We start from the raw sequence: 71,084 nt of genomic DNA, 5'->3' as shown, positions 1-71,084 counted from the left end.
GAAATGATCAACGGGGTACACAGTAAATTTTACTGTCAACTTTTAGCTGTTGAGTGCTGAGGTTTGAATCCAAGGGTGTCTGCATACCAGGCAAATTTTTGCCACTGAGCTACATCCTCACCCCATTATTAACCACTTAAAATGGCCCAGTGGTTCCCAACACACCCTCATTGTTATGCCATTCATCTCCGGACTCTTTGTCTTGCACAACGAAACTCTGAAGCAACTGCTCATTCACCCTTTCTTAAGCTCCTGGCAGCCTTATCCACACTTCCCATATCTGAGAATTGTCTACCCTGGGTACCACCTGCAAACAGAATCATACCATATTCAACCTCCTGTGAATGGCATATTCACCCAGTATGCTCTCACCCTACAGCCTTGGTCCATGGTTACTTCTCTGAAATTCTACAAACACCAAGTAAGTCTCTAGTGAGTGACTGCATCATTCATTGAGCTAAATTTATTGGTGTCATCATTGTATAGCTAACAGTTCTTTCAAGGAGTCAGACTTCTGGGGTCTGGGTTAGTTACGGTTAAACCACTTAAAAGTCATCTAACTTTGGGCTGGAGAGATGGCTCAGCGGTTAAGAGCATTAACTGCTCTTCTAGAGGTCCTGAGTTCAACTCTCAGCAACCACATGGTGGCTCACAACCATCTGTCATGAGATCTGATGCCCTCTTCTGGTGTGTCTGAAGAGGGCAATAGTGTACTTAAATATAATAAATAAATCTTAAAAATAAGTAAAAAATAAAGTGTTCAAAAAGAAGTCATCGAACATCTTAAGATTTTATTATTTGGCAGCCGACAGTTCTCATAGCCTTTTGATTCTTAGATAGATCTTCCATTCTCCCAAGAAGTAAGGCATCTTAGGACTAGAGATGGGGCTAAATGGGAAAAGAGTGAATTAAGGTTATAAGTAAGCTCTTGTTACCTTATTCCACAGGTGTTTGTAGGTCATGTCTGTCACGAGTAAAGCTAATTAAGGTTGCTATAGTAATATCCATCCATGATACCCAGATAGTGTTTGATGGAGGTGGGGGTGGGGTGGGTGTAAGTGCCTGACCAAGGGTCTTGACAGCATTACATTCTGTGTGTAGCAACCAAGACAGATGCTCAGAGGATGCTGTGTTTTTCACTCCCATGCAGCTATGACTGCGAATTCAGAAACAGCCAAAGGTGGGGACTTAGCCCCACTCTCTTTTGCATGACACCCGTCTCTGCCCATCTCCTACAGCCAGTACCTTGCTTCTGAGGTTATGCTGTCCATTAGCTACGGAGGAGAACCAGGGAAGATGCTTCTCTTCCTTCTCTGATGTACCTGAGGCCCCCTGAGCTGTCACAGTGCAAATGTGTCTTCCATGTATAAGGAAGGGTAGTGCAACATGCAGAATGATGTAGAGTGGAGTGGACTTGCTTCCTTCCATTTAGGTCAGACACTTGGGTACGTTACCATGGTTGCCACCGTACATAAAATGGGATTGCCTCTGAGTCAAGGCCCCCAGTCACACATGCTCTCCCACATGTGACAGCAGACTGATGCAATCTCTTTGGCCATTTTCCTGAAAACAGTGACTTTTTTGTGTGCCTCCCTGTAATAATACTTTGATTTATACCCCAAAAAGCATAAATGGGCTGTAATCTCCATAAGCACACACTGAGCTGATTTTTTTCTTGTTTTCTTCTCGAGTTCTCCTCAATAACATTTTCATCATAGTGGTAGCCTTCAAGAAGTTTCAAACCATGGACGCCAACACAAAGATTAAAAACATACAAACCATTTTCTCAAGTAGTGAAGCCAACCAGAATGAAATCTGAGAAAGTGTCGTTTTTCCTTTCATTCATGTTTGCACCACGGAAGAGAAATTTCCCTGTAAATAAGTTCTCTTCTTTCTTCCAGAACAGAGTCAATTACAAAGAAGCTTTTTGAGCGCCTCTGGGGAATGGAAATCCCACTTCTTTGACTCATCCGAGTACTTCAGTATGAGTCGATGCCACAAACTTTGGTGGTGATGATCTCACTGTTTTTACGTTATCGTGTCTACGACGTTAGTTTACACAGTAAGGCTGTCTTCTATGATGAAACTCCTCCCGTCTGAGACCAAATTGTTGTTGCATTTTAATAAATCCACCCTATTAGCCGTGACTCACTCTGCACTTTGGTGTGTGGTACCCATGAGTTAAGTCAACCAGGCGAAGATGGTCTGGCTCCTGGTCATTACTGGTATTTGTCGTTTGGCATCTGTGAGTAGAGCAGGTGGGAGTTACTCAGGTGAAGCCCTCAGATAGCAGCATGGTATTTTAGAGGAGACAGCAGCCAGGGCCAGGGCCTGGATTCTGCCGCTTTCCTGTCTCCCAGATAAGGCCACTTACTTAGATGCAGTGCTCCAAGGGGTGAACAAGGGCAATTTCTCCTACAGTGTCAACCTTACTGCAGCCAAGCTAATATTCAAGTCAGCGCCCAGTTCAAGTACTCAAGCCAGGGTTCTTAGCTTATGTTCCAAACATCTGTGGTTGGCGTAGAGATAAGGAAGATATCTGATGTTTCAGGCAGTTTTGTGGATTTGTGGCTGTGGCTAGGAAGAGGATGCATAGCTCACACCAGAGACTCAAGAATGCCAGTCTTGCCTTCTGTGACAGGTAATCTTCACTGTCAACTTGACAGGATTTAGAGACACCATGGAAGCACATGGCTGGGTGTGTCTGTGAGGGAACGTGTCAGGTTGCATTCAGCACGGAAAACTCACCCTGAAAACAAACAGCACCACCCCATGGTCTGTGGTCCTGGGTTGACTAGAAAGGAGGTGACCAGATTGCCTGCTCTCATCTTTATATACTTCTTGACATTGGCACACAGTGGCCAGCCACCACCGGCTCCTGTTGTCATGCCACCCTGACTCCCCTTCATGATGGATGGATCCTATCCTTGAACTATAATAAGTCATAACGAGCCCTTTCCTCCTGAAGTGGCTTGGGTCTGGCGTTTTGCCTCAGCAATGCATGATGTGGACCAGCGCTTCTTCATAGTGATTTAGGATGACTTCTCTGGGATATCTGTAATTTCTAATTATTTACTCAATTTGTTAAGAGATAAAGGATAAGAACTGGACGAAGCTAACCCCTCTAATCCCAGCACTAGGAGCCTGAAGCAGGAGGATCGCCACAAGTTTGAGGCAAGCATGGGCTACTTGGTGAGTTTCAGGACAGACTGGATTACAGAATGAGATCTCCCCACCACTCCCGCCCAATACCAAGAAAGAAAAACAAAATAATTTGAGTAGGGAGTGAGTGAAGTCCTGCATGAGGGCATATTGTTTGACATGAACACATGTTCAGAAAGGGTTCTTTGAGGCAGGCCATCCTCTAGCTTGCTGGTCATTGCTTGGGTAGGCTTGCAACTCACCAGTAGCATACAAGGGCTTCAAAAATCATAGAAATTCTCCTGTCTTTTCTTCCTCATAGCAGGGCTTACAGGGATGAGTTACCCACACCTAGCCAGAAGGCACCACTCTAATGGTCTGATATGATGCTGGGGCATCACCACTATAATAAGAATGTGATGGGTGTTCATTGAACGCTTGATTGTCTTAGCATTTGCTGAGATATAGAAAGGGCAGGGGAAGGGCCTCAAACAAGGCAGGAGGGACAAGGGGCCTTGTCTGTTCTGGAGCTGGGTAGCTGTCTTCTTAGTCAGGGTTTCTAGTCCTTCACAAGCATCATGACCAAGAAGCAAGTTGGGGAGGAAAAAGCTTATTCAGCTTACACCTCCACATTGCTGAGGTCAGGACAGGTACTCATACAGGGCAGGAACTTGGAGGCAGGAGCTGATACAGAGGCCATGGAGGGGTGTTGCTTGCTTCCCCTGGGCTGAGCTTGCTTTCTTATAGAATCCAGGACCACCAGCCCACGAATGGCACCACCCATAATGGGCTGGGTCCTCCCATTCTTGATCACTAATTGAGAAAATGCCTTACAGCTGGATCTCATGGAGGCCTTTCCTCAAGAGAGGCTCCTTTCTCTGTGATAACTTCAGCTTGTGTCCAGCTGACATACAAAACCAGCCAGTACTACTGTCCCCTTGTCAATTTGACACACAAACGCATCACTATTAAGCCTCAACCCTGACTTTCTTATTCCTCCCCAAGATCTAACTTTAAAAGTCTCTCAGTCTTTAAAAATTCTTACATATTAAAATTTCAATCCCTTAAAAATATCACAACTCTTTTGAAATTCAAAGTCTTTTTTTTTTTTTACAATTCAAAGTTTCTTAACTGTGTGCTCCATTACAATACTTTCTTCCTTCAAGAGGGAAAAATATCAGGGCACAGTCACAATCAAAAGCAAAATCAAACTCTAACCGCCCAATGTCTGAGATCCACTCAGACCTGGTTTCAAAACCAGTTATACCTGGGTGACTCTTACACATTACCAAATCTGGCTGCCAGTACAAGGTACAACTGTGGCTGCCTCTGGAACATAGCTTCTCTGTGCTCTCAGGAAACACCTCCCAGAAGATTTCACCTTAGTCATGCTGGTCTCTTCTTAATCACTGCTAATTTCTTAGTTCCAGCTAACCAGCATCAATTGTCCCAGTAATGCAAAGGCTTTGCTTTAGTAGTTCTGGTATCTTGTTAATCACAGCTGATTGTTCAGCCCCAGCTAACCAAAACCACAGAATCTTCACAATCAAAACAGCAACAGCCCTGATTAGAGTCTTTAATCTTCTCTCTGAAATGTCACAATCCAGGCCCCCCTTGTTTGCACTGTTCTCAACATTATCTTCCAAGCTTCTACAGAACATCCCACAGAGCTCTTAACATCCAAATGACTCTTCTAGCTCAAAGTTCCAAAGTCCTTCCACAGTCCTCCTAAAACCATGGTCAGGCTGTCACAGGAATAGCCCACTCCCAGTACCTGTCTGTGTTATACTGGCTGGTTTTGTGTGTCAACTTAACACAAGTTGGAGTTATCACAGAGAAAGGAGCCTCCCTTGAGGAAATGGCTCCATGAGATCCAGCTGTAAGGCATTTTCTCAATTAGTGATCAAGGGTGGGAGGGCCCCTTGTGGGTGGTGCAGTCCCAGGGCTGGTGGTCCTGGGTTCTATAAGCAATCGAGCTGAGCAAGCCAGGGGAAGGAAGCCAGTAAGCAGCACCTCCCCAGGGCCTCTGTATCAGCTCCTGCCTCCAAGTTCCTGCCCCATGTGACTTTCAGTCCTGACTTCCTTTGGTGTTAAACAGCAATGTGGAAGTGTAAGGTGCTTTTTGGTCATGGTGTTTTGTGCAGAAATACAAACCCTGACTAAGACAGTAGCTATCTAACTCAGTTGGGTTCACAGAAGGGAAACAGTGGGTGATAAAACCAGAAAGGCATGTGTGTTTTGGCAGCTGGTCATAGTGGCAGAGGTACTTGGGACTGGGAAAGAGCATCCTGAACACTCCATGTTTGGACTTTATATATTGACTGTCATCTGTAAGTGGTCAACATGTGGAGTGACAGGATGAAAGCAGCAGTGCTAGAAGGATAATGTTCCAGGGTGAGCAGGATGAAAGGCAAACAGGTGCCTGATGTAAATTAGCCACCATGCGGAAGCTCTGTGGCAATGAAACAATGGGCCGTTGATTTCAATGTAAGGGTGTGGGGAGGAAAGCCACTGCCTATGACCTCGGGAATAAAATGGTACCAAATGGTAGTTCTCGGTTGTCTTTTAAGAATACTGGGCTATCAGGTCACTCTCTGCTTCTGGGAGGAGGGCAGATTTGGTCAGTGGTCATGTATGCAGAAGCTCTGTGGAAAACAGAGGAATAGCACTGCTGTGCCTGTGACTTCAAGGTGGCAGGATGTACTGATAAGACTGAAAAAATATATACTCCAATTGCCAATTCTGAGAGAAAGAGAGAGAGAGAGAAAGAGAGAGAGAGGGGGGGGGAGAGAGAGAGAGAGAGAGAGAGAGAGAGAGAGAGAGAGAGAGAGAGATCTTAGACTTTTTAATTTGATTTACGCAATTGAAGACACAGCGGCTAACCAACTTAGGTCTTGGCTGCCCAGTAGCCTTGCCTAGCCACATTGCATAACTACAGTGCACACCAGGAGGCCTGTGCAATGTGCTATGGGAAACTGACTCCAGTCCCAAACTTCATTAAGTCATCACATTATTTCCTCCTGTACAACATTCCCCCATTTTAACTCTTCCAATCCTAGCTTAGACCTGGAAAAACATGGTAATGCTAGGGTCTGGCTCATACTGTTCAAAGGGCCGTTATTGTTCTGGTCGTGCTGTCCTGGGACTCAGATTCAGCTCTCTGCACATGCCAGTCAACTGCTGCTTTGCTGAGAGACTTCAGCTCCCATGTGAGTTCACTTAATCCTCACAAAACAGAGCCAAAGAAGGCTCTGTGGCTAAAAGCTCTTGCCTTGCCAAACTGGGTAACCACAGTCAGTCCCCAGAACCCTCAGCTGAAAGAAAGACTTCATTCCTAATAGTTTTTTTCTGACTTCCACACCAGTGTCATGACACAGGCCTGCATTTACACACACACACACACACATACATATATACACATATATACAAACACATACACACATACACACATATACACACATACATACACAAACACACATATACCCCCACACACATATATACACAAACACAAAAATAAATTAAAAAATCTATACAACACCCTATAATTATTAGGTGAATATCATCATTTATTATTATTATTATTATTATTATTATTATTATTACTATTTTGCTTCAGTTTGGAAGCGCCACTGAAAACCCAGGTTGTCAGCCAGTAGTTCCTGGGGGAGATAAGGAGCCTGTAAGAACTGAAGCCTTGTGTTAGGGAGTTAAGTCATTAGGGGTGTACTTTGAAGAAGACGTTGGGACCCAGGACCCTTCTCTCTGTGAGTATTGGCTGTGAGGAAGTGGTCAACTTTCCTTTGTGCTTCCCCCCTTGAAGGTCTGCCTTACAGCAGTCCAGAAATTAATGTGACCAGGTGACCATGAACTGAAGCCATAGGGACCTCGAGGAGACGTCCATCTTACATCCTTCTAAAAGTTGATTTTCTCAGGCATTTTGTCAAAGCAATGGAAGAGTAACACCCTCCTGGTTGAGGACACTGAAAAACTGACTTTCAGAAAGATGCGAGGAATCATAGCGATCAGTGAAAGCTTCAATGAGCACTTACTCGGTGCCAGTTCCACGGCATGTGTCCAAGGTCGCAAAGCCATCAAGGCCAAAGCAAAGACTGGCCGAATTCTCCTGGCATTTTAAGGTGATGCACTTTGTGTCAAAAGCCAACTTCCTGGGTGTGTTTGCTCACCCCCTGGAGAAAAACTCTGAGTACTGGCAGCAGAACCCGAGCTCTAAGACTTCACAAGACTGAAAACCAGTTGGGGGTCAAACGTCCCCAAAGGCAATATTGTTTCCCTTTCTGCTTATGAAGTCAACAAGAGATAAAATCTGAAAGGATACTTCTGTGTTTTATTTTCTTAGGGGACGAAGTTTGTTTTTATTTATAATTGCCCTGGAGGACGTTAAGCCCTGAGGGGGATAAATTAACACTGTTTTTTTTTTTTTTTATATCAAACATCATCAAACTGCCCCATGCAGATATCATGTTATTAAAATGAGCCCTGTGTGTGAGATCATTTTATCTTGTTACACTGCACACTAGGGCAAGCCGCTCAGAATCAATGGGAATGAATAATTAATTAAAAAGAAAAGAATATTCCTTTTAAGTTCCAAGATACATTAGTCTTGTGTGTCCCCCCCAGTGCGCCCCCCCCCCCTCTACTTCCTCTTTCCACTCTTCTGTCACGGTGAACCATTCACCCCTTTGGTTTATTCCTTCCTTTCTGGCTTAGGGTAGCCACAATGTCGCTCGAAATGCAGGCAAGGAGCCAGTGCTCTCGGAAGGCAAGGCCACAGGAAACCGGCCCGATGGTGTTCTTTCCTCAGGAAAAGGGCATCATAGGCTCCTAGAAATAGCCCCCTTCCCACAGATGGATCCATCGCCAACCAGGCTGGCCAACAGGAAGAAAACCCTGGGGTTCCTGGCCAAATCGAGGCAGGCTTCAAACAGATTCTTCTCACGGAAAGGGGCATTTCCTCTGATTCTTTGCTTCAGCGACAGACACAGCCTAGTTAAGCTGAGGGAACTCAAGAATCCAGCACCATTCACACTATCTGGGAACCTTAGACCTGAAGACTCGAGCCTACAGGATCCAAATAGATACCTCAGCAGGTCTGCTGCCCTGGTTGTCTGCATGCTAAAGTCTGAGAAGAGCTGGTCTACAGATGTCTTCTTGCAAACAAATAACTTTTTTTTTCGTGAAAGAAAAAAAAATGACACATACTTGAAGGAAAACAGAGTTAAATATACTAAAATATGAATCACTAAAAACTATAACTTTACATGTAAATAAAATTTACCGACCCTAACTAGAAAACAAATTCAACTTAGATTAAAAAAAAAAAAAAGTTGAGCTATTTCTTTTGTTTTGTTTTTAACAGTCAGAATTGATTAATGACTTTCTTTGCCGAAACCGTTGATATCTCTTGCAAGTTCTCTTCAAGATAGGAAAATGATATTCAGGAAAATAATTAGAAACAATTTCTCTAACATGAATCCAAATATGGTCTCTTGGCAGTCTCTAGAATACAGCCCCTTAGGCAGAGAGAAATGTCAAAAATCTAAAAAGAAAAAGACAACTGAAGATTGTCCAGCAAAACAAATCCTTCTAATGTTTATTCAGGCTCAAAACAAAACAAAACAAAACAAAACAAAACAGAACAAACTCAACTCATTGAGAAGGTGCAATGATTAATTTGAATGTTGTACTTGACTATTTTCCATTTGTGATTTTGTAGTTAGAAAAGAAGAACCTAATACTTTGTATTTTTCCACTGTTTCTTGGAGACAGTGTGTCCCTTAGCTCAGGCTATCCTGGACTTGCTATGCAGCAGAGGATGGTCTCCAACCTCAGATCCTCCTGTTTCTACCATTCAAGTTCTAGGATTGTATGTGTGTATCAAACCCAGGACACGGGACATGCTTGTAAGAGCAGGAGACCTTCGCAACATTTTCAGATTTTCTTGATTTCATTTTGTAGGTGTTTTTTCCAGGTTTGGGGATCAAATTTTGCATGTATTGGGAAAGCGCTCTATAGCTGAACTGAATTTTGGGGTTAAAGTCATTTACATGTCTTCATTAGGGTTTTACTGCTGTGAACAGATACCATAACCAAGGCAAGTCTTATAAAGGACAACGTTTAATTAAGGCTGGCTTACAGGTTCAGAGGTTCAGTCCATTATCATCAAGGCGGGAGCATGGCAGCATCTAGGCAGGCATGATGCAGGAGGAGCTTGAATTCTATATCTTCATCTGAAGGTCACCAGGAGAAGACTAGCTCCGACGTGGTTAGGAGGAGGGTCTCTAAGCCCACCCCCATAGTGACACACTTCCTTGAGCAAGGTCACACCTACACCAACAAGGACATGCCTCCTAATACTGCCAATTCCTGGGCCAAGCATATTCAAAGCAACCACCACAGTACCCAATATCACATGAGATTGGATATTAACTGCTGTTTATTTTGAGTCTCAAGTTTGTGAGCCTCAGTTTTTCTCCTTTACAGTCAATGACAATACTTCAACCTCCATATACTTTAACAGCACAGAATTTTCTGACTGATTATGAGTATATATCAGTGACCTAGAAAAGATTTAATAAGATGAAACCTGTTACTCTTTAAGTTTGTTATAATTATTTCACTAGGACTCATTATATTTAATTTATTTTATGGCGTTGCTCTTTTATATTTGCTTGCATAAATTTACCCATAGAAGTCAACATGAAACCTCACACTGGGCTGTAACATTAGACCCAGATCAGTCAACTGATGCTGTGATATCCAACTGGTAGACATAAATAAGTCCCTACACAGCAGGCACCAGTATAATATGTGCTGCTGCAGGATATTTGATCACACTGTGAAGCCTGAGATTGCATCATTTACTGAAAAAAAAAACCTGGTTCTAGCTGTGGTATGGCTCAGCCTTAGTACATACTTTTAATCCCTCTGACTGGAATATAGCCCTTAGCACACACCTTCAATTTCAAACAATGAAGGTAAATTTAGTTTGTAGAAGAAAGCATCCTTGTTTAAAAGTGATATCTAAGTGAGTGGCAGACAAAGTGATGAACCAGAGAAAGATTTATCAAAACAGGATATGCCCAACTCTCACAAGAACAGAGAGGAAAGTGAAGTGGCTTGAAAGAGGGGGAGAGAGAGGGAGAGAGAGGGAGAGAGAGGGGGAGAGAGAGAGAGGGAGGGAGACAGAGAGAGAGAGAGAGAGAGAGAGAGAGAGAGAGAGAGAGAGAAAAGCAGTTTTATTGGGACAGTTGTACAGAGTCGGTTACAGAGAAAGAACAAGCTAGACACAGGTGGAGACAGAATGAACCAGAGAATGAGAAGGAGCCAGAAGATTAGAGCAAATTGTCAAGTTAGTTTGAGGGCAAGCAGAGCAATTCAGTCAGAAGCTGAGAGAAGCCAGATTGAATCAGTCAGTTTGGAGAGGAATTTTGAGGAGGCAGAACAGCTGAGTTAAGCCAGCCAGCCAGAGTTCAGAAAGAGCTTATTCAGCAACATGTTTCAGAGGCTGAAACCATCCTAGGCCTAGATAAGATCATATGGCGGCTACAAGATTCTGGGACTAGGCTTAGCTTAGCAGACAGAGGCAGTAAGCCTCAAATACTACAATTACATCAAGTGAATAAGAGTTACTTTTACAAGATGCAGTCATAGGACCAGTAACTGTAGCTAACGTGAATGAAACAAAATCCCACATTGACAGTATTCCTCTAGGTAAGAGAAACCAAAGAACAGAAATATACTGGAGATGTTGAGAGAAAATAGAATAAGAAGCTGGGTGTGATGATGAATGCCAGTAATCCCAGCACTGGGGAGGTAGAAGTTGGAAGATCAGGAGCTCAAGGGAAGCCTTGAATATAAAGTGAGTTTCAGGTCATCCTGAATAACATAACACTTCTTCTCAAAGACCAAAACAACATCAACAACAATACAAAAACCAAAACTAAAACAAAACCGAACAGCAAAACCAAACCAAACAAGGGAGCTGGAGACATCTGTGTAGTTAAGAGTCCAGGCTGCTCTTCCAGAGGACGTGGGTTACATTCCCAGCACTCACATGTCTGCTCACAGCCATCTGTAAGTCCAGCTCCAATGGATCGAATTCCCTCTTTTAGCTACCACAGGCACCAGACATGTACCTGGTACACATGTTTGCATGCTGGCAATACACTCATACAACTTAAAAAAAAGTAAGAAAAAGCCCATGTGTGGAGATGTACACCTTTAATCCCTGCAACCGGGAGGCAGAGGCAGGTGGCTGCCTGTGAGTTCCAGGCCAGCCCTATTTCCTTGTGGAGTTCTAGACCAACAAAGGGTATTTGGTGAGACCCTGTCTAAAAGGAGGAAGGGAGGGAGAATAAGAAAGGTAGCATGATGTTAATGACTTCTGGAGGAGGGAGAGTCAGTTGTCTTTAAGGAGGTGGCCCCTGGTAGGTTACCCACACTCTAGAGAGTGGTCCCATTTCATAAGTATGTGGGCAACACACATTTAAACCAGTGGGCTATAAAAAAAAAGAGGAGGGCATGAAGATGGGAGGGAAGGGTTTGGGAGGAGTTAGGTGAAGGAGTTGGAGGGGACTATGATCAATGCAGTGTATGCATGTACGAAATTCTCAAAAACAATAAAAATATTATGTTCAGGAAAAGAATGACGTGGCAATGGCTGTCAGTCATCAAGGCTTGCCATGGATAGGGTGCTGTGCTAAGTCCTTTGACATACAGCTCCCTGAGCTCCATTTTACAGATGAGAACACCGAGTCAGGGAAACTTTGTCCATTAAAATTGATACTTAAACCTATATTTTTCTCTGTTGTTCTGCCTGTCTGATAGAGTAAAGCATTTTTTTTCGTACCATCTATACACTAGAATCGATAACCTCTTGATACAATGTTTTGTATTCCTCAGGGGTCTTGCACAGAGCTGAGTTACTGTCTCACGGTTTGCAGTGCCTTGGCATTCTGTTGCTCTCTAAGATGTTCTGTGCTCTTCAGTGCATTTGGTCGGATAGCACACCATGCATCGGTGGACCTCATAAACAATAGAAACTGATTCTTCCTCAATTTGGAGGCTGGAAGTTGAAGATCAAAGTACCACAAGGTTCAGTGTCAGGGAATGAAGGTTGATAACGCTTTCCACCGCTTTCCAGCTCACAGATGCTGCTTTAAGTGATGAAAGGGGCCAAGAGTCTTTGGGGCCTGTTTTTATAAGTGTGCTAATCTTATTCGTATTGATTTCCTTGACTTAATCCTCTGCCAAAGACCACAACCTTGATAATACCAACTTGGGGGGTCAGAACTTTAACAATGAATCTTAGTCCATTGCCCATGCTTTTGAGATTTTTCTCTTGACCTTTTGACTCGGTCCACCAACTCTACTTCTAAGAACCAATATGGTCTTTCCCACTTCTGTGAGGGAAACTGCCCTGACCTCCTCTCTGCTTTGTCTTCTACTCTTCCTGTTCTCTCAACTCTGTATAGCACACATTACACTTTGTAGAGGATGCTCCTGATCCCTACTTGACTGTGTGGGGAGAGTTCATTCTATTTGGTAAGGGAAACAAGGGTGTTACAGAATTTCCATCTATGTTTGTGAGATTTTTCCAGTGATCCCTAAGCTACAAGTGTTGTATTTAATGGAAGACATTGGCAGCTGATCTATATACCTTCTGGTGGGAATGTGATACAGGGTACTCAAATGCTCCATCAGAAATTTCCCAAGGTTTTGGGGCTAGGGATGTAGCTCAGCGGCAGAGAATTTGTTTGGTATATATAAAGACCTAGGTTTGATCTCTAGCACTGTTACACACACACACACACACACACACACACACACACACACACACACACACACATATATATGTATATATGTATGATTTTAATACCTGTGTCTTGAAAAGAAATGTTTTACTACAGTGGTCTGCCAAATTCCAGGTTGGGTGAAGTAAAACTATTGTTATGGTTATTCACTGTATCCCTGTATCAGTCACTGAATTCCTGGCTGGCCTAGAATTTGCTTACCAGGCCAGGGTGTCTTCAAACTTACAGGGATCTGCTGGCTTCTGATTCTTTGGATTAAAGGTGTACACCACCATGTCCAGGCTAACGTTAAAAACTATAATATGTGCTTAATTTTCCCCTGCAGTATTCCTGAGACTCTCAGTATGCTAGTGGACATTATGACGCTCTAAAAGCAAACCTAACGTGTAACATTTCCTAGTCATATCTAAAGACATAGTTTATAAACTAGTTATGTGTCTCAGGGTTTCATTTATGTGAACAGACACCATGACCAAGGCAACTCTTATAAAGGACAATATTTAATTGGGGGTTGACTTGCAGTTTCAGAGGTTCAGTCCATCATCATCAAGGCAGGAGGCATGGCAGTATCCAAGCAGACATGATGCTGGAGAAGGAGGAGTGGAGAGCTCTACATCTTGATCCAAAGGTAGCCAGAAAGAGACTGACTCTTCTTCACTGGGCAGAGCCTGAGACCTAGGAGCCCTTAAAGCCCACCTACACAGTGACTCACTTCCTCCAACAAGGCCACACCTCCTAATAGTAGCACTTTCCATGAGCCAAGCATATTCAAATCACCACAGCAGGTAAAAATGTTTGTCTGTTAAGTTTGATGACTTAGATCCATCCCAGAGCCCAGATAATAAAGCCAGATGAAATGGTCCACTAATGTCTGTATTTCTTGTGCTCCCCACTCTTTGGTGGGAGGGAAAGATAGGAACAGACCATCTAGAAGCTCCCATGGCACCGCCCCTACCCCCAACACCCACACTAGCAAAGGATGCTAGTGTCTCAAAGCTTCCTCTCCACCCATCCCGTAGCTTCTCCTTAAGTCTATATTAGATCAGATCTTTGTAGTCATACTTATGTCTCCTAGTATCTCCTTCCAAATCATAAATAAGACAAGAGGAAAAATTATGTTGAATAACTCATGGTGGTCAAAAGACAAAAATTACAACAAATTTAGTTTAAAAACCAAGTTGACTTTTTGCAATTCTGACAAGTTGGGCAGATACTTGTTTTATAGATCAAAAACCCTGGGGGTAGCTGAAGAATGTAACCCCACCACAAAAACAAATATGGTGTTGAAAATTTTTTTAGGTTTGTTTTTATTTAATATGTTTGCATTTTGCCTGTATATATTTGTATACCCTGTTGGTCCACAGAAGCCACAGAGGGCATTCATTTTCTGGAACCAGATTAACAACAGGTTGGGCGGGGCTGGGAATAGAACCCAGTTTCTCTGCAAGAGAAATGAGTGCTTTTAATTAATTAATCACTAAGTGATCTCTCTAGCACTCCAAAGGCCACTTTAAAGTTCTTGTGTCATAAAGGTTAAAGCTATTATTCTGCCGTGTAAAAATGGTTTGCTTAGGGATTTGGCCATAATCTCTCATCTGATTGCTTGGAAGAATAACTCCTCTTCTTGGCAACTTGGGATTTCAGCATAAGCGATTTCACTTTTGCTCTGGAACTCAGTCCAAACCAATGACCTCTTATGAGTTTTAATTGACATTTATGCTCCCACTCAAATTCAGAAGAAAACCTAATACCGAGACCATTTGTTTTTATTTTTCAAAAAATAGACAATTAATTTATTTATTTACTTTACATCCCAACATCAACACCTCCTCTCCTCCTAGTCCCACTCTCTTATATGTCCTCTGCCCTCCCCTTCTCCTCTGAGAAGGGGTAACCCAACCCTGGGAATCACCCCCCTTCCCATGTACCAGTCACTGTAGCCTGTACTTTCTAATTGGGCTGACAACACAAAAGAAACCCTTATCTTTTTTTTTTTTTTTTTTTTTTAAGACAGGGTCTCATATGGTTCTGGTGTCATTGTAAACTGGGTCCTATCACCACCACCACCCCCCCCACCCCACCCCCGCCCTCCCTGGCCCAGACAGGTTTTTTCCTGTATAGTCATGGCTGTCCTGGAACTCTGGCCACAAACTCACAGAGATCCTCTTGCCTCTGCCTCCTGAGTGCTGGGATTAAAGGCCTGCACCGCCGCCAACCCGGCCGCCCCATCACTACTCTTGATGCAAAGAATTTTGCTTCTGCCACTGTGTGTCATTTTAGACCGAGCTATGGGTTAATACGTACTGATACAGGGCACCACTATGTAGAAGGCCCTGATATCTCTTTGCTGTCTTCCACTCTTCCACAGCTCTGTGCTCAAGTGCCGCCCAGCTATGGAGTAACTCGTTCTTGGTATAGGATTAGGGGACACTACCATTCTTGACAGAAGCCAGCTATTTTTCTGGCAAAGGAAATGCACACATCTAGCGGGAGTGTTTGTTTACAAAATCTTCACAACAAAAACAAAGCTTAGAAGAAAACTTTCAAGCGTCATAAAATCCAACCCAGGAAGCAGCTTTTCCAGCTTCCTGGTCTGTCTTGTGCTGGTGTCAAACTTTGTAACCGTCTAGCAAATTACAGAGGGAATTTGCGTAGAGAGCCCTGGTTTCCATACAGTTTTTTTCAACAGCGCGTTCCGCAGAATGCACACAAATAAGCTTTTCAAAGCAGGTCTTGGAATTACTGCCAGTATAGAAACAGCAGCAATGGCGCCCGGGACGAGGTCCGCAGGGCAAGGAGCAGAAGCATCCTGTTTCTGAAATAAACGAAAGTGAAAGAACGGCCTGTGACTGAGCCTGCTCATTGCAGAGGCCAGGTTTGTGTTTCCGAGGTGGGGTTCGGTTCTACCGGCGCTGCCGGCTTCCGAGCGCTGCGCGGCAGAGAGGGTGAGTGCTTGTCCCACCGGATGGTCCTCTGCGTCCCTGCTGTCCCACCACCCTCGCTCAGGGATGCTCCACCCCGCGCGCTCAGAGGGCGGAGGACTGCGGCTTCCAGCCCAGCATTGTGGGCCTCAGGGTCCCCAGTGCTCTGTCTGGGGACTCACCTGCTCCGGGCTCTCAGCCTTGGGTTGCTTCCCTTCCTGGGAAAAGGAAAGTTATAGTCACTGGGACTGGCTCCAGCATGTTCTTAGTAAAATGGCTTTCCCGGGAAGACTATTATTCATTTTTCCTTGTTAGGTGCTGAATTCTGTAGTCACGCCTCACTTTTTCAGAATATGTAAGATTTTTTGTTTTGTTTTGGGAGGAGATGTTGAAGGGAAAATACTTAATAAATTTCTAGGAGGCCACTGGTTTGGACTAAGAGGACTCCTGTTCCAGAGGCATCCAAGCTAACTTGTGTGCCTCTGAAGGAAACTTTTCCTGTGTCCGGTCCAGCCAGGAGAGAGGGGAATCAGCAGGTTTCACTGGGCCAGAGAATGAAATCACCTCTCCTTTAATCGTCACATAAAGTTGCTGGACATTCACCAGTCCCTTATTGTGTTCCGGTCTCCCTGGCCCTGTCTCACAGAGAACTTAACTCTGAATCAATATGTTCACTTCCTGCTTTTTCAGCTTTCTTCCCTGCCTATAAACCAAACTTCTGCACAGCAACGAAAACAGTCGAGGCAACTGCTTTCTATTTACACTGTGCTGGCTTTGAACTCTTGATCCTCTTGTTACAGAGCTGTGCCACCACCCAGATAGACCAGTTACTTTATTGTACTCAATCAACTGTCCCCTGATTATAAAAGAAATACAATTAGGATCTTTTAATTGTTAAAATTGTATCCATCTTTTGACATGTTTCAGGTGTATACAGCATGGATACATTATATTTTCTTCCTTTCTTTATGCTGCCGGGAACTCGGTGTATTGCATCACCCCATCTTTGGACATGTTTCAGGTGTATACAGCATGGATACATTGTATTTTCTTCCTTTCTTTATGTTGCCAGGAACTCGGTGTATTGCATCACCATGATATAAGTATACTTAGGAAAATGAGATAATAGTTTATTTTTTTAAGTTTACTGCCATAATTAATTACATGGCCTTGGTGGCTTATACACACATGCGCCTGCATGGACACACTTTTTAATTTAAAACTATTTACTTTTAGTACCACTTTAAAACGAGATGTGTGCCTGTGTATGTCTGTGTGTCTGTCAGTTGTCAGGGTCTGTGCGTCTCCCTGGGAAAGTAAAGGGGCTAGCAGAGCTGTCTTCTGTCCTGGGAGCTCTTGGGACGAACTCCTTCCACTTTCTGGATCAGCCTTCTTTGCTTGGCTTGGCATTCCGTCTCCCATTTCCAAAGTCAGGATCAGCATTGCTTCTCTGATCGTGTTTTTGCCTCCTATCTCAGTCTAATGCTGATGTTATCCCCTCCTTTAATCTAGAGGAGTTTCTGGTTAGGTGAAGTTTTCACATACAATGCAGCATAATCTCTATATTGTGTGTGTGTGTGTGTGTGTGTGTGTGTGTGTGTGTGTGTGTGTGTGTACATACCTGAATGCACCTGTGGAGGCCAGAGATAGAACTCTGGATATTGTCTTCTCTTTTGCTCCACTTTAATTTCTGAGTCAGGGTCTCTCAGTGGACCTGTAGTCTTGGCTACACTGTCTGACAGCAAGTCTCAGAATGCACTGCACCTTGCCCAGGATGGGAAGTACCAGTGCTTACCCAGCAAGCTCTTTACCCTGGAGCCATCTCTTCAGCTCCTACCTCCGTATTTTACAATCAGCCTCCTGAATTCAGTTTGCAGCCTTAAATCTTCTCTGCAGTGTAACGTTTTTCCCAAGTTCTTGGGACTAGAACATGGATGTCTTTGAAGGGGTCATTTTTCTGCTTAGTATAAGATTGCTTGAAAGGGAAGAATTACCATACATTCCTCACAGTGTGAAAGGGAAAAATATTCAGATGAGAAATGCGATGAAGATATTCTGGGGGTGTTATGCAATAGACCACTTACATCAAGAGCTTTTAAAAATATTGGTGCTTTGGGCTGGAGAGATGGCCCAGCAGTTAAGAGCAGAGACTGCTCTCCTGAGTTCAGTTCCCAGTAACCACATGGTGACTCACAACCATCTGTAATAGGATCTGATGCCCTCTTCTGGTGTGTCTGAAGACAGCGACAGGGTACTCACATACATGAAATAAATAAATCTTAAAAAAAAAAATCTAAAAAAAATGTTTAAAAAAAGAGTGTTGGTGTTTTAATATTTAAAAACAATTGTAATTTCTCTCTTAAGAAATGTAATAAGAGGGGTTGGGGATTTAGCTCAGTGGTAGAGCACTTGCTTAGCAAGCGCAAGGCCCTGGGTTCTGTCCCCAGCTCCGAAAAAAAGGAAAAAAAAGAAATGTAATAAGAGGAGTTCATGTCTATATGGACATGAATATATATGAATATGAATATATATTTTACTGGGCAGAAAAATATCCAATATAAAATACACAGTATAGTATGCACAGTATAGTATAGTTCTTGGTTGCATAGGTTCCTGCCCTGAATGCAAGCAGGAGTGCCTGCCTGTAGTCCCAGTCTGTAGGTATTCGTTGCTTACTTAAAGTGACACATATAATTAAAGTGCCTTGTAAGCAATAAAGAAGAACTAATGTCTTCTGGGGAGGTCAGAAAAGGCTTCAGGAACCTTATGGAGGTTTGCTATGACCCTCGAAGAACCAAAGAATTTCATCTGGTGGAGGTTGAAACAGCGAAGGACCCTTGAAAAGATCTTTGTGAGTTTTAAGGATCTGATTAATTAAGGCTGAGGGATAAGTTGTGGTTAGACTGTTAGATCCTGGATGCATGTGTAATTTTAAAGAATGTGTTTATAATTATCTTCAATTTATAGCAACGTTGTGTGTAATGTAAAATGATCTTTCTGGACTCTTCGAGAGAACAATTTCAAGCTAATGAGCTGTCACCCTGAAAAACTTGAGTGGATATTTCTTACTAAAAGGTGTTGGGTGGGTGTTCCTGTCTGACCAGAGGACAGTGTGAGAAATCGAGAAATTAATTTGTGATATTCGCTAACTTCCAATCATTTTACCATTTGTCCCAGTATGAGCATCATAGATTGCGTACAATTGTGTTTCTGTAGTTTCCTTTAATCTGGAAATTTCCCCATTTTTCTTGAAAAAAAATTCACTTAAATAAAAAGTCAAAACAGACAAACTGTAGCATAAACAGTGTCTGGCTCTGACTCTGTCCGCTGCCTCTTCCTGCGTTCCTTCAGACTGTGCGTATTTGGTCGTGGGGTCTTATCAGCCTGTTCCAGCCTATCGGGCCACAGGATTTTGATTTAGCCTATTATTTATTTTGATTATCTCATTTTGGTCGCTTGCGCTAGGTTTCTCCACTGTGAAATTACTCTTGTTTAAAATTTACTTTGCATTAATTTTCAGTTCCCTTACAAAGAAACGGTTTGCTCTATGACATTTTCACGTGTTGTGTTACTGCACTCTTTTCATATTTGCTCTTTCGCTGCTTTGGCTGGCCTCCCATGCCCCTCTTGCTGATTCCTCCTCTCTCCCTTCTACTTTCACAATATATACACATATATACATATATGCACATTTATATCTGTGTATTATATGTATGTGTGTGTTCGTGTGAGCGTGTGTATGTGTGTGTGCATGTGTGTGTGTGCGAGTGTGTGTGTGTGTGTGTGTAAATGAAACAGATGCGGTTCTCAGGAATGAGGAATGGAAATGGTCATGAGGCTCTGGAGGATGAGGAACAGGCCTTCTGCTTGGCCATTAGGGCCATGGGGAAGGTTCTAGACAACATAGTTACAAAGCCTACACGGGCCTTTGTATAAATAGTTAATTGCCAGACTTGGCCTCGAATCTGGAATCATGAGGAGATACCCAGGCCCTGAAGTCCAATGACTGCTGCATTAATTGGCCAGGGTGAACTTGGGGACATCACAGATAGTGTTAAAGTGGTTTCAAGAAGACAAGGCATGGCTAGAAAAAGAAGGAATCTATAAAAGACAAGCAAATGGTAGATGGGTTCATCTTATAGGGGAAAGGCTCGTGTATGGCCTAGAAACAAATGGTATTAGAAGGAGAGTATCTGAGGCTATGAACTCGCTAGGACGAGGAAACAAAGACTAGAGAATTAAAAGATGACGTGTAAGAACAGTACTTCATTCTCTTGACTGCTCGAAGGATTGGAGATGGCAGTGCCTGGAGAGATATTAGAGAATATCTCTAACTGCTTTGCTTGCATACGTTTTGAAACTTTGCAAGAAATAATTTTAGCCCTAGTCTGTTACCTTTCTGTTCTTACATGAAGTAGTTTCTACAGACTGCTGTCTGTTCTACTAGGAAACTGCAAGAACTGGGCCCAGTTACCCGTGAAGAATAGGCTGTGTAAAACCTCGGAGGAAATATGCTTTTGCTTTGTGTTTAGTTTCTGTTTTAAGGAAGCAGGGATTGGAATTAATGACCCAGGACTCATAATGTAAATGTAAGGATTTCTAGAATAATTATTAACAACGCCCAAAGCCTTGATGATGTGGCTTTAGTAAATAAAAGACTGGGTTCAGGCTCCATGACCAGGAGAAGGAAAAAGCATGAGAAAAGAGAAGGCTGGAGAACGAGAAGAGAGAAGGAAAAGAGTGAGGAGAAGAAAGTAAAAAATGGAGAAGAGAGAGGCTAAAGCACAAGAGGAGAGAAGGCTAAAGCATGAGAAGGAAGAAAGGAGACGAAGGAAGGATGATGAGACCCCTCAGGCAAAGAGAGAGCACTTGAACTGACAGCAGCATCCACTGTGGACTCCAAGTCCCTAGTGAGTTAGCGTTGCTCCCATTCCACCCTCCTCACACTGAGGCTGGGCCTCGGCATGTATGTAAAATATATAACAGTGTATACACATAAACACACACATATGTATATATAACATAACATGTGTACACATACTCCATTGCCCTCTTCTTAAACCCTCAGCTGCCCTCCCTTTAGGCCACTTCCTCCTTTCTCACTGTGCCTTGTCTGGTTCTCTCTCTCTCTCTCTCTCTCTCTCTCTCTCTCTCTCTCTCTCTCTCTCTCTTTAAATCTCATGTGTGTAGGCGTTTTGCCTGCACGTGTGTGTCTGTGCACCATATTCCTGCCTGGTGGTGCCCTTGGAGGTCAGAAGAGGGTGTGGGATGCTGCCCTCGCTAAGTAGATGCTGGGAAATGAACTTAGGTCCTGTCCCTCTGTCTCTCTTACACACACACACACACACACACACACACACACACACACACACACACACAAATATTTTCTTTCGTTTGACTTGTATTAAAAATGTAAAGTTAACATATAAAGTAATGATTTTCCACGATGGCATTTTCATACATACATGTCATTATAGTTTCCTCTTATCCCCCTCCCATTCTGCTCTCACCCACACCCCTCCCACCTGTGATGTTCCCTTCCCCCCAGCCTTTGCCTTTCACATCATATGTGTTCCATTACTCCCTTCCCTGCCCTTTTCCCATTAGGTCATTTATAGTCTTCTTCACACACACACACACACACACACACACACACACACACACACACACACATTCTCACACACACTCACACACACACATACACACACACACTCACACACACACACCGATCTCCCCCCACTCACACACACACACACACTCTCTCTCTCACACACACACCCACCACACACACACACACACACACACTTACACCTCCACCCCCATGCACACATTGACCTCGCACATACACACTCACACACACACACTCACACACACACCGATCTCCTCCCACACTTACACACACACACTCTCTCTCACACACAAACCACACACACACACACCACACACACACACTCACACCCCCAACCCCATGCACACACACATTGACCCCACACACACACACTCACACACTCACACACAGACACCGATCCTGCACATGAGAGAACACGTGTAGTATTTGTCTTTTTGGTTTATTTTATTTAATATACTGTTCTATCCATTTTCCTATAAATTCCATAATTTTATTTGGATTTACAGCTTGATTCAGTTGTATCGATACTACATTTTCTTTATCCATTCATTTTTGATGGTTGTTTGGACCCATACCTTGACTACTGTAATTGTGTGGCAGAATATGGGTATTCAGGTTTCTCTGTGGTATGCTGTCTCAGATCTTTTGGGTGTGTATATAAGTACCCGGGAGAGGCATTTCTGGATCATATGAAAGTATTTATTTATTCATTTTTTGAGGGACATCCAGACTAATTTGTTGCTAAAATTCCTTCCCAAGAGAGACAAAAACAATTGCCATTTTTCCTAAGGTCTCAGCCACAAATCTAGCATCATTCTGCTTGAGTTCACACTGGAGAACCAATATTCCTTACAGAGCATAGGAGAGAGGCTGTGTCTTCCCCAGCAGGCCACACCCGGAAAGCCTTAACCCAGCAGAGTTGAGGGCTTCCCTACCGTCTCAAAGGAGCGAACTCCTCCCATTTATTCTACCATCTCCCAGAGGCTACAGCAATTAAGGCAGAGGTACCTACAACAGGTGGTAGGGAGTGGCTGGACACTCAGGTGAGGTTTTGTGACAGCCCCCATGGCCCCAGGGCTGAAGGAAGCTGGAAAGTTGGGCTGGGACAGGCTTTTGTTAGTGGCACAGCTGAAAGCCCAAGGCTGGAGTTGCTTGGCTGGGAAGACTGTCACTCACAGCAGGATTTCCAAAGTGACTGCACAAGTTTCCAATCCCACCCACAGGTTCTCTTTCTCCAAGTCTTTGTCAGTGTCCTTGATGTTAGCCATGGTGACTGGGGTGAGAAGCAATTCAGAACACTTAAAATTAGCCTCTAGCCTTTTTTTCTGCCCTTAAGGATGTTAGACACCTTTTCAATAAGTTTTTTTGGCTACTTGTATTTCTTCTTTTGGAAGCAGCATGTCCTATTCACTAGCCCATTGATTGGCTGGAGGATTTGGGGTTTTAGAATTTAATTTCTGCAGGTTTTTTTGTGTATTCTAGGCATTATTCTCCTGAGACTAAGACTAGGTTTTCAAAGCTCCTTTCTGTTTGTTAGGCTGCCTCTTCATGCTGTGATTGTTTACTTTGTTGTGCAGAAGCTTTTTAATTTCACACAAATGCAATTCTATCTGTTAATTCTTGGGAATATTTCTTGTGCTATTAGAATCCTTTATAGGGACCCCTCACCTTGTTTTCCATTAAAGTTTTTCTCTTGAGATACAATTTTGTACAGCCTTAAATTTGGTATGTATACAGCTTAGGCTAGCCTTGAACTCCCTATCTTCCTGACACCAGCATTGCATCATAAAGCATTGGCATGGTTTCCTTTAGCTGTCTCAAACCTTACACTAAGGCCTTTGATCTGTTTTGGATCGATCACTGTGTGGGGCAAGACGAAAGAACTTGATTTCACTCACGAGGTCATTCAGGTTTCCAAGCATCATTTGTGGAAGAAGTTCCCTCCCCCCTCCCTTTATCTTTCTTCTTAGCCAGTTTGTTATTGGTGTACAGAAAAGCTGACATTTAAAAGTATTTAAGGTAGGGTCTTAAACTGTGTAGCCCTGGCTTACTTAGAACCCACCATACAGAGTGGGCTGGCCTCCAACACAGAGATCCTCCTTACCTAATTCTTGTGTGCTGGGATTAAAGGTGTGTATCACCATGCTCGGCAAGCTGCTAATGGTTTCTATCCTGCTGCATTGCTGAAATGACTCATTAGATCAGTCGTTCTCTACCTTCCTAATGCTGCAACTCTTTGACACAGTTCCTCATGTTGTGGTGACCCCAACCATGAAATTATTTTGTTGCTACTCCATAACTGTACTTTTGCTACAGTTATGAATTGCAGTATAAATGTCTGGTATGGGACCCCCCCACCCCCAGAGAGATCCCACAGGTTTAGTTTTAAAAAATAGATTTTTCTGTTTCTCTGACAAGCATACTGAGACTGGGCTAACACCGGCGTCACAGCTGACATCCTGTGTTAGCAGTGCCTTCACCGAGCTCCCTCCTATACAATTAGAGATGTGAGTTTCTTCAAGCTACAGATGACATTTGGCTGGAAATCACAGGGCAATCCAGACTCTGACAATAGGGAAAAATTACAAAGCAAAGAGGACAAAGTTTCTTCCATAAAGGGGTAAAGACTGTTATTTCTCTTTTCGCGAGTTTGTGTAGTATTCTACACAAATACTTTTAATAGCTCTCCCTTTTTTATTAGGGCGTCATGGATAACAACGTAAGGCAAGCTTATGAAGAGTGCTCACCAGAGAAGGACATCATGAGAGGCGAACAAAGCAAGGTAAAAGGAAAAGTAGTAGACACTGCAGACAGCTCCTGTCCATTTTTTTAAAAAAGGGAGACAGTTTATTTTGGCTTACAGGTCCAGAAGAAGAGTCCATGGTTGAGAGGCAGCCTTGACAGAGAGTAGTCGATCAGGAGACCACATCTTCAGTCTCACACAGAAAGCAGAGAGAGCAGAGGGGACGTGGAGTGAGGCCGTGGGTTCTCAAAGCCCACCCTCAGTGATGTGCTTCTTTCTCCAATAGCGTAGCCAACTGGAGACCAGTGTTCAAATACCTGAGCCCATGACAGACATTTCCGATTCAAATCACTGCGTTCCGTTCCCTGGCTCCCACAGGCTTACGGGCATATCGTGTTGCAAAGTATACTTAGTCCAACTTTAAAAGTCCCATATTCTTTAACAGCCTATTCGTTTTTAAGTGAGGCACACTTTATGTCTTTGGCATTGTAAGGCTGTTTGACTTTTCAAAAGATCCTTACATGTGTTGTATTGTAAAAGCTTCACACTGACAGTTGTGTTTCTGTTTTATTTCTTAACAAAAAATTAAGTGTTTTCTCACCTCCTTCTTTGATGGGGTTTATACCAGGAAGTGAAGTGAGTATCTATTGAGGCCCCAAGTGGAAACGGAGGCCCAGGTGCTCAGAGCTGTTAGCAAAGCACATTTGGCCTGTTGCAGGATATTTGAACACATTGTGATCCCCAAAGATTGTGAACTGGAAAAAATCTTGTTGTGGGGCAGGTCAGCCTTAGCACACACCTTTAACCCAAGAGCTAATTAAAGTCAACTCTTGGTCAAGAGGTGGAGCAAGCAATCAGCTGACAGGGAGTGAACATAAGTAAAGAAAAAGGCTGGTCTTTGAGTTTAAGGCCATTTAAGACAGCGTGGAGAAGGGCTGGGGATTTAGCTCAGTGGTAGAGCGTTTACCTAGGAAGCGCAAGGCCCTGGGTTCGGTCCCCAGCTCCGAAAAAAAGAACCAAAAAAAAAAAAAAAAAAAAAAAAGACAGCGTGGAGAAGGAGAAGGGACTTTTATCTTCTGGGACTCTGGTAGAGTAGGAACATCAGCTGGGTGCTTTCCCTGCCTCCCTGAGCTAGCTCACCCCAGCATCTGGCTCCTGTGTCTTCATTGGCAAAAATCGAAAGGCTGTGAGTTTTGTTTTCTAAAACAACCGGCTACTATTGGAATCATTGCTGATAAGAGAAACCAACAAGCAAACGAATAAAAAACAAAAATAACCACCCCCAAAACAAAAATATAACACAGATGACAAACCAAACCAAACCAAACAAGAAGCCTGCCTCAGTATAATCTGTCCCTGATTAGCGTACAATTTAGTCATATAGCTTCAGATAACTTAGGAGTAGTTAGCTAAGTCCAGAATGTCTGGGCTTCATTCCGTGGCTTACTTACAAAGATTCCTGCATGTCTGTGGAAGAGATCAGTTTCTTTGTTCATATAACAGAGCTAAGGTATCTCAGTAGGAGTAGAGGATTCATCGGGCTGTAGAACAAGGTGGTAAGTGAATGCACTCTTAATGTGGGCAAATTTGTTCTGACACTGTCCCAAGGCTGCCTAGGCTTAGGGTAAGGGGACTGGCTTTGAATTAATTTAGAAAAAGGAGCTCAAATGTGTTTAATTTTTTCCCAATTCTTTGGTGTATTTTTAGGGATTACTTCATGAAATTATGAGGGAAAACAGCAAGCTAGACGAGGAGATCAAAAAACTTGAAGCTGAATTGCAGTCGAATGCCAGAGAATTCCAAGTACGGTGATTATTTCATATTTATATACGTTTAACGGGGACGTGTGCGTGAGAAGGTGATTTAGTTATGCGGGATTAACTTTAAAGCATTATAAACTCTCACCACCAGTATTTTTTTTTTTTTTTGTTTTTGTTGTTGAGATCAGACCTGGCTGGTCTTGAACTCATTGTGTAGATCATGCTGGCCTCCAGCTCACAGAGATCTACTGGCCTCTGCTTCCTGTGTACTGGCCTTAATGCAGTGCACCGACATGTCTGGCTTGGGCCACTCACTGTATTGTAATAGCCTCAAATGGAGAACAACCCAAGTGCTCTTCCACAGTAGAACGAACTAATACCTTACTGCGTAGCTATACAAGTAAATTCTATGCCAGAATAGAGCAAACGTTTGTATAGAATTCTCCGCCATAATGAAAACAAATGATTGCATACAAGACGAAGGAAGGTGACAGGAGTGACATGGGTACATAAAAGGCAAAGCAGGGCATTCTCTATGCTCCCATTGACATAAAGCCCATTCTAAGCAACCTAATGGCTCACTCTGGAGGCAGGTGAGACCCTTGGGAAACCAGGAAGACTTCAGTGCCGCTGTCTATTGTCTGGGTATTAGCTTCATACGATTTCTTCACGCACTATACTTGTGATGCCTATTTTTTCTTACTACCTATGGACAGCATGATACAACTTACAAAAAACCCCAACAAAATTAACAGAATTAAAAAAAATCCAGAGTCTTGCTTATTGTAGATTACTTTTGGATTAAACATTTAGTCTTCTCACTGGTTGCACATACTGTCTTCTTCTGAGTTGACGAAGCGATTTAAATGAATTTCACAGCTTGAAGAGTTTGCCATAATATGGACGTAGGGACACAGCTTTAATCCTAGCACTCAGGAACTTGAGTCAGGGAGATCCCTGTGGGAGACTAGCCTAGTCTTCATAGCACGCTCTGGGCTAGCCAGGGCTATACAGTGAGACCTTGTTTCAGAGCAAACAAGTCTGGAATATATTAATTAAGCTTTGTCATTTAAAGTCTCTCCTAAATTTTCCTATGCTTGAATCATCTGTTAAGTGTTTATCCCTATTTCTTCTTGACAAACCATGTTGTTACAACATTGAACCTGTCACTGTCTTTGTTTCTGGGAGATAGGATGTTCTGAGGTTATAAGATGGGTGATCAGGCACAAGACTGTTAGGATTTGGTTACTTGTCTGGCTCTGACCAAATCAAAAGGCCCTGGGAATCCTACCAGCCTAGTGGACCCATTTTACAGAGGACCCAAAGTGGGATATATTTTTGTCTTTTTCTAATTCTGGAAAATGCTTGGAGTCAGAAGGTTTGAACACTGTGTGTTTCCACATGATTGGTAAACACTGCCTTTCTTCAGGCTTGGAAGAGGGTCTGGAAGTTAGCCTACTCTAACTAGAATCCTATTGATTTTTTTTTAAGGTATGGTAAGTTTTAAAAATCATCCAAAGACTCATTGACTTGCAGTTTCTTTCTTATAACACCTTTTATTTCACTGTGTAAAGTAACCATGGTGGATGGATGTGTGTACATATAACTCAGTGGTACATTTATGTATGCTTACATATTTGCTGATACCAATAATTTTAAACAGGTAAGTATAACCACCTGCTTTTATTCTGTGGGTTACAATTCTTGCTGACAGTATTTATGTCATTGTTACATAAGTTTAAATTATGAAAATGGTTAAAGAGTTGATGGGTAGGTTAAATGTGGTAACTTGACCATATCAGCAATCTTAGCACTGGAAAGGCTGAGGTAGGGAGAATCCTGAATTCAGGGATAGCCTGGGCTACATAAATCCCACCCTTCCCCCCAAAAAACCCCCAAACGGTCTTCAGAGATTTGGGGAAAGTTAGAATTTAACTTTGGCAATTTTCGTATCATATATATCATATCAGGATATTATATACTATATCAGGAGTCTTTTTATAAAAGTGAAATTAACTGGATTTTTCCATAAAAATTAAATTGCCCATAGTAATAGGGTTCTTCACCCTAAAGGGAACATCTCCATTACCCAATACAGGCACACGGTACATTGCTGAAGAGAGTGGAAAAATGGAAGGACCAGAAGCTGGGGTATATAAGCAGTGAAAAGATGTCCTCCGATATGACATGGCCATCATGAACTTGATGGAGATGTAGTTATCTGCCCAAGATTGGGCAGTTGGCAATTCACCACGAATGGGGGAAGGGCCCTCGAGGCCCCACTCCTCCCTAAGAGTATATTGACTGCTAATCTTTGGTGGGGGTGGGGTGCCATTTCCCTCAGGTGTAGCCCCTGATAAATTGCCTTGCTCGGATAAATGACCCCGCACCCGCGGGTTGGGGATTTAGCTCAGTGGTAGAGCGCTTGCCTAGCAAACTCAAGGCCCTGGGTTCGGTCCCCAGCTCCGGAAAAAAAAAAGAAAAAAAAATGACCCCGCATCCATGCTCAGACTCAGGGATCACCATAAGGTGTGAAGGGACGGAGACTTACTGGGTTGAAGAAACGATGTCATTAGTAGAGAAGAGTGAAATGAGAGAGGGGAAAAGGGTGACAGTTAGTACACGCCACTGCGTGCGTGTATGGAGCTGAACGAATATGAGAAGCCCCGCAGTGTGCACGGCCTGAAGCTTATCTCACTTCCCGTGCTTCTTCTCCGTGAAACTAAACATAGCCTTTAGCAATTTGCTTCTGAGATCGTGCCTTACTGGCACAGTGATGTAAAAGGTACTTATTTCCATAAACAGTGGGCACTTTGGAATTGAACACTGTGTGTTATTGATTGGCCTAAACATTGGTTAGGGAAAGTGAGAGGATTGTATGTTTATGAGTTCATCTATAAGAGACATTAGAGGATCAGTATGTGACTGCTGTACTGAGAAGTTACATGGGACGAAGCAATTACCATAGATGCTAAGTAAGACCACAGCCGGTAGATATCTCATGAAGCTCTAACGGCAGGGGAGAAGGAATCACTGGGTGACTAGATCGTGCTGTCACTGGAAGACCTTAAGTTATTTCTTGTTTTGGTTTTAATCAGACACATCTGTTTTAATTAGATTAAAGAGAATGTACCAGAAAGAAAGCTTAAATTCACCTCTGTGGAGAGACCCGAGGATGGAGACCATTTCTCAAATAGCTCCTGTTCATTTCAAGTGAACTCGCAAATTCTTTATGAGGTACAGAGAGGACAAGCGCTTATCACCTTTGAGAAGGAAGAAGGTATGGCTGATCTTAGAAACATGGTGGTGTCACTTTTATAAGCATCTTCCAAACCTTCCTTAGATGTTTGCCTCTCACTTTACAATTTGGGTGTTTGCGCTTTCTTCTTGTCCTTGTATTGTGGGGCAGATGTGATAGTCTCAATTTACAGAGAAGGAAACCAAGCATTAGGTATGACTAGATGTGGGTATATCACCTATAATATATAATGATATTATATATATGTAATATATAGTATTATGTATATAGTAATGTGGAGTACTGACAATGTTACATGTACAATGATATTAAAGGATACATGTTTTTCACACATTCGAACAGCAATGACTCTGAAAATAAAATATAGGAATTGGGGTATCTAGTGTCAGCCTCTTTCTAGTCCATAGGTCCAATAATAATAATAAGCATATTAGAAGATTGTAGTAATACTGTAAAGAAGTTGAACTTGGCAGGCATAGTGGTGCACAGCTTTAATCATAACACTCAGGAGGCAGGAGCAGACCTATTTCTGTGAGTTTGAGGCTAGCCTGGCCTCCATAGTTTTAGGACAGCCAGGGCTACATAGTGAGACCCTGTGTCAAATAAAAAAAAAATGAGTAAATAAGATGTTAAAAGTATAAAAGTAGCAGATTGTACTTTTCCTGGTGTTCTTTGAGACATTTCATTTCAAGCTTGTGCAATTCTATAAACACAGGACAGCAAAAATACTTGTATGTTTTTGATTGGCAAGGAAACAGATCCTGAGGCTGTTTAAGTGATTTAGTAAGTGGATTAACTGGTAATTAGCCTAGGAACGAGAGCTTTGATGGGACCTGATGTTGGTCAAGTTAAAAAAAAAAATGGATCCCTGGAGAGCTTGGCTCCCTTCTGGAGCACAATTTTGGCTTTGAGTGCTAGCTTTGTCCTCTCAGGCAGGCATGCTTTTGCTCTCCGTAAGCCTCATATTTGGATGACAGGCTTTGTGGTCTCCCAACTTCATGAGCAATTTGTTTATGAAGTGAGAAATGTGCACAGAATGCACACAACCAAGCAATACACCCACGTCAGCTGCCATTGCTGCTGCAGTGTGAGGGGTTTTCCAGATAAGGGAACAGAAGTCTAGAGAAGAGCACTGTTGCTGAACTCCAGGGCTGAGAGGGTAGCTCAGGACCTGAGCGCTTCCTACCAGACTTACACTCCCAAGGGCAGGCCACTGGTATTCTGGTACTGCAAAGCTCCGACATGGGCTCTTGTGCTCCTCTGGGCCCTTTCAGGTCTAGATCCTTAGAAACTGTGATTTTAACCTGTGTCTTCTGGCATCTGGCCCCTCACGCTGGCCTGGAAATAAATGGTAAAAAGAAAGCATATACAAAGTCAAGACAGAAACGAGGGCTCCACCCATTGGTTGATTTTGTTCCCTCTGGAATCCATACCTGAGGGGAAGTTTTGCTGGAAATGGGCAGTCACTGGAATGTTACTGACAGATGTAAGGGATGATAAGGGAGCAGGTTTCTGCATGGCAGTCACTGCATGGCAGTCACCTGGGCTTGCTGGGGTTTGGAGTCGCCTCAGAAGCAGCCTCGAGGCTGCTTGCTCCCTGGATGTGGTTCGAAGTCCCCATGCCAGAAGCAGCTCCAGGGGAACAGAAGTAAACAGGAGTTGCTTTGACAACCATAGTCACTAAAGTTGGGATACCAAGGTCCCCAACTGACTCCGTTGAGTCAGATCACCAGATGTTAGGGGTTTGGGATAACGAGAGGATATCCCAGTGTTACTTCAGTGAGGGTTTCTGTTGTCATTCTGTTGCCATTAGCAAGACAAAAACAAAACATCTAAACTCTAGGCTCATATTGTGGTCCAGTGAGCTTGGATTCCCACCCGACGAGGTTCTCTCTCCTCCACCCTGTTTCTTCCTCAGCCCGCGGTGTGCTCTCTGGTGTCATAAATGCACACTGCATTTATAATGGAGGAGGAAGCAAGCATCTCTTATATTCATGACCAATTAGAAGAAGAGGCTCCTCCTACCAACAGCTGGAGTGTTACATAAAGTTAGAGCACGTAATTAAGAAGACACACCTACCCATACATTGTAAATGAGTACGGTGTTGTTCATAGACAGCATAGTTATATGACAGAGCCTTTCCAGTCTCTGTGGAGAAATGTGAGACCCCTCTGTGATGGGGACCACGGGGCTCTCAATGTTTGTGGAAAAAAGAAAAAGATCAAAGTAATGTTTTTTTCCCCCCTTGGAAAGACAGAGGCTAAAAAGATCATTTTCTTTGTTGCTAGCAATGTATGAGCACGGCAGAATAAAGTAAGATAAAACTGATAATCAAGGTGACGCTGGCCCACAAAAGTATTGATAGCTCACAGAGCAGGGAGGGCATTCTGACTGAGAATTTACTGTATTAGAGGAATTCCCTGGTAGTGCTGTGGAAGGGAAGCATGTGTGGCTGGACCAGAAGGGTAAAGAATCTGCAGAATTATTAGGCTTATGTTATAAAAGGGAAAAAAAAAGGTATATTCATCCTTTAAGATAAATTTAGAAATTGAAAATTTCTATGTTGCCATTTTTGCTTATACACTGTAATGCTGAATTTTCCTATTTTGGTGATAATACTATAACTTGGAAATCCCAAGGTGGGGGGGTATGTTAAAATTTGATCCTTTAAAACTAAAGAAAATGGGGCTAGCAAGCTGCCTCAGCAGGGAAAGGCATTTGCTGCTTGAAGACCTGATTTGCATCCCTAGGACCCACATCCTGGAGGAAGACAACCAACTCCCAAAAGTTGTCCTCTGACCTTCACACAAGTGCCCCCTCCCCCACACAAATGAATGTAATAAAACAAAGTTGAAGAAAATGTAAAAGACAATAACTTGCCCTTCAATAAAAAGCATGGCATTTTCGCAGGCTATCATGAACAAATGCTTCTAAAATTATCTTTCAGTTGCACAGAACGTGATATCGATGGGGACGCATGTCGTGCAGATGGAAGGCACCTCGGTGAAGGTCTCTGCACACCCAGTCCCACTGAGCACAGGTGTCAGATTTCAGGTGAGACCGTCATTACAGCTCTGGCCCTTCCATTGGACACAGGCATTTTTTTTCCTGACCTATACTCGTGACTATGAAATGCTTTCCCAGGTTCATGTGGACATTTCTAAAATGAAGATCAATGTTACGGGGATTCCCGATGAACTGTCTGAGGAGCAGACAAGGGACAAGCTGGAGCTGAGCTTCTATAAGTCCAAGAATGGCGGCGGAGAAGTGGAAAGTGTAGACTATGACAGGAAGTCCAGAAGCGCTGTCATCACATTTGTGGTAGCTGGAGGTACGCAAACACCTCGCTGCCCATTGCAGTATTTCTTCCTGGCTGTACATTTGAAATGCATTAGCCCGGTAAATGGGGGAGCTTTCTGTTTTTGAATGCTCTCTAAAAACATTTATTTTCTTAGATTTATTTATTTACTTAATGTCCATGTGTATGTGGGTGGAGGCTTGGGGCCAGCCATGGCACTAGTATGGAGGTCAGGGGAGAGCTGGCACCAATTGGCTCTTTTCTTCTACCATGGGAATCCTGAGGTTTGAACTAAGATCATCAATTTTGGCAGCAAGGACCTTTTTCTGTTGAGCCATCTTGTTGGCCCATCTTGGTGTTTTCTTACTCTTATATATATATATAAAAGCACAGTCCAGGAAACAATTTCCTAAGTGCTCCTGAGCATGTTGCAATTACAAATACAACTGCATGAATTGTAGTACGTGAGATCACATGCCAGGCAGGACAGTGGATGTGTGTATATAGCCCCGCCCCCGTCATCACAATTCCTTCTCATCATAACTCTGACACAGGGGATACATTCATGCCACTGACAGGAGGCAGAGGTCTACAGAAGATAAGTAACATCCCTAAAATCGCACAGTGGGTGTGCAATTTTGGCTGATATGTGGTGCACATCTCTGCTAGTCTCATTAATATAGTTCTATGGCCTTTCCTGAATTTACAAATGATAGAAATCCTGCTACACCACTAAAACATGGACTAATTAGGTCATTTTTTCCCAGTGAACTAGTGTGGCTTTTTAAAATTTTATTTCATTAAATGACTTTTATTCGTCTTTCACACATTACATCCTGACCACAGTTTCCCTTCTGCCCTTCCCTTCTCCCAGTCTCTCCCCCTACCTCTACTTTTCCCCAGGTCAATTCCTCCTCTGGTTCCCTTCAAAACAGAAAAGGACAAGAAAAGGCCTCCCAGGGATATTCCCTGAACCACATGGCCTGACAAGAAACAATACGACTGGGCACAAACCCTCCTATCATAGCTGGACTTAGCAACCCAGTAGACAGCAAAAAAGGGTCCCAAGAGCAGGCAAAGGAATCAGAGACACCCACACCCCTATTTTTGAGAGTCTCACAAGAACATCAAGTCACACAGTCTTAAGGTATATACAGAGGATCTAGCTCAGACCGGTACAGGGCTTGTGTGTCCTTTCCATTTCCTTGTCCCTTTTGAGCCCTTCATAGTTGATCCTGTGGATTGTGTTCTCCAAATGTCCTCCTTGGATTCTATTCTACCATTTTTTTCCTTCCCCAACTTCTGTGGAGTTCCCCTGGCTCAATTTCTTTACTTCTACACTTAATTTTTTTAAAATTCTATGACCCAATATTGAATCATTCAATAGAGAATTGTTCAGTTTTCATGAGTTTGTGGATTTTCTGTTGTTTCTGTGGTTGTTGAAATCCAGCTTTAATCTATAGTGGTCTGGTAGGATGCAGGGGTTATTTAAATTTTAGTATATCTGTTGAGATTTGTTTTTTTACTAAGTATGTGGTCAGTTTAGGAGAAGCTTCTGTGAGGTGTTGAGTGGAAGGTATGTTCTTTTGTGTTTGGGTGAAATGTTCTATAGATATTTGTTAGGTGCATTTAAATCATGTCTGTTAGCTCCAGAATTTTTCTGTTCAGTTTTTGTGTGGATGACCTGTCCATCAGTGAGAATAGGATATTGAAGTCTCTCACTATCAATGTGTGAAGGTTGATGTGTGATTTAAGCTTTAGTAGCATTTTCTTTACAAATGTGGGTGCCCTTGCATTTGGGATATAGATGTTAAGAACTGAAAAGTCATCTTGGTAAATCTTTCCTTTTATGAGTATGACATGTCCTTTTAATTTTGTTTGAAATCTATTTTGTTAGACAGTAGATTGGCCACACTATTTGCATGGAAAACCATTTCCCAACCCTTTACTCTGCGGTAATGTCTATCTTTGATATAGAGGTGTGTTTCTTGTATGCAGTTGGAGAATGAATCCTGTTTTGTATCCATTCTGTTAGTATGTGTCTTTTTATTGGGGACTTGAGTCCATTAATATTAATATTGAGAAATCTCAATAATCAATGATTGTTATTTTGGTGGTGATGGTTTTGTGTGTGTGTGTGTGTGTGTGTGTGTGTGTGTGTGTGTACATGCTTCCCTTCTTTTGGTTTTCTTGGTGTGAGATTATTTCCTGTGTGTTTTCTTAGGTATAGTTAACCTCCATGGGTTGGAATTTTCCTTCTGGTGTCTTCTGTAGGCCTGGATTTGTGGATAGGTATTGTTAGAATTTGACTTTATCATGGGATATCTTGTTTTCTTCACGTGGTTGTAAGTTTTGCTGGGTATAATTTGACAGATGTGTCAATTTTTTCAGTGCCTTAGATTCTCTCTTCCATCTCTTGTATTCTTCTGTTGGTGATGCTTCCAACTGTAGTTTCTGTTTGCTCATCCAGATTTTTCCATTTCCTTGATTCCCTCAGTTTGTGTTTTCTTAATGCTTCAATTTCCATTTTTAAGGTCTTGAAAAATTTTATTCAGTTTGTTCATCTGTTTGTTTGTTTTTCTTGGCTTTCTTTAAGGACTCTATTTGTTTCCTTCGATAGTCTGTGTTTTCCTGGCTTTCTCAGAGGCATTTATCCATTTCCTTCAGTTTGTGATTTCCTGGATTTCTTTAAGGGATTTATGGGTTTCTTCTTTAAGGGCCTCTGTCATCTTCATAAAGTTGGTTTTAAGGCCTTTTCTTGTGCCTTGGTTATGTTGAAATATTCAGGCTTGCTGTATGGGAATGATTGGGCTCTGGTGGTGCCATTTTACTCTGGCTGTTGTTGATCGTGTTATGCTAGCCTCTAGGCATCTGGGTTTGAAGCAATTATAGATTTAGGTGTTGATTTCTGAGTTTGTCTTTGTTGGATGGAAGTTTTTTGTGTGGCAGTAGACTATGCTAAGAAGCTTGGTAAGGTTGAGTGGGTTCAGAGATTCCAGCACCCAAGTACTGGCCTGAGACAGTAGGTGACTCCCTGCCTAGATTCTTGGCCCAGAACACATGACTCCCCACATCAGTCATGTGGCCCAGAACAGTGTTCTCCGTGCTAATGGGGTGGTAGACTCTGAGGGTTTAACCAATAAGCTTCCCTTCCTGGACATTCCTTCCTGCAAAAGGTATTTTCATGTTGAACAATCATTAAATTGTTTGAAACCAAGGGCCGCTGTGGGGAGCAGGAGCAAGCCTTTGTCTACAGAGTTGCAGTGTCTAAATGTCCTGTAGAAGACCCCTCCCAGACAATTGTTACTAAGCTAAGGATAATTACTGATGAACTAAGCCTGAGTTCCTCATCCCTGTAGCCTGGGGTTCCTCAGCCAGCGGACTCAACCCGGTTTCCAACTCCCTGAGACCCAGCAATATCTGAATGTCCAGGAGTATGGGAGCCCCTGGCCTTGGGCTTCAGGCCCGTGGACCTCCCAACGACCCAACATTCCAACGCCTCTGTGCAGTTTCCAGTGGCGACTGAACCCCTGGGACACAGGGAATCCCGACTTTGGCCTCCCACATCTTACGCTGTGTTTTTCCACCTCATGTGCGGTATATTGGCGCAGGGTAAACGCAGTAAATGAAATCTCTGCGTTTCATCTGCGCACCAGCATCCTGCACTCCAGTGTCGGGGCAAAGGGGAAACCACACTCTTGGTTTCTCTTTCCTCTCTGGTCTTCTGGCTTGAGTGGCCTGGGGTTCTGGTGGCCAGTGAGTTCCTGGTTCAGTAAGGTGCCTCTGCTGCGGTTCTGAGTGCCAGCATGGCCTCAAGTAGAGTAGGAGGCTTCAGCTGGAGTTGGGAGGTTGGGCAGGCCATGTATAAGTGTTGAGAGTTTTTGGGAGGGGCCTTATCTGGGGTTCTAGAATGGCCTCCGGTAGAGCAGGGCAAAAGAAATATGTGTTTTAAAAAAGAAATTGTAACGATGACAGTGAAGTATTAAGTAGTATCTTCTCAAGATTCCCTTACCTCTGGTATATAAGTAGTTCTGGTTAGTAGCAGATGTTTCCAGATCTTTCTATGGGCAAATGCAAGCCCACCCCTATGCATTTTTTGGACCTGAGTAATGCTTATGAATTCTCCATGGGTGTGTCATAGTGAGAAAGTGTCAATCTGTACGTTTAATTTGTCTGATTGATGTTAGTTGCTCCATCCCTTATATTTAGAAACAACCAGGAGAAACTCAGCTATAAATCACAATGTAATTTGACACCCTGTGAGCTTGGAAACACATGTTATTCTCTGCTCTGAGGAGTCCTTCCCAGAGGTGGTGTCCAGCCAATGTAAACAGTTTTAGGTAATTCTGGAAGAGTGTAAAGTTTTCTGAAGGTAGATATTCTGGTCACTTCATAAGTAGTGTCTTATGGCTTTACTGTAAGCAGGTTGGTGCTGTAACCAGTTGTAACCAATTCCTCAGGATGCCAAAGCTGCACCTGTCACAACCAGTGTAGTTGGGACTGAGGCAGGCCTGTTCACGTGAGGCTCTTCCCTCCTTCCTCCCCCCTTCCTCATTCCCCTTCTTTCCTCCCCCCTTCCTTCTTCCCCCTCCCTCCTCTGTTCCTGTCTCCCCTTACCACTTGAAGCACTTTAATTGTAATATTTAGGGGTCTCGGGATGGCTCAGCTGGTGAGTCTGCTGTCAGGCCTGTCAACCTGTGATCAACATCTGGAAAACGCAGGGTAGATGGAGAGAACCAATTCCCACCTGCTGTTCTCTGACTTCTGGTCCACCATGGCATGCCTACACACATGCACATACAAGCGCACACAAAGTTAATTGAAAAACATGTGTACAGTTTAGTGGCATTGAGCAAAAGCATTCTCAATAGTGTGCAGGTAGCACCTTATCCATTCCCAGAGTGCTTTATCATCTAAAGTAGAAACTCTTCCCATCAAGCAACTATTCCTTTCCACTTCCTCTTTCAGTCTCTGGTATTCCCCGCCCCCCACCCCCGTCCTGTAGTTTGTCTCTACAAATTCTCCTGTTCTAAGTTCTTCCCAAAATGGATTCATGCAATATTTGTCCCTTTTATATTTTCCTGTTCAAGACAGAGTGTCCAGCTTCCTTATTGTGTAGTATTGTATTTTTCAAAATTATTACTGTGAAGTCCTCAATATGGACTATAGAGTTTCTCAGAAATGAACTGCTCACCTCACTGGTTATTTTGATAGTATTCCTTTGGAGGGAAGTTTTAACTGTGATTAAAAATGTTTATGATATAAAAGAAAAACACCCTCTTTTTTTTGCTAACTTTCAGTTGCTGACAAGATTTTGAAAAAGAAAACCTATCCTCTCTACATGAATCAGAAGTGGTATAACGTGACTGTTTCCCCATTTATAGAAAGACGCTTGGAAAAGTACCAGGTAGGGTGTCTCCCCTCCTGCACCTTGGTAGGGCAGAACTGCATCTCACTCCACACAGACCGTAGAGTGGACAGTGTGTGATGTGCATCTTGTCACTGAGGGCTACCAAAGCAGTTTCCTCACTTCAGTGTTGCTTGGTTGGTTCAGAGCGAGTTTGCATTTATGAACAATATATTAGTGCAAGGCTGTGCCTTATTTTAAAAATTATGCCGGGCTTGGCGGTGTGTTCCTGGAATCCCAGCCATTCAGGAGGCTGAGGTAGGAGGATCTCAAGTTCAATGCCAACTTGGGCTAAATTAAAGAATTCAAAGATGACCTGGGCAACCTTAAGATCCTGTCTCAAAATAGGAAGTAGAAAAGGTCGGTTGGGCTATAGCTCAGCAGTAGCGTACCTTCCTGGCGTGTGCAAGCCCCTAGCCTTTATCCCAGTATGAAAACAACAGAGACTCCCACACCATCAGAACCCCTGAGGTCAGTCGGATGATATGATTGGTCCTTATCTTATAAACAGAGGCCTACCTAGCAATATTTTCTCATATATCTATTACTCACTGGGCTTCAGACAATATTTTGCTTAATGTCACTCAGCTTCCTTTTATTCTAAACCTGTACTACCTACCTACTTTGTCTACCCACTTTCTGAAAACTATAACACATAACTCTCCCCCCCCACACACACATTTTGGGGGGAGTCTTGAACACTGAATCCAGGCCTTCATGTAAGCACTTTTTTTTTTGTAACCACTCTACCATTTCCCCATCATTCACAGTTTTTTGAGTCAGGTGAGTCTCAAACTCACCATCCTATTGCCTCAGCTTCCAGAGTTCAGGCATGTGTCACCCCACCTGCTGAAAACCCATATCCTAGTCTGTGTTTTTAAATCCTCCAGCATTCATCGGGTCCTTGGTATTACCAATCAGTCACACCTCCGACTGCCCGTGGACTGCTCTTTCTGTCCTGTGAGATGCTCCCCTCCCTTTATTTTCATAGTGCCTCAGAGTCATCTTTCTCAAACTCAAGTCTCCTTCGGGCATTCTCTTGCTTGAACATGTCCCTTCAGTTCCCATAATAATTCACCTCTTTCAGAAGCTGATTTTTCTTCCTTAGGTGTTTTCAGCTGTGTCCAAGAAGACAGTACTTCTGACTGGATTAGACGGCATTCGTGTAGATGAGGAGACTGGGGAAGACTTACTCAACATCCACTTCCAACGGAAGAATAACGGAGGGGGAGAAGTGGAGGTGGTCAAGTGTTCTCTAGATCAGTCCTTCATAGCATGTTTCGAAGAAGAGGCCAGAGGAACCACATGAAACTTACAGCTCTGAGCCCAAATCATTGTCAACATTTATGAAATATTGTTTTCCTTAACAATATTTTTCATTTGCCAGTGTCTTCTTATTCTCGGATGCAAAATCTACTCCTAAGCCTTAAAATTCTTCTTTGTTTGCTCTACTGTGGATTTAGAAACACCAGAGTGGCCTGCGTGGGAGGAGTTTGTTTCCTAATCTCTATGGCTGAACTCTTTGACTCTCAGGAAACACTCAGCGGTGGGTGCCCTTTGCCCCTGCTCTCTGTCTCTGTCGTAATCATATGAGCCAATTCCATTTTGGGCCCTTGCTCAGAAATATGTAGATCTGATGCATAATGTCTTCCAAAATAAATCCAGTTCAATTTAGCAGTCTTTGGATTTAGTAGGACTTAACCAGATTCAAAAGGCTGTCCCACTTTGCCTCTCAAAACTCCACAACTCCCAGGTTCTTTGGTTTTGTTAGAAAAAGGACATCTGCCTCCCCACCATTACAAACTTAGACTAGAGCCAGGTGGCTGTTTTCTACTTTACTCAGAGCAGCTGCTGACTCCCCAAACACCCCGTAAGGCCGGCATTTCCCTTTTTTTACATCTTTCCTGTTTTCCTCCTCCTCTCCCTCCTCTTCCTCCTCCTCCTCCCCTTCCTCCTCCTTTCTCCTTCTCCTCCTCCTCTTCCTTCTCCTCTTCCTCCTCTTCCTCTTCCTCCTCCTCTTTCTATTCCTCCTCCTCTTCCTCCTCCTCCCCTTCCCCTCTCCCTCCTCCTTCTTCTTCTCCCCACCCCTTCCCCTTCCCCTTCCCCTTCCTTCCTTCCTTCCTTCCTTCCTTCCTTTCTTCCTTCCTTCCTTCCTTTTTGGAAACAGGGTCTCATTGGGTATCCCAAGCTGCCCTTGACCTCCTGATCTCCTACCTCAACCCATGGAATACAGATATTGCCACCATGCCTGGCTTCTTTTACATTTTCATTAGGAAGACTCAGCATCAGAGATTGAAAGTTTTGGAATGTATCCCCTGGGGATGCCAGGGGCTGTGGAATGCCTGGAGTCAAAACTCAGCACTTGCCTTCTTGCAGCTTCTTTAGTGGGAGAATGTGCAGAAACCTTAATGATAAAATTAAAGCTCCCCCAGAGAGAAAGTGAAATTCTTTTTGCCAAGGAATCTTTGGCAGGTTTTATTCTGACGCATTTCATGACCTGGGAGTAAGATGACATTCAAGTCAGGCATGGTGGTGCATACCTTTACTCCTCACTCATTGTATGGTTGGTTTTGCAAGTCCATTGATAGCATGTTTTCTTTATAAAATTGTTAAAGCTTAGGTGAAGCTCGATCCATGTATTTTCCCCCAGTACTTGTGGCGTCATTGTTTCCTAAGCCCTGGCCAAATCCAATGTCATGAAGTCTTCCTTGTATGTTTCCAACTTAGTGCTTACATGTAGGTCTTTCCATTAGCTTGGGTTAACTCTGTTGATTTTCATGTATGCTTTTAGGCAAAGGTCTACCTTACCTTCACTTGGGGGCAGATTGCTGGCTGAATTAGTGCCTACACTAAGTCAAACCCTCAGACCCTTCATTACTTTGTAAGTAGATATACTATGTCTTAAAGCCATTTATTTCCCCATTGAATAGTCTTGGTACTCTTCTTTTTTTTTTTTTATTAACTTGAGTATTTCTTATATACATTTCGAGTGTTATTCCCTTTCCCGGTTTCCGGGCAAACATCCCCCTCCCCCCTCCCCTTCCTTATGGGTGTTCCCCTCCCAACCCTCCCCCCATTGCCGCCCTCCCCCCATAGACTAGTTCACTGGGGGTTCAGTCCTAGCAGGACCCAGGGCTTCCCCTTCCACTGGTGCTCTTACTAGGATATTCATTGCTACCTATGGGGTCAGAGTCCAGGGTCAGTCCATGTACAGTCTTTAGGTAGTGGCTTAGTCCCTGGAAGCTCTGGTTGCTTGGCATTGTTGTACTTTTGGGGTCTCGAGCCCCTTCAAGCTCTTCCAGTTCTTTCTCTGATTCCTTCAATAGGGGACCTATTCTCAGTTCAGTGGTTTGCTGCTGGCATTCACCTCTATATTTGCTGTATTCTGGCTGTGTCTCTCAGGAGCGATCTACATCCGGCTCCTGTCGGTCTGCACTTCTTTGCTTCATCCATCTTGTCTAATTGGGTGGCTGTATATGTATGGGCCACATGTGGGGCAGGCTCTGAATGGGTGTTCCTTCAGTCTCTGTTTTAATCTTTGCCTCTCCCTTCCCTGCCAAGGGTATTCTTTTTCCTCATTTAAAGAAGGAGTGAAGCATTCACATTTTGATCATCCGTCTTGAGTTTCGTTTGTTCTAGGGATCTAGGGTAATTCAAGCATTTGGGCTAATAGCCACTTATCAATGAGTGCATACCATGTATGTCTTTCTGTGACTGGGTTAGCTCACTCAGGATGATATTTTCCAGTTCCAACCATTTGCCTACGAATTTCATAAACTCGTTGTTTTTGATAGCTGAGTAATATTCCATTGTGTAGATGTACCACATTTTCTGTATCCATTCCTCTGTTGAAGGGCATCTGGGTTCTTTCCAGCTTCTGGCTATTATAAATAAGGCTGCGATGAACATAGTGGAGCACGTGTCTCTTTTATATGTTGAGGCATCTTTTGGGTATATGCCCAAGAGAGGTATAGCTGGATCATCAGGCAGTTCAATGTCCAATTTTCTGAGGAACCTCCAGACTGATTTCCAGAATGGTTTTACCAGTCTGCAATCCCACCAACAATGGAGGAGTGTTCCTCTTTCTCCACATCCTCGCCAGCATCTGCTGTCACCTGAGTTTTTGATCTTAGCCATTCTCACTGGTGTGAGGTGAAATCTCAGGGTTGTTTTGATTTGCATTTCCCTTATGACTAAAGATGTTGAACATTTCTTTAGGTGTTTCTCAGCCATTCGGCATTCCTCAGCTGTGAATTCTTTGTTTAGCTCTGAACCCCATTTTTTAATAGGGTTATTTGTTTCCCTGCGGTCTAACTTCTTGAGTTCTTTGTATATTTTGGATATAAGGCCTCTATCTGTTGTAGGATTGGTAAAGATCTTTTCCCAATCTGTTGGTTGCCGTTTTGTCCTAACCACAGTGTCCTTTGCCTTACAGAAGCTTTGCAGTTTTATGAGATCCCATTTGTCGATTCTTGATCTTAGAGCATAAGCCATTGGTGTTTTGTTCAGGAAATTTTTTCCAGTGCCCATGTGTTCCAGATGCTTCCCTAGTTTTTCTTCTATTAGTTTGAGTGTGTCTGGTTTGATGTGGAGGTCCTTGATCCACTTGGACTTAAGCTTTGTACAGGGTGATAAGCATGGATCGATCTGCATTCTTCTACATGTTGCCCTCCAGTTGAACCAGCACCATTTGCTGAAAATACTATCTTTTTTCCATTGGATGGTTTTGGCTCCTTTGTCAAAAATCAAGTGACCATAGGTGTGTGGGTTCATTTCTGGGTCTTCAATTCTATTCCATTGGTCTATCTGTCTGTCTCTGTACCAATACCATGCAGTTTTTATCACTATTGCTCTGTAATACTGCTTGAGTTCAGGGATAGTGATTCCCCCTGAAGTCCTTTTATTGTTGAGGATAGCTTTAGCTATCCTGGGTTTTTTGTTATTCCAGATGAATTTGCAAATTGTTCTGTCTAACTCTTTGAAGAATTGGATTGGTATTTTGATGGGGATTGCATTGAATCTGTAGATTGCTTTTGGTAAAATGGCCATTTTTACCATATTAATCCTGCCAATCCATGAGCATGGGAGATCTTTCCATCTTCTGAGGTGGTACTCTTCTTGATAATTATTGGACCACATAGTTTATTGGATGATGCCCATAGATAGGGTTTTGCTATAAGGGTTTGTCTCTTGAAGAAGAGGCCCACGATCTTCAAGGCATGGGCACAGGGGAGCTGATGATATGGCTTTAAGTTTGTAACGGTGGGGAAGCGGATGTCCTTTTTCTAACAAAACCAAAGAAGAAAGATAGTTAATAAAATAGGTTGAATTTGGCCAAGTGTTGTGCTATATACCATCGTTCCAGCCCTTGGGAACTGAGGCAGAAACAGGAATGGTCTGAGCTCAAAGCCAGAGTGGGCTGTGTAGTCTTTTTTTTTTTTTCTTTTCTTTTCTTTAGAGCTGGGGACTGAACCCAGGGCCTTGCGCTTGCTAGGCAAGTGCTCTACCACTGAGCTAAATCCCCAACCCCGAGGGCTGTGTAGTCTTAAAGGGTATCTGTGGTAGCTTTGCCTTTCTTCTGTTTTGTTCCACTGGGCTCACAGTAGAGTTGACAATGCTACACATTGGCGATGGGAGATCCTTTTTATTTTTATCCACTCTACCAATTAAATGCTTGTCTTTCCTGGAAACATTCCCTCGCATATCCAGAAAGGGTGATTTACCAGTTTCCTGCTCATCACTGTAGCTTAGTCAACATTCCATCACTGTAGTAGCTTTCTGTCAGGGAGAAAACACCTGAGAGAATGACCTTTAAATGGGGACAGAGTGCTTTTAGTTCAGCTCCAGAGACGTCATTCTATGTCCCCTTTGCTCTGTTGCTTTGGGCCTGTGGCATGGAAGTGTACAGAGAGAGGACCGAGAATGAAGTAGAGTAAAGCTGCTATATTCCTGGTGGCCAGGAAGCAAAGGCAGGGGAAGAGGCCAGGGTCCCAGTGTCCCTTAAAGGGCATGCCCTCATCGACCTACCTCTGATGGAGCCTCACTTCCCAACAGCACCTCAGATCAAACCTTCACCAGGTCGTGGCCTTTGGGTGCCTTTTGGATCCAAACCATCAGAGCCGTGTAAATGGGGATTGATTTCTGGCTGGACTTATCTTTATGCCATTCCCGTCTCATTTCAGTCACTGTAAGTTTGAGGTAATATTTAAAAATTGAGGGTTGGGGATTTGGCTCAGTGGTAGAGCGCTTGCCTAGCAAGCACAAGGCCCTGGGTTCGGTCCCCAGCTCCGGAAAAAAAAAATTGAGATGTGTGAACCTTCCAGATCTGTTCTTTCTAGAGACTGTTTTGACTATTTTGAAATGCCCTGAGGGTCCATAAAACTTTCAGATAAAAAAGGAAATGTTTTCTTTTTTTTTTTTTTTTGGTTCTTCTTTTTTTCGGAGCTGGGGACTGAACCCAGGGCCTTGCGCTTCCTAGGTAAGCGCTCTACCACTGAGCTAAATCCCCAGCCCCAGGAAATGTTTTCATCATCCAGCAGAGAATGCAAAATTGAAGCACTTACTAATGTAAGGAGACTGTAAAACCTTCGCCTACAGAAGTAAAGTTGTTCACTCATGTTGGTCTTCATCCCAGCCGATTTTCTTCTCGGAGGCTTGTACCCCTGAGATGGTTTAGTCACGATGGTTGACCTGATCCACTTTAAGTACAACAACTGCAATATTAGTAGCCAACTTAATTGCCCAATATTCTTCCAAGTCGGTATCTAGAATACCGCATCCAACATGGCTTGTACAGCAGAATTTCTGCCTAAAGATCTAATCCAACAGTTTTATTTCCTTCTTGGTTCACTACACATATTTTAGAGGTTACATCATTGGCCTTAACTCTAGAATTTTCTAACAGTGCCCATGAAATAGCTTCAAATGCTACAACAAGCTTCTTTCTAGTATACTGTTCAAGTCCAGACCTTGGCTCTCCATATGTTGTGATGTGTTTGGCTAGTTCAGTTTCTGATCTTTCACCCCACCAAGCAAGATGTTTATCCCCTGTGAGAACTTCAATGCATCAACACCATCATCTCTTGCTCTTCCTATATCAACCATCAGATCAACTATAGAACCTCAACACAGTATAATAGAAATGGTACCGTCTTCTTTTTCATGATTGAAAACAACCACCCATGCATCTGTAACTTAATAGAAGCAAATGCTGTTACCTCCATACCTTGAAGAAATGCTCTATTTCCTCAAGAGTAAGAAGAATCAATCTGGGGAGAGCTGTAGCTCTAACTCTTTTATTGTCTCTTGAGATCCCATTTTGAGTCCAGCCTTACCAACATGGTATTGCCTTTGTTTGCATAATGAAGAGCCATGTTTGTCACTTTGTCACCTGCTTTAATGTCGTCTTCATCACTGCCAACAGTAGCGTTGCTTTGTGTACCCATGAGATTTTCCTTTAATGAAATCCAGCAACTCTTCAGCAGTCTTTCTCGGCACCGTTCCCTCATCTCTGTTTTGCCTTCAAAAGGATAAGAGTACTTTCAGTTTCTTTCTTAAAAACCAATCCATGGGTTACCAGATCCCAGAAGTTTACAACTCTGATGTTTTTATCATTGAAATTACTGGAATCAGGAAAAATAGTCACTGAGTAGTAAGTGTGACCAAAAATGTGTTGTTCGCAGTGTGCACTCGTTTCTGGGGTAAAAAGTAGGGACGATACTTCATCATCATCCTGAGAGATTTACAGGACCTCATCGTGCGATCAGAAGGGTGCTGATAGACTTTTGTTGTGTGCCATTTCTTAACTTATCATCTCTGAAACTGAGCAACTAGCTCTGAGAAATTATTCAGCTTGTTCCAGAGGACTTCAGCAAATACCAAAACGGAATTTCTGCCATCTCCAACTTCTTGCTCTTGAGGATGAGAGACCATGGTGTCATTTGTGCATCAGGATGCTATACTTCCAGATCTTTCAAAATGGGTTCTGTATCATTTATCACAAACCACTCTCCAGGAGACTGAAGAACACTTAATTCATTCCACTTGGTCCCTATGCTGTATGAAAGTTTGGGAAGATTCCTTGCAAGCTTGTACTTTTATATAGAAGAGGTTTCCAGCCTCTTCTAAGGCTCAAAATGTTTTGTTTTATCCTGGAGCATCTGGGAAAAGACTGGAGGCTTGGGGGCTTGAAGTGATGTGATCAGCCTGCAAGAAGCTTTTTTTGGAAGTCTGGAGGAACTAAAGAGCAGGCAAGCTCAGCTACTTCCTTCCTTCTCTCTCCTCCTCCTCCTCCTTCTCCTCCTCTTCCTCCTCCTCCTCCTCCTCCCCCTCCTCTTCCTCCTCCTCCTCCTCCCCCTCCTCCTCCTCCTCCTTCTCCTCCTCCTTCTCCTCCTCCTCCTCCTTCTCCTCCTCCTCCTCCTCTTTTCCTCCTCCTTCTCCTCCTCTTCCTTCTCCTCCTTCTCCTCCTCCTCCTCCTTCTCCTCCTCCTCCTCCTCCTCCCCCTCCTCCATCTTTCTTTTTCTTCTTCCTGTGAGACTGGGTCTTTCTATGTAGCCCAGGCTGTCCTTAAACACATCATTGAGCCTCAGCCTCATGAATGCTGGGATCACAGGCAGGTGTTACCACACCAGTTAAGCTTGTTTTTCAATTTCTATATACAGTGCTTTAGAGATTGTGGGAAGAACAACATTGAGTCTGTAGATGCGTGTGTGTGTGTGTGTGTGTGTGTGTGTGTGTGCGTGTGTGTGTCTGAGGAGATCTGAGGACAACTTGTGGACTCTGTTATCTCCTTTTACTATATGGGGGGCCTGTGGATCAAATTCAGGTTGTTAGGCTGGACAGCAAGTGGGTCTACCCACTGAGACATCTTATTGGCCCTATACATATGTGTGTGCGTGTGTGCGCGCGCGCGCGCGCACACACACACACACACATACACGAAAGGGAGAGAATATGTCCAAAATTGATTAAAGAGGTGGTAATTGAAATTTTCCCTTTGCTTTGTCCCTACCCCTTTCTATGCTGCCTCCTGGGGACCGTGTGTCAAGATCAAACTGAGTATCTCCTTCCCAGACACCAGCTATCAGAAATGCACTGAAGTGGACAGTGTATTTCTACGAGAAGCCAATCGTTGCTGACATTCCTGATGATGTTCTGGATGAAGGATGGGAAGGTTATGAGGTCTGAATCAGTGGTGGGAACGATAAACAAAGTTTTCCTATGCAGCAGTGTGTCTTGACCACAGTAGACTCTTCTTTTGTTGTTGAGAAAGGGGGATTCTTGTAGAGACCAAAGAAAGGAAGCACAAATCTGTTCAGGGATGCATTGGGAATGATGTTCTCAATGTGGTTATTGTAGAAAGGAGAGATGGTACTAATACGCTGAGAGACACCACCGTGTCTTGGCAGTTGAGGCCCCAAAGAACTTGCAGAATCTGAAACTCCAATCTCTTTAAAGATAATGAAGTCGGGGTTGGGGATTTGGCTCAGTGGTAGAGCGCTTGCCTAGCAAGCACAAGGCCCTGGGTTTGGTCCCCAGCTCCGAAAAAAAGAACCAAAAAAAAAAAAAAAAAGATAATGATGTTCACTAGCATGTTGGCAGGATGCCCTTTAACAGAGAGGGTGAGAAGTCCAAGACCAAAGCCCCAAAGAATTGGCATCTTGCTATGCCCCATGACCCACCACACAAAAGCTCATGAAGCTCTGAAGAAACGGGGCACCAAAAGTAAAGAGGCAGCTTCAGAATATGCTAACCCTTTGGCTGAGAATGAAGGAGGCCGAGGACTTCTTAAATGTGGAGTCCAGTCAAAAATAACTCTTTAAGGCTAATAAATAAATAAAATGATGAGACTTGGAAAAAAAAAGAAAATTTCCCTTTTGCTATTCCCAAGTATGTCAGGAGGTACTTTTAACAGTATAATCTTGTGATTCTTTTTTGGGGGGTGACATAAATGCGTTATGAAAATGTCAAACATTGTTTCAATATTTTAAAGTTTTAGAAAGGGTCTTTATGACCATGTATTGAGTTTGGTTTGATCAATTTGATACAGTGTAGCTAGAATCGCCTAGAAAAGAAGTTTCAATAAGGGATTGTCTAGGCTACTGGGTCCCTGTGGTTATATTATATATAGGCGGTGATGTTCTCTGGGTAAGGAATCCTGGATTGCATAAGAGAGGAGAAATCAAGGTAAACATTTGTCAGTCCATTGCTTTCTGCTCCTGCCTGTGGGTGTGGCATCATCAGTTGTTTCAAGTGTCTGCTATGCTGACTTCCTGCAGATGAAATTGTGAGTCAGGAGAAACCCTTTCTCCATTAACCTGATTATATATTTGATCACAGCAAAAGGAGAGGAAGCGAAGACACCACGCTGTATCAAGAATATAAACGTGGAGTGTAAACAAGATGTAAACAAGGGTTTGCAGCAGGGAGTCAGGTGGATAGCGCTTGCCTATCATGCATGGACACTGGCTTCAATCCAAAGCATGGGGGAAAAGTTCTTTCTGTTTACTCTCCTTACATTTTAGATGTTTATTAGACATTCAGATTGGCATAGTGGTGGTGGGGAGGTGTCAGCATGGTGGCATAAGCTTGAAAACCTAGCACTTTGAGGGCTAAGGCAGGAGGATCTGGAAATAAACTATAAATGGGGCAACTATTTAATTACACGGAGTTCTATCTCATTCTGTCCTAAAATCTTCATAGCCTTGAAGTACCATCAAGCACGTAAGTAGGTTCTTTCATTGATAAGCAGTGTAGACTCCTTACTACAAGCAGCATATATTCATTTCTGTATAGCCCCTTAGGCTCACCCATGCACTACCATTGGAGGGGAACTTCTAAGAGTAGAACTGTAAGTTTGAGGCTATCTGCACATTTACACCTTTGCACATCATTGTGTTTTGATAATGCTAGAACAGGAAGACCTTTACCTTAGCCATGGTAAAGGTAAAAGCTACCAGACATACTGGGGGAAAAAAAGAGCAAAAGAACAGCCTACTAATTTTATTAATAGCTTATCAGCATTGAATGTGAAGCAGAGGCCATCAGACAGAAACAGCCAAAGGCCCAAAGAAAACAAGTTTTTCTGCTCAAGGTAGATAAATAATGGACAGCTTTGGGAAGGAAGTTGTACTTTCATGTTCTGGTTGGCTCTTTATTGCTGGGATAAACACCATGACCAAAAGCAACGTGAAAAGGTCTATTTTGGTTTAAAGCAACCTGAAGGAACCTGAAGCAGGAACCTGGCAGGACTGCTGCTGACCACTTCCTGTCTGCTTGCTTTCTGTTACATTTCATACAGTGCTGGGGGTGTGAGGGTGTTGGTGGGTGGGGGTGTGTGTACCTGCCTAAGGATGGTGCCGCCCACAGTCGACTCAGCTCTTCTGTATTAATTAGCAATCAAGAAAATACCACACTGCAATAGTGGTAGCACACTCCTTTAATTCTAGCCGAGGCAGCAGATCTCTATGGGTTTGAGGTCAACCTGGTTTACAGAACAGGTCCAGGACAGCCAGGGCTACACAGAGAAACCAACAAAACAAAACAAAAACAAACAAACAAAAAAACCCCAAACAAACCTAAAACACAAAAACCCAAAACAAAAATCAAAACAAAAAACCCCCAAGCCCACCACCACCACCACCACAACCACAACAACAACAAAACAAACATAAAACAGAAAATGCCACAGACATGCCTATAGTATAGAGGTAGTTCCTCAACAGAAGGTCTTCTTCCCAAATGTATCAAGTTGACAGTCAAGATTAGCCACCCCAGCCTGTCTGGATTCATATTTGCCCGGTGCAGCATTCCTTCCTGAAGGAATGAGTCTTCCCTCGGAGAGAGGGGAGTAGGTTTCATAGCCTGTTTGGGACGAGAAGTGTATATTTTATATGACCCACTTTGGGGAAGAGGAATCCTGATTTCTATGACTGGCTTAGGGTCAGCAAAGGTGCAGGAGAGAGTCAGGAAGGGGTCAGAGGGATTTGGCTTCAAGTATAGGGCATGCTAAAGTGCGAATGTGGGGGAGCTGTGTTCTGAGTCTTGGAGAGATGTCCAAACCTTAAAAAGGGTTGTACTTAAACCGGCTTGTGCTAACATTGGGTAGCTGCTAATTTGGGCAAACTGGTTGAAAATTGGTATCTCATGATTTCACTTTCCATTTCTTTACACGGGAGTTCATGCTCTCTGCCTTTGCCTTCATATTTCTTTGATTTCACTGGGCTAGATTTATCCAGCATCGCCAGGCCATATGGTTGAGTTCGGAGGGCAGGATCATAGGGTCATCCTGCCCTGGGCTCTGGGCTCTGCAGCCTGGGCAGACCCGGCCGGCGGGAAGGAGGGGTGGGACGTCCGGCTTGAGAAAGCGCTGTTGAGACCGAGAGAAGCCCAGATGCCTCCGGGACGTCTTGCGCAGGAAACGCAAAGGCGCGGAGAGACTAACCTAGCCGGCGCCGCCCTTTCAAGCTGTGTCTCCAGGGCGACAGGAACTAGAAAACGAAAGTGGAACCTGCTCGCTGCCAGCTTTTAGGCCTTCCCGCTGCCTGAGCATCTCCTCCCTGCCCAGGCAAGTAGTTTTTCCCCTGGTTTGCAGTGCAGGGAGGCGCGCCGAGGGTCCCAAAGCATGAGTTCCGCGCGGTCGCGCGCCCCGAAGTGGCCATCGCGGGAGCGGCAGGTCTGGCTCCCACGGGTGGGGACACGGGGGCCTTTCTAACCCCACTGATGAATAGGCAGGGACTCGCGGGTTTCGTCCGGAAGGTGGTTTGGGCGGGACTGCGGTGGTTTAGGAGTAGGGGCGAGGACAGTGACCCAGAAATTGAGGCCCTAGCTAACTACTGGAAGAAGCTAGTTAGAAGAGTCTGAGCTGAGGGCATTGGCTTGCTGCCCCTTTCTCTTGGTGCTAGGCCTTTACTCAGGGACCCGGGTTTTGTCTAAAGACTTAGGTGATTATGTTTTGGAGCAGTTACTGTGCGTGCATGAGTTTCTGTATATGTTTCACCTGATGAGTGAGTGTGTGTGTATGTGTGTTTTACTTGGTGAGCGTCAACGTCTAGTCCTTGAAAATAAACAAGTGTTTGAGAAAAGTAAATAGAAAACAAAACAGCAAATGAAATGTTTCTTCTTAGTGCCACATTTAAGAAGTTTTACTTTACACCATTGTCTGTCTCCCTCTCCTTCCTCTCTCTCTCTCCCTCCCCCCTCTCTCCCCCCTCTCCCCCCTCTCTCTTTCTCTCTCTCTCTCTCTCTCTCTCTCTCTCTCTCTCTTTCTTTCTTTCTTTCTTTCTTTCTTTCTTTCTTTCTTTCTTTCTTTCGTTATAAAGGCCAGAGCCCCTTAAAGCGGAGCATGGAAACTGTAAAATGCCACCATACCTCTGCTGAAATTCCCTTGTTTCACAGTATTTGAGTGGATTTTTTTTTCCAGGACACCCATTTTTCTTCTTTACTGTGCACAGAGGAGACTGGTAATTCTCTGCTCACAATGGGTCTCAGAAGACATACAGCCATATGTCCTCAGACATAAGTGAGTTAAGGAAGAAGGGCATTGAAGAGATCACAGAAGGAAGTGAGGTCTTGCAAAACAAGCTCCACAGGGAGCTGCTTTGATTCTAAAGATAAAGTGCACTACGTTGACAATTGAATTAAGAAACACATTAGTGCTGATGAGGTGTGGAGCTTTCCTGAGCTCAAATTGATTTTTGTCTTTGATATTGATGAACAGCTGGAAGGACGGTGCCACCATTTACCAAGGAGGCTGGTGTGGGCTGTCAGGACACTGAGCTGCAGAGATAAAAGCCAGGGAGTCACCCAGCCTGGAGATCTGAAAAGTCAGTTGTAAGGGACTTTGCAATAAGTGTCTGGGGACTAGACTGAGGAACACTTGGGTCTGCGTATTTCCAACTTTACACTATACCATCTGGAAGACAGACCATTTACTGCCATGAAAGTGTCTTCTTTGTCACATACCCAGTAAGTTCTTATTTTTTATAGTTTTGAGGATTTTATCTTTGTCTTGTATTCTATCAATATGAAACATATGCATTCCTCCACCTCCCTGCCCGAAATTTATGTGCTGAAAACAATACCCTCCTCCTCCTCCCTCCTCCTCCCTCCTCCTCCCCTTCCTCCTCCTCCCTTTGGATTGGTCGTCCAAGAGAGTGTTTCTCTGTGTAGCCCTGGCTGTCCTGGAACTTGCTTTATAGACCACCCTGGCCTCACACTCACAGAGACCCACCTTGCCTCTGCCTCCCAGTGCTGGGATCTAAGGTGTGCACCGCCACCGCCCAGTCTGAAAATGTCTTTTACTTGCTATTTGGTTGTATGGAGCCTTCAAGGGCTCTCGTTCACAGAGCCTCTCTTGTACTGTATCCAGAATTAATCTGGCTTCTTAATCCTGGATAGCATTTACTGTAGTTTTATAGTAAATATTGTGGGTGAGATGTGTTTTAAATGAGGTGTTCTGTTTCCTTCCGTAGAGCAATAGAGAGCCCTCTTTTCTGCAAACCAAGCTCCTTTGAAATGGCTTAGCTGTGCTCGAAATATGAATTATAAAGCCCATCAAGTGCTTCATGGCAGAAAGAGGACACAGCCATTTTTATTCATAAGTTTATTTTATCATATTTTATGTGTGTGTTTTGCCTGCATGTATGAATGTATACCACATGCCTGCCTGGTGTCTCAAAGTCCAGAGGAGGGTGCCAGATCCCCTTGAATTGGAGTTACAGGCAGTAGTGAATCACCATGTTGGTGCTGGGAACCGAGCCCAGGCCCTCTGTAAAAGTAGCAAGTACTCTTACCTGCTGAGCCATTTTCTAGCCCCCTACAGTACATGTTTTGAAGAGAACACAATTTCATAGCGACCATTGTCTTTCTGCTCGCCACTTGTAGTGTAGTGCCCAATGTATTGTCAGGTGTGGAAGGTAAGTTTGATGAATATGTTTTTTTATTAATGTCTTAAGTTATAGGATGCATGTGGTGAGAGTGTCATACATACATTGTAAACTTAAAAGCACAATTTCCTTAGGTAGGACCTGCGTGCCATCTCATCTTGACTCAGCTACTGGTTGAAAGGACAGCGATTCCGAGACCCTGCATCTTCTGGGCCATCACCACCACCGCCTTAGTTTTCTGAATTCCACGATGGTAAGTGAGGAGGAGCGACCGCTTTCTTCCATTTTCAACACTGGGAGCTGTAATCTCACTTAAATTTTTTCTTCAGGCTGTTTTTGTACCTCTATAACGTACTTTAACCTGTATAGAATATTACATGATTTCCGTAATGTAACCTCATCATTTCCCCCCTTTAATTTCTGTCAGCTCAACCTTTATTGTTATGTTGAAACATTGGATAGCTTCACTTTCTTTTGTAGCCAGTTTTTGAGTTTTTGGAATTGCGAAGACTTGGCACATTTAGTGGAAAAGTTAAAACTCGACAGCAGCGCATCCTGAGGAGCAAATACGGTTCCAGCAAGGTCTAACTGCTTGCTAAAGATGCTTTCCTCTTTTGGTCTCATGTCATGTGTTTTCTTAACCACATAAAGGGCAACGTTTCTAGTGATGCTCAAAGGATCTTTTCCATTTTCGCTTTCCCCTTCTACTTAAGATTTAGTTCGCTCGTGATCTTTAGGCCAGGCTCCCTTCAGATGCCAGAAAAGAGGGCTGCAGTGCTCATGTGTGCCCGGGCTAGCTAGAGTCTCCAGAGGGTTAATTTAGGTATCTTCCTCAGCTTTCACTGAGGTCTGTTCCAGTGTCTGCCACTATGGGACTTGTGTGCTCAAGCCTGTGTGTATGTGGGGCTAGACTGTGCTTGGAACAAGCTGGAGCGAGTTTGTTACTGGTAGCCGTTCATGACTTGTGTGTGTTTCTTTCCTTCACACCTGAGGGTCTGTGGTGCAGACTGTCACTTTTACTCCACAACCCCCTTTTCTTACTCTCTGTTTGTTTCTTCTGTCTTGTCCTTACATATACCTGCGTGTTATTTTTGTCTCCCTGAAAACGGTTGAAGTCTGTCCCAGTGAGCCGATTTTATTCTTTTGCTTTCATTTTTAAGGCCGTCAGGGTGAACAGAACACTGTGTGTGTACATACGCCATTCCTTTGCTGTCCTTCTGGGGAGGTAGAAGTAGGCTTCTCTCCCAGATGGACCTTACTTGAAATATAGTCCTTGTCTTGAGAGTCCAAAGCTCCTTTGCGGTTGGTTAACCACCAGTCCAGCTCAGGAGGTGTGGTCCTTCCCAGCTAGTTAAATGGATTATGTCTGAACTTTGCTGCAACTGGTCCTGGCATATTGCACACATCTTGAGTGAGGCAGATGGATTCCCTTCCTAACTTGAGGTGGGAGACACATGAAGGCGCTAAGCAGAAGTGGACTTAGAAGGCGAATCTAAATGAAGGAGTTTTGCTGGGCACTCCACACGGCACGAGCTTCTGCGAGAGCATGTTCCTCTGTGACTCACTGTCACCTCAGATCCCTGGTGGAAATGGGGTGTAGTCTATGCAGCCAGCACCTTGCTGCAAGACTTCCCATTGATGCTGACCGTAAGAGGGATCCCCTGCTCACTGGCTTACATACTTGGGTCTCAGTAATCCAGGAAATGTATAGCATCTTTCAAACGTTGTCTTCTTTGTAGTTATTTTAATAAACCAGGACTTTATACACAAGACTCAAGCCCTCTATCACTGAGCTGTATACAAAGCCTCTTTAAAGTGTTAGAAAACGAATGGTACCTCTCCCTGATGACTTTAATCCCAGCACTGGGGAGACGGAGGCAGGGGGATCTCTGAGATTGCAGTCATCCAGGTCTAAATAGCAAGTTCAAGGCCAGCTAAGGCTGCATAGAAAGATGCATCTCAAAAAACAAACAAAAATATTTCTTTATTTCTTTTTCATTTTCTTTTTTTCCCCATGACACTCTTCTTTTGGGTCTTCCTAAAATCAAATATTTAATACTGTTTTCTACCTATTGGAAAAAATAAAGGGATCACTGTGCACAGAACTCTCAAATTTGACTAACGTCTATGTTAGTAAGTGGAATGAGGCAGACAAACTCCCACTGATCAACTTTGTGGAAGGATGTGTTGTATCCCACTGATGTGATTGCACCTTTCGTAGGCTCATATTTAAACAGTAGCCAACTGTTTTCCTGCAGGCATCAGCGTTGACGGTCAAAGATCCCACAGTTTCTGAGAGAACAGTTGTAGTTTCTGGGCTTCCAGTCGGCCTCTCAAAAGACCAGTTAGTGAAGCGCTACTTCCGGGATGAGGGCGGACATGTGGAAAAGGTGATATATCCACCAAGATCCAAAGGAGTTGCGTATATCATCTTCAAGGAAAAGAAAGGTATTTCTTAACCAAGCACATCTGAGAAGTGCTTTCTCAGTGAAATTAAAATTTCATATTGATAAGATCGTCGATGGGATTGGCAGCGTTTCAAGTAGAATTAAAAATTACTCTATTCTGAAAACCAGTCGGTTTTACGTTTACAAAAATATATGAAAATAGCTCATGAAAATGTCAGTGAGTGAAAAAGACTTGAAGACTTTAAAAAATATTTTGCTTCTTGGGAGGCAGATATAGAACATGTGTAAAATAAAGTTAAATTACATATAATCTCCTAGATGGGACAATTACTTTGGGAGTTTCTGGTGGCAACAACAATATAATCACACTCTGTGCTTCTAATCCCTCAAACTATCAAGTGGAAAATCTTCTCCTCCCCCTCTCCCTCCCCTCCTCCTCTTCTTGTTCTTTTAAAAAAGATTTAATATATATATATATATACATATATACATATACATACATACATACATACATACATACATATATATATATATATATATATATATATATATATATATATATATACTGTAGCTGTCTTCAGACACACCAGAAGAGGGCATTGGATCCCATTACAGATGGTTGTGAGCCACCATGTGGTTGTTGGGAATTGAACTCAGGACCTCTAGAGGAGCAGTCAGTGTTCTTAACCACTGAGCCATCTCTCCAGCACATCAAGTGAAAATTCTAATAAAGAATTTGCTTTGCCACTGGTAACATTGAACTGAGGACTATGGCCTGCACCTGAAATAGGACCGAGCCATTCTGCCTCCCACCTCAGCTTGAAACAGCCACCTGGTTGGCTGCAGATTGTCTTTGCTACGCCAGCCTGGAAGAGGGACAGTTCTTTTTTAGGCTTAGGAATACTAGAGGAATAGGTGCCAGAGAACATTCTCCGGGCTCTACCCCATCAGGAGTGAAAGTTCCATGCAGGTGTAATAGCGCGCGCACACACACACACACACACACACACACACACACACACACACACACACACACAGGCTCTGTTTGAGGGGTGTTCAGGTATGTGGTTGTGGCGAGGGCTTGCCATATCTTTAAAAATTTGGCAGTAGTGGTGTAAGATGATATTTATGGAGCAAATATTGCTAAATACTATTCTGGATGATGTTGAGAACACAACCATGCATGGAATAGGCAGTCTTTTTAGTTTTCATGAAGTGTATGTACATCAGTGAGGGTGGGTGTCTATTAGGGCAACGGATGTACAATATGTTTGTGCTTTATTTATAACTGTACATTTATGTTTACATCTATTTATATGTTAACTTACAAACGTTATGAAAAAGTGTGAGGAATAGTAAAGAGATAAAAGTGACTGGGTGGTATTGTTTTAGGTAGACTGGGTTGGGAAATTTCTTTTGCTCTTCTAACACTTTATTTGAAAAAAGTTCTCTCTGTTATTTTTATTTTATGGTGCGTGTATGTGTATGCTTGTGTGCATGAGTGTCTGAATGTCATGTGTCTAGAGGTGCTTGAGAAGCCCAGAAGAGGGCGTTGGATCCCTGAAGCTGGGTTACACACAGGAGATTGTGAGTCACCGGATGTGGGTGCAGAGAATGAGACTGAGGTGCTCTAGGAGAGCAGCAAGTGTTCTTTCCTGGTACATCATCTCTCCAGCCCTCTTTCTCATTTATTTTTTGAGATGGAATTTTATCATGTTGCCCAAGATGCCCAGGCTGGCCTTGAACTAAGGGCCTTCAGCTTTAGTTTCCTGACAGCTGGGATTACAAATTTACACTACCAGATCTGGTTGGAAATCAATGTGGTCAGTGTCGGTCTCTCTCTCTCTCTCTCTCTCTCTCTCTCTCTCTCTCTCTCTCTCTGTCTCTCTCTGTCTCTCTCTCTCTCTCTCTCTCTCTGTGTGTGTGTGTGTGTGTGTGTGTGTGTGTGTGTGTGTGTGTGTGTTGGGGATTACATCCAAGGTTTCATGTACACTAGCCATATTGGGGATAACATACCCAATACCCAAGGTTTTATCTATGCAAAACATGTGCTGTACCAACTAGGTGTGTTCCCAGATCTGAAATACTCTGTTTCTGTAACAGTTGAGCGGAGACCAGAATGAAGCAAAAGGGGGTGGGGTTAAGGGGATTCATAAGGATAAAGGGGAAGAACATTCTAGGATAAATGAAGGACTGGTAAAAATTGTTGTGGTGAGGAGTGCGGTGAGGAGGGATGGGGAGAAGTATGTTGAGTGTTTGCAGAAATAGGAAGGCAGAGATGGAATGCGTGTGAACAAAGTAATAGGTATGAGGACCTTGAGAGCTGGGACCCCTGTGTGCTGAGCAGCCTGTGGCCCCGGGGACGTTTCTGGGTTGCTTGTGGTGAGGTGGGAGCTGTTGGAGGTTCTGAGTAAGGGACTGAGGAGTGGAGTTGCTGTTCTGAAACAATGTTGCAGTGTGGAGAATACGATCTGTCAGTGGCTGCCGCTGTAGAGAGGCTGGAGCAGAGTCCGTGGGTACTTAGGACACCTCAGTTTTGGAGACCTGGAAGACGGTATTTGAAGATGCTCAGGGGAACGCTGACGAAGAAGTGAGCTTTCCTCGATGTGACACCTGTTAGGACAATGAAGTAGGAGCAGAAGTTTGGAAGTGATCACGTAGATATGTCCAAAGCCATAGAGGTTGAGATTAGCCATGGGTGGTTATAGTGATCAGAGAGGCCCCAGGTCTGGATTTGTCAGTGTCGAGAGCAAGGCAGGGATGGAAATTAGCAGAGAGTTAGACAAAAAAACTTCAGCTGTGTGGAGTTTCCGGAAGGCGGTAATCCTCTGATGGGTGGCATGGAGGATTGACCTTAGGCTCTTGCTTTTTACTCCTGTATGGATTTGTGTGTTTAAAAATAGAATTAGTATCTTATTAACACCTTTATGGTGAATTTTAGTGTGTTAAAGCTCGAAGGAAAGGCTATTTGAATGTCAGGTGTAGGAAAAAAATGTAAAAAACTTACTTTGCAAACAATAGAACTGAAGGTCTCCATTTGTTAATTAAGGTACTTGTTGGTGTGTGTTGTGTCATGGCATAAACACTGTTGATGCTAATGTTTCCATAGTTGCACAGACCATCATCAGACAAAAGAAACACCCTCTAGGCTCAGAGCCTCTGCTCACAGTCTCTCACTTCAGTGAAAAGGTGAGTCTGGGCCCTGGGCTGTATTTTGAGGATTGGACCCCTTTTGTTTTGGGAAGTCTTTTATATACAAGGATACACAAAGGGCTCTAGCCCCATGGCTTCTTAGGAAAGAGAAGTAACTTCTCAGTTCTCAAAGGCAAAAGCTGCCTCTAGAAATGTTTTTATATTTCAATATTATGTGTATCCTGTGATGCCTTTAAAGTGACTATGAGCTTTTTTGCTGTCCTGGATGATAGCAGGGATGAAAGTTTTATACTAGGGAATAACAATTAAGATGAATATTTAAAAAGGAACTTTGAAGGATCGAGGAAAGTGGGTAGGAGAATGAAAGTTAAAATCCAGGCTTCTGTTGTAGCCACTATTGAAATTTAAGTTGGGAGATGCAGGGCAGGACTGACTGCAGGGGGATATCTGGAGTCAGGCTTACACCAACAGTTTACATATCCATGGATTCTGAAAAGCACTTCGATTCAAAACAGAATTTTGTCTCAAAATATTGTTTGACTTCATTTCTGGGATGTGTGGTATGGGCTGTGAATCCATGTGGAGCAGTGTAGGCCCCTCTGGAGGGGGTGAGCTAGATCGAGAAGCCGGAAGCCTAGACTTTACCTTAGAGCTGAACCCCTGGGAAGAGTGGCAGGAGGCAATGTGTGCCACTTGCTCTGCGGCAGTGCTGTCTTGACTTTTTTCTCTTTCTCGTTGTAGGTCTTCAACTATGTGATGGCCATTCTTGATTTGTCTGTTTTTCGGCCTCAGATTGTGCTAGAAAGCCTAGTAGTAGACCTGAAAAAGAAAATCCCAACTTTAAATTTTAGCCCATTGGGACGCAGTGGGAAAATCTCTGTGCAAGGTTCATTTCTGGCCATCCTGAAGCTCAAACAGGCTTTGATATCAAAAGCTATTTCCGCTTTAGAAAACAACAGGAAATACGCTGGTGAGAGGAGAAACTGGACTGGACAGAACCCTAGACGGGTCCTGCAGAAAAACGAGAACTCTGCACCGACTCTGGGGACCTCTGTACCTGAGCCTGCCGGCAGCCCGGAGACACTTGTGCTTGATACAGATGTTTTTCTTTACTTGAAACACAAGTGTCAGTTTTATGAACCAACGCTGAGCAAATACCATGTCCTGTGTCAGGAAAGGGTGGATGGTGACATCACTACCCTTTGTCTACAAGATGCCCGGGATGGGTCTTACCCTGGCAGCGTCAGACATGTGAAGGAGCTCATTGAGGAGTGGGCCCAGGAGTTCTACCTTGAGCTCAGAAAAGAGCTGCTGGTTTTGGAAGGAAGGAGAGAGAGCGAGAAAAGAAACATGAGGCAGGCTTTTGAACAACTGTGTTGCAGATATCCTAGAGTTTTGATGAATGTTCACAGAACACATATTGACCTTATAGGACCTCCTTCTGACACGTCCCTGTTTAAGACACAGCTCATGAAGTCTGCAGGGCAAAAGGTCACTTGAAGTCTCGGCCACAGTTATCATGGTCACTCCCCCCCCGCCCCTCCCCCACCCAGGGTGTAGGTGAAGATTTGGATATGAAGATATGGATATGAAACTACTTATCCGGGCTGGAGAGATGGCTCAGCGGTTAAGAGCACCCGACTGCTCTTCCAGAGGTCATGAGTTCAATTCCCAGCAACCACATGGTGGCTCACAACCATCTGTAATGAGATCTGATGCCCTCTTCTGGTGTATCTGAAGACAGCTACAGTGTACTTATATATAATAAATGAATAAATCTTTGAAAAAAAAAAAAGAAACTACTTATCCAAAGTTATCCAGTAGACAGTGAATGGGACTGGCATTGAATAAAAAGTAATGTCTAAATCAAGCCTTGAAAAAAAGAACTCACTAAATGTTGACTGATTTCCCCTGCAAATCAAAATTATTAGGAGAAGAAGTCTTCCCTTGCATAGGTTTGCATGACTAGTGTGCTGTTGCTAAGCTCTCGGGGTTTGTATTCACCCCACATAGCATTAGAATGTTGGCCGAGCTCACTTGGGAAGTTGTGGTTCTGTCAGAATTGTGGGGGAATCTTGGGAGAAGTCTGTGTGAACGCTTTTGTGTGTGCTTCTTGCTTTCCGATAGTATGGCATCCAGATGAGCATTGTGAGTCGAAAACATTGTGAATCAGAAATGCCTTTAATTCAAGTAGTTTGCAGAACATGCTAGATTTGCCAAACTGCCCACAGTGAGGAGATGACTGCGTACCCGGGTTGCTGCGTTGACTGACAGATAGGCTCAGTGATGCTGCTCTGCACTGCTTGACAGCATTGGGTAGTGGATCAGCACTTGTTTGGAAGAGATTCAGTGTTCGAAGTACGATTTCTACTGACTCTTTATTCCTTTTGCACCGTAATAAAGGAAAACGTACAGAAGACTAAATTGTGAGCTGCATCGTTATTGCGTGAAGGATCATCTGCGTTCTGAGCATCCGCGATCTTCCTCTTCAAATGCTATTACTTTAGTTGGCACGGTAATAAAGACAAAGAAAAGCCACAGGGATTTGTTTCCAGGTCTGCGACTCCCTTGACTTTTAGCCTTAGAATAAGTCAATTTTACATAACAGAGCTCTGCAGAGCTCATCTTGGTTCATAAATAATAGAACCGTATCTGTTCCTCTTCAAGTAAACAAACATGCTCATGGTTGTTGTAACTGCGTAGGAAAAATCTGTTGGGTCTTTATTCTTCTTTGCCATCTAAATCCCAAATGTTTAAACACTTTGTTTCCTTGGTATATTTCTGACACCAAAAAAACACAGGCCACCAAATCCAAAACTTGACAAATGGGACTACATCGGTCTGAACAACATGTGTGCCCCAGAGAACATGATCAATCTGTCGAAAAGAATGCTTCCACTTGTTTGGGCTTCTGTAACAGGTTTTGAGAGGTGACTTAAACAATGGACATTTCTCAACAGTTTAAAGGCGGGGGAGGCAGATCAGGGTGCAGTCAAGGCTGGACTGTGATAAGGGCTGGATTTCTTTGAGAAAGCAATGTAGTCCCCTCTCTTAGAACACTAATTTCATCCTGAGGGGCTTCCTTCATGACTCAGTCATGCCCTCTCAGGGCCCCACCTCCAAATACCATCTGTGTTAGCTTCTCGTTGCTGTGACAGTATACCAGAGCAAACTCACAAGCAGGAAAGTTTGTGGCTCCCAATTTCAGTCCATGGCTGCTTGACTTCGTCTAGTGTGGTGAGAGTACCCCACAGTTACCATGTTTCCAGTCATTAGGGCAAAGGGGAAGGGAGGTATACCTGCCCCTGGGTGTTTTAGGATATAGTTAGCATTGCACAGATCCAGCTGGTACTGAGATGCTCACTTAAAGCATAGCTGTCTGGGGCAGGTATGAAGTCACATAATTTATTATAAGCATCTTCCAAAGGGTTCTTACACACTTCTGCATGAGAGTGGGGAGGAACAGCTTGCTTCTGATGGGTAATTATGAGAAATACCCACCTTTCTGCCTTTCCCCGGAGAGCTGGGTTTTAGAGTGAAAGTCCCACATACTCCTTCCTGTGTTCTGTAAATTGCCGAGCGCTTTACTCTTCACCTTGGAATAAAGCTTCCTTGCTACGTCGCTACGTCTGCGTGCACCTTTATTCACTGTCTCCTTGCTTAAGATGTGGTGATGGTTTTAGTGAGAACTTACCACAGCCTGAGTAGGAGCCTAACCTGTGAGATTGCCCAGATTGCCTTACCTGATGGGGGAGCATCTTCTGCAAGCCAAGATTTTAAAACAGAAAAGCACAGGAGGAGGAAGATTTCTCATCTTTGGCTCACTGGCCTTCTCTCTTGCTACCAGGGGCTAAGGGAACACTGTAGGAAAGGCGGTGGAGGGGAAGACAGTAAGATCCAGCCGTGGGCAAGACTGGGGCAAAGCAGAGTGTTCCAGGCACGACAGCAGGATGGGTATAGTCAGGCACTCATGGTGGCCGTGCTTGCCTGCATGAACTCAAGCCACTCTGCATTCCAGGCCTGATGGGCAGGGGACACATGAGCTCCCACTCCTGACAGAGGTGGTCAGTAGTCAATGGCTGCTAGAGGAGGGAGAATCAGTATCCTTCAGGGTGTGGTCCTTCAGGGAAGTTGGCCATGCTTCAGTGTATGGTCGTTCACCTGTGCACATGTGGGAAGCCTGATTCCATTCAGTGTGCTAGTTGAAGAACATGCATGAAGAACATTCATGAAGAACATGACGTTGAGTAGGGGCCACAGGGGAGGCATACATGAGACCTGGGAGGAGCGGGGGAAAATAGAGACATTGAATATGAATGGAATACATTGTATGAATCTTTAAAGAATAAATTTAAAATGTCCGTCTGTCTAACTATCTACTGTCTTAGTTAGGGTTTTATTACTGTGAAGAGACACCATAATTAAAGCAACTCTTATAAAAGGACAATATTTATTTGGGACTGGCTTACTGCTTCAGGGGTTTAGTCAATTATCATGGCAGGAGGTATGGCAGGGTGTTAACTAATTAACTATAATTTGAAGACAAGATCTTGCTATATGGAGACCAGACTGGCCCAGAACTTATGATCTTGCCTCAACCTTCCTATTTCAAAGTGTGTACTGCCAGAAACAGTTCTTGTCAATCTTGTCCGACTGGGAGAAAGGCTAATAATGCCTTTGTTTGTCATTTTGCGGGTACCAGCAAATGGGGTTGGTTACAGGTACGCCTTAGTGCATAGGGTTACTCACAGACATGGAGTCAGTGATAAATGAAGACAGATGTACCCAAGAGTTGAGGTCTCTGCTCATAAATATGCCTGCACCCGGGGGGCCAGCTCCCTAGGTATTTTTAATTGATACTATTGACTATACCTAGTGTGACCCTGCTTTCTTTACTTGTAGAACCTACACATCAATGATGGCCACCAGACAGTTACCTTAATGAGAATGACAGGCCAATGGAGACGAACAAATGAACAATGTGAACAAACCCAGTGTCTTTAATAGGGTTTTACTGCTGCGAACAGACACCATGACCAGGGCAACTCTTATAAGGATAACATTTAATTGGGGCTGGCTTACATGTTCAGAGGTTCAGTCCATTATCATCAAGGTGTGAGTATGACAGTGTCCAGCCAGGCATGGTACATGAGGAACTGAGAGTTCTACATCTTCATCTGAAGGCTACTACAAGACTGGCTTCTAGGGAGCTAGGATGAGGGTCTTAAAGTCCACGCCCACAGTGACACACTTCTTCCAACAAGGCTACACCTTCTAATAGTGCCACTCCCTGAACCAAGCATATTCAAACCACTACACTCATACACCCAGGGTAACAAAGTTCTTTTCCAGCCTTAACCTCTTCCACTCAGGAGTCTTTATCAGGCTTTTAGAATCACGTAATTTTGTTCTACAAAGCCTTCTGTCATGATGACTTGCTTTGCTCTGAGCTGAAGGTGATGGGAACCAAACAATTGTGTATGGACACATTTGAAACCATGAACCAAAACAAACATTTCTTCATCTAACTTGGTTTCGTTTGAGTATTTTGTTACAGGCATCAAAGATGGCTTATACAAGGAGCTGTGAGAGGCTGTCTCCGCTACGACTCTGCCAAGAGAGTTGGAGAGTAAAACTCAAACATCAAAGAGACCAGGTTCTAGAGAGCTTGACCCTCAAGGATGAGGAGAGGGTCAAGGGTCAAGCCATCACTTCCTTGTAGAGGAACACCCTAAGGCAGCAGCATAATAGACAGTACATGCTTTCATTTATAGGCAAAGTATGGAAAGAAGTCTCTTCTACTTTTTATTTATTATTCTCTCATTCTGTCTCTCTGTCTTTCTCCTTCACCCCCACCACTCTCTCCCTCTCCCTTTCTCTGTCTCTCTACCTTCTCTCAGTCTCCATATCTCTGTCTCTCTCTCTTTCTTTCTCTTTCTCTCTCTCTCTCTCACACACACACACACACACATGCGCGCGCGCGAGTGTGCATGTGTGAACTATAGTGTGCATGTGGAAGTCTGAGGACAAGTTTCAGGAGTCAGTTCTCTCCTTCTGCTGGATTCTGGGGAGCTAACTCTGATCCTCTTAATCTTGCTGGTCCAGAAGTCTTAATGGTGTCCCTGGATAGCTGAGTCTTCATGGCCCTGCTGGATGGAACAACATCATTGAGAAAAAACAAAAACAAAAACAAAAACAAAACCAAACAAACAAAACAAGGCATAGTCAACTGGGCTGACTGAATCCAAGAAGAAGATAGGAGCCACCATATCATGGGTTCCAGATAATTCTTTTTTATTAGGTATTCTGAGAAGCTTGGGAAGCAAGGACGCATTTCTGTTCCCACTAGGATTTTTTCATATCTTTTTGTTCTCAGAGAGGAGTCTTTCAATTTTTTTTTTGTAGCTCAGCCTCCCAGGAACTCAACCACACCATGCAGATTATGCTTCCTAGAGGAGAGGAGGTTAGGATATGCAATAAGAGGTTCTCGAAAATAAATCCCAAGAAAACATGGTTATGAATTGATCAATTCTGAAACTGACACAAGACTCATAGGATCCAGCCCTGTGTCTTTCCTAGGGGTGATAGTTCAGTACTTGCTAATTCAGTGTTCTTGGAGACTTCATAGGGCATAAATACCAACAATGAAGTTTGTAATGTCAGGGAGCCTGAGTCAGCAACCATTCTTGAGTAAGGGCCTGGTCAGGGCCAGATGCTGCTAGTTCTCAAAGGACCTCACAGAGCGTCTTGCTGTTCTCCAGTGGGCTCTGCACTCTCTTGACAAGGGAGCCATGTGCCCTGTCTTCACCGTTATCTGAGTAGGGGTGACAGAAGAAGATAAGGTAATCTTCTGCTCAACAGTGTAACCCGCTCTCACTCGTTTCGGCCGACTTCTGCCAGCCTGCAGCCTCTGGTTTTTCTTTGGGGCCAGATACAGAGAACACGTCTCATTCTGGCCTTGGGATGATCTGGAGCAAGAATGTCCCTCCCCACCCCTTTTTTACTCTAATACATGATTTAAAAAAAATAAAGCAATCACACACTAGACTGTTTCTGAAGATCTGAGCTGAGGGACAGTAATGTGAAGACTGAAACAGCCACCAGCCATGGATGGAAGCTTTGCGTGATTCTGCCTGGCAACAGTCAAGGCAAGTCCACACTGGGCTGGGCATTGAAGTGACACTGAACCGAAACTGTAGTGGATGTACTGAATCACACCTTTTTTTTTTTTTTTAAAGGATGTATTTATCATGTGCACACTGTTTTCTGCCTGCATAGGTGCCTATAGCCCAGAAGAGGGCACTGAATCCCATTACAGATGGTTGAGAGCCACCACGTAGTTGCTTTGAATTGAACTTATGACCTCTGGAAGAGCAGACGATGCTCCTACCCTCTGAACCATCTCTCCAGCCCTAAAACGTAACCTTTGAGGATGAATTTAAAGGTGACAATGTTGTAAACCTGACTTTCTCTTCTGTATTTATTAAGTTTTGAAAAGTTGTTACCACTGGGCTCCCGTGTGTGTTCATCTGGTGTCCAGGAATGGAGCTGTGTTTATATTTTGCTGCTCTTCTTACTACATCATCTCCTCCTCTTCCTTTCTTTTCCTTCTCTTCCTCCTCCCTTTTTCTTTCTCTTTTCCCATCTTTCTGCTTCTTCTTCTCTTCTTACAGGGTTTTGCTACGTAGCTCAAGCTGGCCTGAAACTCAGGATTTTCTTGCCTTAGCCTTTCAAGTGTTGGGATTCTAGGTGTTCACCACAAGGCCACCTCAATTTTACCCAACCCCCCTCAAAATATGTATTTTAAAGTAGCTCATGGCATTGTGCAGGTTGGTAAATGTTAACTTGATACAAACCTGGAAAGAAGAGAATCTCAAGTCAGAGACTGTCTCCATCAGACTGGCTCAAGGGAATGTCAGTAGGGCATTTTCCAGATGAATGATTGATGAGGGAGGGCCTAACCCACTGAGGGTGCTGTCATCTCTGGGCAGGTGGCCCTGAGTTGTATAAAAACTCAAGTCGAACAAGCCAAAGGCAGCAAGCTGGTGAGTGGCATTTCTTCTTGACCGCTGCTTAAGTTCCTACCCTGACTTCCTTCAATGACAGACAGTGGAAGTAGGAACCAAATAAACCCTTTCCTCTCTGAATTGGTTTTGGTCAATAGTTATTGCAGTCACAAGAAGCAAATGAAAACAGTAACAATTATTTAAAACACATGGATAGAAAAATATGCTTTAATGTAGTTGTAGCAGAAAATGCAAACTTTCCATATACTCAGGGATTTGGAATTACCCAAGGTACACCAGTGTTTCTTGGTTTGGTGTCCCTTTTATTTTCATATTAGTTTGACATTCTATATAATCAATTATTACTCAAAATATGTTAATTTCAACATCTCATTTAAAACACACCATTTCTAAGACAGTCTGTATTTCTTTTGTCCTGTCTTCTGGTCATGTGGCTTGGCCTTAAGAATTTTTATAATGCATTCATTTGGTTTTCTTTAATATTGCCTCTCTCCTCTGTTCTTTTGGTGTGCCATGACAAAAGCCAGGAACCGTTCATTTCCTTTCAAGTAGGCCTTCCTTACCTTTTCTGGGCCAACCTGAGTGTAGTTATGAATGCCGTCAAGAAGCAGCAGCTTGAAGCATGAGAAGTTAACACAGTGGAAGTACGAGGGAGCAGTGGCCAGACGCTCCAGCTCCAGCATAAACAATGGTGATGTCACTCTGAGTGATGGGCTGTGACGTCCTCCTTAGTAATCTGAGGACTTGAATGAATGGGTAAACTGTTAGCTCTGAACTTGGATTTCAGTGTTATCTCTCAATATTAAAGAGACACACTGCTAAGGAGTGTTCTGTAAGTTACTTAGCTGAAAGGGCCTTGAGTGGGAACCAGTGACACCAGGGTTTGTTTATTTTTGTTTCAAAAATTGGGTTGAGACTCAGAGGCAGCTACAATCTGAAAGAAGCACTAGAGGGCGCCAGACCCCTTTGTGAGGAATTCTTTGTCCTGCAGAACACAGCCCCTTTACATCAGCCTGTCAACCTGCGAATTCAGGATCAGCCTGAGCTCCGCAGGCGCGATTACACATGCATTAGAAATTTAACAATCACAGACTTTAGAGGAGAGTTACGACTGCACATTAAAATGGACTTGAGAGGCCTATTACCTAAGACAATCTATGGACCTTACTTGAGTCATGGTGCGAACATCGTTCTTAAAGTCATGTTTGTGAGACAACCAGGGAAATTTGATCAGGAATAAAAGTTATATTGCAGAATTATTATTTGTTTTATTAGGTGTGGTAATGGTATCTTGGCGATGCTAAAAATTCCTTAACTATTAAATGTTTGCATGGAATCACTTGATGCCAAAGCTCATTATAAAATATTCTACAACAAGGGTGGGATGCAGCTTGGTTGTAGAGTTGCCTAGCATCTACGTTAAAGTGATGAAGCATGTGCATGTGTCTGCCTCTCTCTTTCTCTCTGTCTCTCTCTGTCTCTCTCTCTGAGCAGTGAATAATAGAAGATGTGGGACAGATAATATCTGGATAGTTGTTGAAACAGGAGTTCATTAGAGCATGTGTTGTACTTTTGTGGGTTTCTGAGAAATTCTATGAAAAGTAAAGAGGAGGTCTGGAGGGGTGTTTCAGCTGCTGGGGCGAGCTTGGCAGTCTGAGGTTGATTTCTGGAACCCACAGGGCAGAAGGGAAGAATCCACTCCACAGGCTGCCCTCTGATTACCACACATCCACACATGCAGTGTGGTACACACACACACACACACACACACACACACACACACACACACACACACAGAGAGAGAGAGAGAGAGAGAGAGAGAGAGAGAGAGAAAGAGAGAGAGAAAGAGAGAGAGAGAAAGAGAGAGAGAGAGAGAGACAGAGAGAGAGAGAGACAGAGACAGACTGACTGCTATCTCTCCATGAAGCATGTGGCTTCTCATCTGGTGGATAGGTAGAACCCTCTACAGACATACAGAAAAAGATTCTACAGTCCTTTAGAGCTCTGGCTGCCCAGGAAGGCCATGAGCTAAAGGGCTTATGAAGAACACTTCTTCGCTTAAGGCAATAATGATGTATGATCGCATTGAGTAATCGTAATTAAAAACTTAACGTTTTCTTTTACACAGGAAGAAACTAGGGAAGCATTAGGAAAGGCTACCAACATGGCGGAAGGCTAGGGTATGGGCCAGTGTTATAGTGCATGCCTAGTGTGCACACAGGCCTGGCTTCAATCCCTAGCACCGTACACACAAAAGGTAGTTAGGAACGTGGGTCTGGACCTCAACAGACCTGTATCCTGATCAAGACCCTATGCCTTTTAAAAGTGGGTATCAGGTACATATTTAAGTTTTTCTTATGCAACATGTCAGTATTTAAAAAGCAGAGTTTTGCTTAAGCAAGACTATGTATAGCAGATGCACAGAGAGAATTTGGCCCTTTGTACAAAACTCATCCATGACAAGCATTTAGAAATATTATTAACAAACAACAAGCAGCAAAAGCCTCTTATCTAATTTTTCCACCTGGTTACTGGATCTTTCTCCTAAGACTTATTAAGCTATTAGCTCAGGCCTTAAAGGGCTGTGTGGGAATCCAGGTGGAGCCCCAGGCAACGAAGCTGCCATGACTTAGGAAAAATGTTCTCTCTGGCATCCAGTCCAAGGTCTGTGGAGCTGAAACTCCCCTGGTATTTCAAGAAATAACTGGGAAGCTTTCATTCCCAGTGAGGCCCATCCTTTATGAGCTGTCAGTGGAAAGGAAGCAGATGAAAGGAGGAATTCTTACAGTATCATGTCACGGCGGCCTCAGGAAACAGAGGGAAAGAAACCCAAACAATTTATAGTGGACGGGCTTCCAGATGTTTATTGTCAAGACCTCTGCTCAGGATAGAAAGAAAACCTAAACTGTGCTATGCCCCTCTCCTGCCCTGTAAGAAAAGGCCACGCTTCACTCCTCAGGCCTTCCTGCCTTGATGACCTTGGCATTCTGGTCAGGAGAGAGAAAATGGTGGACGGCTGTTCTGTTTCTCTGGGACGCCTTGACAGAAGCTCCAGGCTAAACCGCTGCTGACTCCTTTCTGATCTTCGATGTTAGGTCCCAGCCCCTCCAGAAAGAGGTGTCCAGCTACAGAATGAGTTTTCTTCTACATGCAGGATGGTGTTGAGAAGGTACCAAGAACCAGCTCTGCGTGAGAAATCCCAGGCTTACGCACATGCTCTACATCCAGATGCAATCTTTTAATTAATCATAGGAGCTCAGAGCGCTCAACTGCATTTTAATGCTTTTAAAGTAAGTTCAGTGGGGGAAAAAGCTTCGTTTTTCGAAATCAATGGTCATTATACCGTTTCTTAACAGAAACCTTTCAAGTTAAGGAAAACTTAAAGAGTGCATTTGGGGTGGGGGGAGGGCCCTGTGAAAGTTTCCTTTTAATGCTATAAATCTTGTGATTACATTGTGTGCCCTCAGATAATCCAGATAAGTCCTGTATCACAGAGCCCACAGCATGTTCACATCTGCAAAGTCCTTTTGCCTTATAAGGTAGCATATTTATAGCCTTTGAAGACTAGGGGTGGATTTTTCTGAACCATTATTCAACCCACCACAGTCTACTTCTGACCACCAACGATTTATTTCCCTTCCTCACGCAGGGTATGTTCATCCTAGCCTACTTGTGAAAGTCTCAGCCCAAAATACAAAATGTAAAGTCTCAGGTCTCAACAGGCATGGGTGAGGCCAATACAGGCCATTCTGAGGCAAGAGTCCTTGCAGTCAGCGAACAGAACACGTGCATCTCAAGAAGCGCTTTGTCGGCTACACACAGTGGTGGGGCTGGCCTAGGATAGGAAAAGCTGCATTCCGGAGAGTCCTGGGAGGAGTAAAGATACCGCCTTGTACTAAGCAAGGTCAAAACCCCGCTGCGATGTCAGCATCAGATTTCACAGCCTGGGAAAAGTGCCCCATTTTTGTAGCTCCATGCTCTGCGCTTGAGCCTTTCTCTATAGAATATTCTTCGTGACCAATAGCCTGTATTTGCAGCTGAGCACTTTTGTAAGTCTGCTTCCTGCCTGGAGAACTTTTGAAGTCTTAACACTCCCCCTCCCCCTCCCCCAATCCCTCCACTTCTTCCTTTTGGTCCCAGTGTTGGTTGTCTGTAAACAGTGCCCGAGATGATGGGGCTGATAGAAATGAAAACCGGGTTTTACTTTGGCCTGCAGTGTTGACTAGAGGCTTAACTTCCGGGTCGGTTGTGATGCTTTTGGGTCTGTGGTACCTCAGCAACTGTGGTGGAGCAAGCTGCCCAGCTTGTAGAGGCCAGGAGGCAAAAAGAGAGGAGACCAATGCCCACAGCCCCCGTCAAGGGGAAGAGTTCTAGTGACTTGCAATCAGTTCCCATCTCCATTTCTTGAAAGTCCCCCCACCTCCCAATAGCACCACAAGAGCTTATAATAGATAGGCCCTGGGCACCATTTTAGATCCAACAGCAGCTGTCTCCAGATTCCGAGCTGGCTGTTTCTGCAGCTTCACGTGAACCTTGGGAGCCTCCCATGTTTGTCGTGTGAGGATTTACTCCATTAGACCAAAAGGCTTCTCTGTAGTATTTTCTAACTTCCACTGAGA

General features: G+C 43.6%; 2 protein-coding genes and 2 pseudogenes across 13 annotated transcripts; 3 read left to right on the top strand and 1 right to left on the bottom strand.

Annotated features, from left to right (window-relative positions):
* The first annotated feature begins 15,552 nt into the window (after positions 1-15,552).
* On the top strand, positions 15,553-39,666 carry Nmi (N-myc (and STAT) interactor). 5 transcript variants are annotated; one of them, XM_039104812.2, is made up of 9 exons: positions 15,604-15,919; positions 23,943-24,144; positions 24,226-24,306; positions 25,975-26,070; positions 29,145-29,307; positions 32,235-32,341; positions 32,432-32,618; positions 37,886-37,992; positions 39,101-39,666. In XM_039104812.2, exons 3-9 carry the CDS (start codon positions 24,232-24,234, stop codon positions 39,299-39,301), a joined length of 936 nt encoding a protein of 311 aa, XP_038960740.1. In that variant the 5' UTR covers positions 15,604-15,919; positions 23,943-24,144; positions 24,226-24,231; the 3' UTR covers positions 39,302-39,666. The 5 variants fall into 5 exon arrangements, with proteins under 5 accessions (XP_038960739.1, XP_038960741.1, XP_038960742.1 ...); XM_039104811.2 differs by lacking the exon at positions 23,943-24,144 and having other exon boundaries at positions 15,553-15,919; XM_039104813.2 differs by lacking the exon at positions 23,943-24,144 and having other exon boundaries at positions 15,564-15,849.
* A 3,406-nt stretch (positions 39,667-43,072) lies between these two features.
* Positions 43,073-62,060, top strand: Rbm43 (RNA binding motif protein 43). 8 transcript variants are annotated; one of them, NM_001037649.1, is given in 6 exon segments: positions 50,521-50,557; positions 53,012-53,130; positions 55,136-55,325; positions 58,395-58,474; positions 59,180-60,028; positions 60,234-60,857. In NM_001037649.1, coding segments are annotated over 4 exon segments (1,032 nt in total). In that variant the 5' UTR covers positions 50,521-50,557; positions 53,012-53,127; the 3' UTR covers positions 59,939-60,028; positions 60,234-60,857.
* Positions 44,665-45,747, bottom strand: Cct8-ps3 (chaperonin containing Tcp1, subunit 8 (theta), pseudogene 3; annotated as a pseudogene).
* On the top strand, positions 45,061-46,077 carry Cct8-ps2 (chaperonin containing Tcp1, subunit 8 (theta), pseudogene 2; annotated as a pseudogene).
* Positions 62,061-71,084: the final 9,024 nt, after the last annotated feature.

This window comes from Rattus norvegicus, chromosome 3 (genome assembly GCF_036323735.1).
Source record: "Rattus norvegicus strain BN/NHsdMcwi chromosome 3, GRCr8, whole genome shotgun sequence".
In the NCBI taxonomy this organism is placed as follows: domain Eukaryota; kingdom Metazoa; phylum Chordata; class Mammalia; order Rodentia; family Muridae; genus Rattus; species Rattus norvegicus.
This window is presented reverse-complemented; position numbering and strand designations above follow the sequence as displayed.

Excerpts from the sequence above, each read along its gene's own strand:
- Nmi (XM_039104811.2), top strand. The coding sequence starts at position 24,232 with ATGGATAACAACGTAAGGCAAGCTTATGAAGAGTGCTCACCAGAGAAG. Across the intron at positions 26,071-29,144 it reads CGAATGCCAGAGAATTCCAA|ATTAAAGAGAATGTACCAGA; the intron begins GTACGGTGATTA and ends TGTTTTAATTAG. Across the intron at positions 32,619-37,885 it reads CACATTTGTGGTAGCTGGAG|TTGCTGACAAGATTTTGAAA; the intron begins GTACGCAAACAC and ends GCTAACTTTCAG.
- Rbm43 (XM_063283546.1), top strand. Across the intron at positions 55,326-58,394 it reads CATCTTCAAGGAAAAGAAAG|TTGCACAGACCATCATCAGA; the intron begins GTATTTCTTAAC and ends ATGTTTCCATAG. Across the intron at positions 58,475-59,179 it reads TCTCTCACTTCAGTGAAAAG|GTCTTCAACTATGTGATGGC; the intron begins GTGAGTCTGGGC and ends TTCTCGTTGTAG.